Here is a 72089-nt window from a genome sequence, read left to right as displayed (position 1 = left end):
CTTTCAATATTGGATCTGAGGTGAGAGCTTGCTTAAGCTTCATGAAGGATTCTTCACACGCCTTGGTCCATTCAAAGTGCGTAATCAAGCTATACATGGGTTTTGCAATTATAGTGTACATGTAGATGAACCGTCGGTAATATCCACAATGCCCCATCAAGGCTTGTACCCCCTTCACTGTTGTTGGTCTAGGAAAATCTGCAATGACATGACTCTTCTCAATATCAGTAGCTATGCCATTTTTAGACACTATATGTCCAAGAATTTTTCCTTGTCTTCCCATGAATGTGCACTTTTCAGGATTTAAGCAAATCCTATAAAGTCTACATTTTTTGAATACCTTTTTCAGGTGTTCAAAATGATCAGCCCGGATTGATGAATGTACGCATAGATAATCCATATATACTTCTAAGAATTTCCTAAGATATTGTTTGAAAGCATGGATCATCAACCTTTGAAATGTGGCTGGAGCATTAGTTAACCCAAATGGCATAACCCGATAGGAAAATATACCCCATTCTATTGCAAAAGCATTTTTATGTTGATCTTTTGGGTCAACCAAAAGTTGATTGTATCTTGAAAATCCGTCTAAGAAACTGTAAGCTTATTTTCCTACAACTCGTTCTAAAACCTGCTCAGTTATCGGAAGAGGAAAGTTGTCTCTGATGGTAGCTGCATTCACCTTTTTGAGATTAACACACACTCGTAATTTTCCATTCTTCTTGGGTACTACCACAATTGGAGACACCCAATCGGTGCGTTCAATTTCGTAAATGAATTCGGCTTCCTTTAGTTTTTCAATCTCTTCTTTTATTTTCCTGGCAAATGTTTCGTTATACGTGTATGGTCTCTGTCTACTTGGTTTCCCGTCATCTCTCATGGGTATGGTATATTGATAGATTTTTGGATCAACACCCTTGAGATCCTTGTAAGACCAAGCAAAGATATCTCAGTATTCTTTTAACAAGCTCAGCAAAAGCTTTTCTTCTTCTTCTGTTAGGTCATTCGCAATGTAAGCAGGTCTAGGCTCTTCTCCTGGTTCAGCCACGTCTATCCTTTTAGAGTTTTCAGGCCCTTCATAAGACTCGCCATGTTTCCATAGTTCCCTAACAGGTTGTTCAACTATGATTTTTCGATCTTGGAGAGTATACTTTTTGTAATGGGATGGAACATGCATTACATCCTTATCATCCTCTTTCGTGGTTTCCATTTCGGTTGTGTATATCTCCTTTATTTTTTCAACTCTTGATATTTCTTTTTCCGCTTGACTCTGGTCATGAGTGGTTTCTTTTCCTGTTATTTTTCTTGAGTACCCTTCCTTGTTTTTCTCGATGTCTGAGACATTTTTGAATTTTTGTTTGAAGGATATCTACCCGTTATTTTGTCCTTGACACAATCATTAGCATCTATCTACATCAGGAATTGTGTTTTACTAGAGACTAATGGAATAGGTCGTGTTTTCACAATTCTGGTGTCTCTCTTTCGTCTATACCATTTTTGTCTTCTCGATTTCTGGTTTGGAAAGTCAAAAAACTTTTCCTCCCCTCCTTTTAAGAGCAACTTAGCTCTCATATGCTCTTTTTCTGAGTCCATGTAACTCATCAGTTGGATCGTAATAGAGGTCGAAAAAGACCTGTTGAGCTTTCATTAAGTCCTTGGGTTCCTCATCTTTTGTTTCAATGTTGAGGATTGAAATCATTTGGATGGGAATTATGTCGTAGCCATCCTCATTGCAAAATTGAGTAAGCATAGACGTATTCACACATGCATCCATTGTCGCTAAACTTTGAGTCCACTCGAATGGCTCAAATAAATGCTCTAGAAAGGGTTCAGGTACGTAGGCTTTGTCTGTGCAGTCCCTTTCTAGGATACATTCTTCTCGTCTTAAGTTTCCATTTTCTGAAGCTCCACACATCCAAATAGGAGTGTCTTTGTTTAACCAGGATGGGAGTTTAGTTTCAGCCGAAGAGACTGAATCAAACTCTTGGATGGGTGTTTTCAAGATATCTCTAGAAGTGTGATCTTTTAGATTGACTCTTGTTATAGATCCCACTTGCTTCAAGTACAGATAGTTGTTCCCCCAATCCTGGATAAGTTGTACCTATTGCATGAAAGGTCTTCCCAATATGCTTTCATAGTTGAGTTTTTTCCCAAAGTCTACTATGGCAACAGTGTGTTGATATTCAATTCCATAGGAATCGACTACCACTTTTTCAAGCAGCCCTAATGGTCTCTTAATGTGTCCGTCAGCCAATTGCAATTTCATTTGAGTTTGTCTAATGGCTAGTTGTCCCGAGGATTCCCATACTGCTTTTGTGGCTATGGCTATGCCAGCTCCACTATCCAGTATTCCCCTGGTTTCAATGTCATTATATTTCACTGGGAGGGTGGTGTTTTCTTCTTCCCCTTCATATATTCTCTGACATTTTCCATGGGAACTGATCGAATCTCGTTGTTTTCCATCTCATTTTTCAATTTTCCCAAATTCTTCGAGATTAACCCCATTATCCCCACCTTCTCTAGGGTTTTCTGTAAATCATTCCACAAGTATGGTCTGAGTTTTAACAGTTCTCCAAAGGTAAGAGTGCATTGGATGGGTGTAGACATGATTGAATGGATGTTGTCTACTTCTAGGGTCTGCTCAGCTCTTTTTACTTGAGTGGTCTTGCACACGATGGATTCATCTTCGTTATCGCCCAAGTAAGAAGGTAATGTTTTTAATATCAATGGTTTCGACATTCTTGAAGCTTCCGATCCGCAATCCCCGTACAAGGATTGTATATCCATGTTCATATCAAAAGGTAGGTTATCCAACTAGATTTCCTCTATAGGAGCTGACTTTAGAGTTAGGCTCCCATCATTGATCTCTCTCACTTTTTCCCATAAGTGTCCTGGCCAATATTCCTCTACGAATGGAATTCCGTTTAAGACATCTTCATTGTCGGGCATTATAAGCTCTTGCTCATTTGTTTCAAGGTGGGGTTCTGCCACCACATCGGATTTTTCTTTTGTTTCTTCTACCGCAAGCTCTTCAGGTTTTGCAATACTTTCAAGCTTGGGTTTTTGTTTTTCCAGCATTTCTTGCGTGATTCTTACCAAATTTTGATAAGCTTCTAGCTTAGCTGCTTCCATGTCTGGAGATGGATAGTTTTTCCACTTGTTTTCCATCTTTTGGCCTGCTTTAAGTCCTGCTTCATAGGCTTCCAAGGCGGCATTAATAGGCTCAAAAATTTTATCGACCAGAATGGATCCTCCAGATTTCACGATTGTTTCCTTGAATTCACTGTCAGTTTCTTTCAACTTGTCCTGGGCTAGCTTCTTTTCTTTCTCTTCGATTTCAATCCCTTGTTTTTGTTTTCTCATCTCATATCTTTTGATTCTACTCCTTTTGATTCTCTAAGAAGAAACTTTTAAGTTCTTTGAATCATCAGAGGAGTTGTGTTTCTTTTTCTTTGCATGGGCTCTAGTGATTACCTTGATTGGAACAATTGGTTCACTCTCTGATGAGCTACTAGGCATCACTTGGACTACGTTTACTACAGTTTTACCCTTGTTCAAAGGATTTTTAGGACAATCTTCCGGAAAGTGTCCTCCCTTTTTGCAACATTGTATGCAATAGGCTTCAATTGGTTTGAGGCTTTTGTCAAGATCTGGACATTCATTTTTCCAATGGTCATCAGCACCACAGTTATGACAGTTTCCTGTTCTAGGCTTCATCACGGGTCTTCCCATGGGAGGTCTGACACCTTGATTAGCTACATAATACATTAGTGCTAGCTCTGGTGGAGCATAAGTCATTGTTTCTTCCATTGGTGGTGGATGTGGATTATACCAATCTCCCTCTACCATTATTGTAGATGGACTAGGCTCTGCATAGGGTGCAAGAGGCACTAATGCTTGTTCATCTATGACTCCTTCAGAGTTCATATACTTTACAAGCACTGCATTATGTCCTAGATACTGAGGTTGTTGTCCCAATATAGGTTGAGGTCTTTCCATACCCATTGGTGGTCTTTGAGCTTGGGCCATATTAGGCTGATATTTGTACATGGGTTGTCCTTGTGGCCTCATGGGCACGTACTGAACATTCCCATCATACTATGGTCAAAAATAGCACTCATTGGTCTCATGGTTGGTCCATTTATCCTCAATTTCACACCATTTCTACGGTCTAATTGATTGTCCCTATTGAGGTATCCCTTGTCCTGGTCCTCTCATAGGTGCTTTTTGCATGTTGTTCATCATGTCGTTCATCCTTTTTAGCATATCTTCTATGGTTGAGAGTGGTGCCGCAGCAACCGCTCCCACTTGTGCTGGTCTTGTGGATGCTGTCTTCCACTTTGGTTATCCTTAGGGACATCTTCTTCATTGAAAATATTGCAATTTTTCCCTAGGTCAATAGCATCAAACACACACGCTTCTACGGTTGTATGCTTTTCACTATAGAGTATAGCATGAAGTTCTTTGTTTAGCAATCCCTCTAGAAACAAAGATACAAGTCGTTCGTTTGCAAGTATCTCCATCTCTGGGCATCTGGCAATGTATTGTTTCATTCGAGTTGCACAATCCCTAATAGACTCACCATGTTTCTGTTTAAAGCTATAGATTTGAGCTACCGTATTATGTTTGATTCCTGTTTTGAAACAAGCAGCTACAAATCCTTGAGCTAATCTGTTCAAGTCCATGATTGACCTTGGTGGAATGTTTTGGAACCATGTCAATGCTTTTTTCTTCTAATGTCATTCCAAACCCTTCAAATTGAGTATGGAAATCAAATACACGCTCTGCTCTTAGCACTTGCTTAAAGCTTGCTAAGTGGTCATATGGATCCCCTGGTTCACTGTATTTTCTGACCCATTTCTAAAAATCAACTGGTCTGACGCGTCTGTTTGGTTCAACTCCCGGTCTTGTGGGAGTTGGTCATGTTCCAAGTCCTTCAAAACATTCTGTTGGAAATAGTGACTCATGTAGCCCTGGAATGGCCTTAGTGTCACCCAGTTTTCTACATGATGAGGTGGTTTTTGGTTTTCTTCACATTATCTCAGATGATCTCTCAAGGTGTTCATCTCTTGGAATTGTTTCTGGTCCTTGCCCCAATATTCAATCCCGTATAGAATACCCTTGGTATTTGGTTTGTTCTACCTCCTCAAGAGTCACATAACAAAGTAGTTGTTATAACAATCCCTAAACAGATAGTTTGGTAGGTCCGTTGATTTCTTATCTTTGATCTTGAAGATATAGATGATCTTCATGGCCGTTAATTGTCTTGGTTTGGCATGATAAGTCCACAGAAGATCTTTTATATTTCTATCTTCCCAACAATAGACTCCAATCCGAGGATTATCCGTACCAAGCCGTTTCAAAAGCTTCAAGTCTACTTGATCGCATCTCTCGAATTGTAAAGTTGATAGTCCTTCTTTTGCTGACATATCTGGGATTATGGTGTTGACTTCTAACCCCCATTTTTCTATCACATCAGGGTTTTCGACTTGTAAATATTGAGTTCCGTTTCGATCCATGTACATTTTCCCTTGTTTGTTTGTCCTAACCTCTTCTTCGAACTCAATACCATGGTCATCAATGTGAATAGCATACTACTGGTTAGGGTCCAAGTAAACCTGGGCTCCATGATGGTTAGTCTTTTAAAAAGATAGTATATACTTATAGCGCACTGTTGTTCCAGTTTTCGAGTGAGTCCAGTAAGAAGACATTTCGGATGTTGAATCTGAAAAGGTGTCTGAGACTTCTTCATAATTGTGTGCAAGGACTTGCCTTGATTCATGCTTTCTTCGGTAGATACTCTACTGGAGGTTTCTTCGAGTATGCTCTGAGTTCCTAGTACACGACTAGATCTAAGGTTCATATAGACCTTTGAAGCCCTGGATAGAGTACTCACCTTTGGATTGACTTGGCGTCAATTTCTACCTGATTCAATTGCAACTTTTTGTCAAGCCACTGATTCCTCGTTTGCAATCTGATTCCTATACAAATTTGATCAAGTTAGCTATTCTTCTATAAAGACAGTAGAGTTTTTGCTATTCTCATGATTGATCTCCGTGTATCACTTCAAATTGAGCTATGAGAGTCAAAATTTGACTTCCAAGTTCGATTTTAGCAAAAATCAAAGGTCTAATGTGCAACCTGTAAATTGAGTGTACATGTATCGATTTTGATCTGATTGAAACCAAAATTACACTGTGGCTTTATATTATATTGGTCTATCATTGTATAAGTTCAAAAGTCAAAAATGATGTCTCTGGATAGCATAAGTAAATAATCGCGATTATTTACTTTTGTCGGTTTTTTGCACTTTTTTGATTGGTTTGGAAAGGATACAACTTGATAAAGTCCTTGAACAAGTTTCAACAAGTTTAGACAAAATCTGATCAAGTTTATCAATTGTTTGGTGTCCACAGACTCTAATTGGGAGAATCTGGCTTAAGTCTCACTTTGGGGATCCAAATTTCACCAAAATGGATTTGTGAGGTCTACTTGATGTGTTTAACCTTGTGGTCTACTCAACTTTGCAAAATCATCATTTTTTGAAGCATATGTAAATAATCGCGATTATTTACTTCAACTATATTTTTGCAAATAATCGCGATTTTTGAAGTAAATAATCGCGATTATTTACTCCAGCTATATTTTTGCAATTTTTTGCCCCAACTTTGATACACATCTGTTGAGCACCTTAAGTTAAGGTCACTAGCCAAGTTTCATCAAGTTTGGACAATTTTTGGTCAAATGGTCGTCAATTATCTGTCCGCAGACTAACTTTGCAATTTTAGCCACAATTTTCAATCCAATGATTCAAATCTTACCAAATTTGATTTGTGGGCTTATTACAACATGGTGAAACTAGTGGTATGCAGACTTGGTATCAAAAAAGTTGAAAAATAGGGCAGATGTAAATAACCGTGATTATTTACTTCTAATAATTTTTTGCAATTTTTGGTCAATGAGCATATACACATGTTTATCACATCAATATAAGCCTATGAATCAAATTTCAACAAGTGTGGATAAATTTTCCCCCAATTTATACTCAAGATTCAAAAAGTCAGTACAAACTTTAGTTTTTACCCAGTTTTTTGCCAATTTAGTGATCCAAATCTCTTGGGCCTTTACAAAAGTTGTTTGTACACATGCAATGAGTCAATGGTATGAACCTTGGCCAATTTAGAGAAGAAAATTAATAATCGCGATTATTAACTTTAGGCTTGAAATGAGCACTTTTTACAATTTTCTCAAAGACAATCTTTATATGAGCTATTTTAAGCCTGTGAATCAAGTCAAAACTTAATTTGGCTTAAAATATCAGAAAAAGTATATAATCTGAGTTTTGACCAACTCTTGAAATTTTTACCTCGAAGTGTCTTTGAGCTTACCAACTAGTTCAGACAACTCTTAGGTTTACTCTCCAGTCGGATTAAGTGGATTTGAGTATTTTCGAGCTATTTCTAGCCGTAGACCTGAAATTCTGCAACTTCCAATAACAACTCACACTTGATTCTTTTAGAGAGAGCAATGTTTTGAAATCCACCTCGGATCCTACTTTACCCTACTCTTAGATTCTCATGCAATGGGGTTGTGGAAAGTGTCTACAAACACTTGTTTTCTTGTGTTTTTTATGTTTTTCAGAGCCTTGATCTTAAGACTTGTCTCATCTACCAGTCATTCTCCAAATCTTAATCTAAATCTACAATCCTACAGTCCTAAAGATACTCAGCAAGTATGATTACTTCCAAGCTACCTCTACACAACAAAAGACGACAATCTTATGCTATGCGGTTTCTAAAAAGAAACCTCATAGCTTAAGACGCTCGTGTTTTCCCTAGTTTAGATCTATTCGATCCCCGACAACGATGCCAAATGTGGGACGCATGTCTAACCTCACCATCCTATCTTATTGCAGTATTATCAAGAACCACGATTAATTTGTCAAACTATGGGACGAAGCTGACTCGACTAGTGCATAGAGGCTACAAAAGGTTGTCAATATCTCGGAAAACAACTAACAGCTTGCATCTAACTCAAGCTACACTCAAGTGACTGAAATCACCAAAAGCCAAAAGCCAATCACTCATCGGCATACAAATCACATACGTTACAGCATCAAATGACATCCAAACGTAACAAAACTTCTAGGACAAGTTTATAAGACTTAAGCACACATGCTTATGGTCTCAAATCCCACTTGAGGTCAAGTTCCAAAATCGCGATTATTAACAACAATGGATATTTGACCTAGACGCATAATGCATCTAAATGCTTAGCAATGATGCCCCAATACCCTGCCTATGATTAGTTTTTTATTTAAAAGTGTAAATTCCTAGTTATGATGCAACTAGGCCGCGTGTCGGCGACACCAAAAACTACGAAATATTGTGAATGGATTACGTCAATGCGTAGAGTTCTTACCTGTGGTTGCAATGCAACAAACGCAATTGCAATGTGACAACCGGAGAGGGATTAGGAAGCATGAGAAGGGGAGAAGTGAGCATCGTTAGCTCACGTTGTGTATTTCTTATAAAAAACTTACAAAAATTGGCTTTTATACCTTAGCCAAGGTTTTTGGGTGGTCAAAACTAATAATCTGGAGTTCTACCAAAGCTGGGAAATGACTGGTTGATACATTTGGAAGCTTGTAGCCCCGGCTCATTAATTACAGAGTTACAATATTTCTGATTTATCAAAACAATAAATGTTTTGCAAAGATAACTCCAAAAAATGATGTCCGTGTTAGCTTGTTGCTAACATTCGCTAATAGTTAGTCATACCCCTTGGAGCTTAGACAGATTCATGCGTAGGAGGGCTTGAGAGTCTGTGGGAAGGGAAATGTGAGAGAGTCTCTATGTGCATGCATTGTTGTGCAACGCCTCAACATGGTGGTGAGCAAGGCTACAAGCCTTGGGAGGGTTGGCCTTAGGTTTTGCAAACATCACAAACACACAAGGTCTATCTCAAGAGCCTGAGGGCCATGAAGGTGGATAAGATCAGTGTGTGGGTTGAGGCCAAGTAGGGGGCAAGATTTACCTCACAAGGTGGCGGGAAAGTGGAGGGAAGGTATATGCCTTAGATTTTGCAAATAGCACCTTACTCAAGCCCAAGCTATTGTCGATGACACTTTGTCAGCCCATTGGGAGGCATAGAAGGAAAAAAGTCCCCAATGTCTCCACAAGCAACTCGAATCGGCATGAGGCTACGTCCTCTCCAGCGGCCATGCAAAGCAATCCGTGGTTGCATGAAAAATATTTTTATGAGTCTACACCTATGTCTGACCTTGCAAAAAGCTCGAGGGCCCTTTCAAGAAGTAATTCGTACATGATGGGGACAAGATGAATACTTGGAAACATGCCAACAACTCTTTTTCCCAATAGGAATGTGAGGCTATGGTGGATATGGTTGAACCCAGTCTCACACAAGTGAGGATTGCATATGCTTGTGATTATATGCAGTCACATGCTTTATAGGTTCTATAAATTTTTTGCAGGCAGTTATCTTATGGGATGCATTTTGAGTGTGTTTTTCCACTACTTGTGCATATGGTTATGCGCTTTATGCTCAGTTGAGCTATTTGTCCCCAACTGTATGCTTGCAGATATAGCAGATTGTGGTGTTATTATTATGCATATGTGAGCATTGGTTTTGATGTAGTTGATCATCATGGTTTTTATGATTATGTAGTGGTTGAGTTATCTCCTACCTTGTTGCCAGCTTGGCATGGTTTATGGTCGAGATTGTGCTTGAGTTTTTTGCTTAGTTTATAGGGGAGGCTCTAGTAGATTTCTCCCAGGATTTCTTGCCATAGTTTGTTTCTTCTCATTTTGCTAGCAAACATGTGTGACAGTTCAGAGTCACCAGTAATGACTTGTGAGAGACGACGTCTTGTATTTTCCGATACATGCTATGTTGGCATTGTGGTCACACAAGGCACACTAAGTGTCGTTGTTTTAGACGTATGAGACAACATGAGAGATGTATGTGAGATGCACATCAGGTTTTGACACATGCTAGAGCGGTGGCTTCATATGCCAATGACGGTGATGTCACATTTTCTTTTAGCGTTCCTTCTACTTACATGTCTTTGAGAGGTGACACTTTTCCATGTTGGTTGCTAGTAGATGAGGATGCAGTTTTTCATGTCACACCACATTTTATAGAGAGAGAGATAGAGCGGCAGTTCTTTAGTGAAACACAACAGGTGTCATTAGACTCTATGTAGACAAAGGCAGAGCTAGTCTACTCTCCACATACACAGACAGAGATGACGGACACAGAGTTAATTTGATATGTTCATGCTATAGGCTGATGAGTGGGTGCCAAGACACGCAGTTCTGCCCATGGGTGAGAGGGACGTCGTCATCCCATTGTCGGCATTGACACATCCATAGGCAATGGATACACTTGATGATGCAGTGCGTGTAAATAGCGCACTGGAGGCTAGGATAGTGAGTCTTGTATAGATTTCATCACTATTTAGGCGTCTCATTTACAACCTACTAGTGTTGGGGCCCGACCTAGTAGTTGCAGTGAGTGCATTTGCACTAGGGATTTTCAATCATAGGATGACTAACACTAGCATGATACATAGTGGATTTTTGCAGATCATACAGAGTTGTCTACGGATTTACACGCAGGCTCTAACGTGGGTATGCATGCTTGCCTATCCCTAGAGCCAATACGATTTCTTGTAGATCGACTAAGCAAGCGAATGGGCATAGGTTGAGGGAGTCTCTCAGTCATTTTGTTGTACATACTAGTAGTTTAGCTAGTAGCACTCACTTATCGGTGCATCGCCTTTGAGTGGAAGGTTGTTGGGGTTAAAGGCAACGTGCCTTTGCCCGGAGCCAAACATCCAATGTCCAGCCACCCACTGTATATTCCTTATTCTTATTATACCTAAAAGAATAAGGATCTCCTCTCATTCTTGAGACTTGCTCCACCCACAGAGCACCTTGCTCTCTCTCCTTCTCCCCTTCTCGTAGAAACACACATCACTGCACGCACGCATTCCGCAGCACTGCCCTCTTAAAAGACTCGATGCCTTGGTAGTGCGCAGGTCGGGATTCCATGACAAGACCTCTTGAGCAAGGCAATATTGAGATCATTAACCCTTGCATCCATGCAGAGGCCTAGTGTGCCAAGTTTATGTTAACATCTACGAAGCAAGACTAGGCATGGGCAATCATGATGAAATCCATGATAGACAATACCAAACTATGTTTGAATGGCAGACAGTGGAAGGAATTCTTTTCGCCCTTGCAATGGTAGGAATCAAGATGGGTGTCAATCACTTATAACATATGGTGCCCTCTTGTCCCTCGTGAGATGAAGGTGTTTCTATGGAAGGTGCTTTGGAGGGATTTACCTACGAGTGTGAAGATTCATGCCAGAGGTACTAGCCCTGATAGATGCTTGCATTGCAAAATAGTCAGAGAGGATCCTCCCCACATATTCAAGGAGTGCCCAGTGGTTAGCGACCTAGTAGGAAAGGTTTGCAAATGGTTACAAAAGACCTAGAAGATTAGTTTCTTCAAGAACAACCTCCTACTGGGTGGGATTTTTTTCAAGAACCATGTGTTGCTTATTGGCACACAATTCTATTACTTCAAACAGGGGTGAAATGCAGGGAACTTTCGAGTGTTTGAGAATGCCCTGGAGACTGCTAGATTCTTTGAGATCATAAAAAAAGCAAGGAACTGTTTGTCGCCATAGGGAAACGCATGAACTCTAATGAGTGGAATAAGATTATTGATATTGCAATGGCTGGTCATTGCTAAAGTAGAGGTGTCTTACTATGTGTTGCGGGGTGACTGCCTTATCACCAATGTATCTATGGTTACTAAGGAGACGTCATGGCTCGGCTCTAGCATGAATTGAATTTGTAGTTTTTTGGTTACTAATATTATTCACTCACACGTGAGTTCTGCACACACACAAAAAATCACTTGAAAGTTCTTCCTTGACAAAATATATAAACATATGAACGGCTCTAGAATCCAACACCCTTGATGCCCAGTGATTTAAAGACTTTTTTTTTTTGGCAAAACTCACAATGGTGAGTAAATTATACTGACAACCACAAAAATTTGCAAATTCTTGCCATGCTCATAGCAAGCCATGACATCTCTAATAGGTTAGCAATATATTGGCTAATAGGGGAGCCACCCCTCGATCAACATAGGGCCCTTATCTAAGAGAGTCAATTATTGTGGTTATTCCATTCATCAGAGTTCTTACGTTACTTGAAGGCTAGGATTTCCACCTTGCTTTCTTGTATTATCTTTGTGAACCTGGTTGTTTCCATGCTATTGTCGAATATACGATCGTTCCTAGCCTTCCACACATGTTTGAGGTAGAAAAATCTAACAATTTGTGGTGCAATGAGCAGCTCTTGGCTTTAAAGAGCCTTCCCTTTTGCACCCATTTTCATATCTTACCTGCAAGGCCGCTGATCGCAAGGCATTCCTTGAATAGGTGGGAGAGGTCTTCGTTAGCCATTCTACATTGAGAGCATCTATCCAGGCAAATCCCCTTGGCTAGAGCCTTCACCCCAATCGGCAAGGCTCCCCACACTACCTTCCCAACAAAGACCTTCATATCGAGTGGCCATTGTAGGCACCGTATGTTCTTGGTGACTTCCTCCCAAGGCTCCCCACACTACCTTCCCAACAAAGACCTTCATATCGAGTGGCCAGTGTAGGCACCGTATGTTCTTGGTGACTTCCTCCCATCTTGATTGTGGCCAATTTATGCCCCACTTTTTGTTCAATGGAGAGAACCATTCCATCCAAGCCATAAGTGTGTGGTACACTTCTTTGGTTTGAGGCTTAAAAAGTGATTGTGCCTAGGCCATCTCCATGTTTTCCGCTCAAATCAAACTCATAGCTAGGCAGGCACCATTCGTCCATCTGTTCCAAGGCTCTATTGATCAGTAGACTTTTAGTCCCATCAAGGTTTTACTAGAACACCATTTGGTATGTTCTTTCCCACCAATTACTGCTATAATCCCACAGTTGTTCCACACGTCGGATACCTTTGTTATTGATCTTTCTACCAGCTTCCCTCCAAAATGGGTTCAAAGAAATGCTTCCCACCTTAGACATCCAAGGGGACCAATGAGATGCGGGGTTGGAAAGTACCTTGTAAGTTCTCCCTATCCCAAAGTCTCCACTCCTCTTTTGCATTTCCTAATAAGCTCGCCCTTCGCACCCCCAAGCTTCAGGCCAGTGATTTAAAAACTTTAGGCGCGATTTTTTAAAAAAAAAGTAGCTTTCTAAAGTTGCACTTCTAAATGTGCCTTTCAGCAATGTTTTAATGTCTAAAACAACTTTAGAAAAGCTTTACAGCTTAAGGGCCTTTGCTTTGAGGAGCTTGGGGATTTAAAAAATGCTAGTACAATAGCACTCTTAGGCCCAATTCAGACGAGGCGGCGGCAATTCTGTGCAGAAGGGTGTCAAGGTTGGATGGTGAAATTTGATTCATTGCAGTTGAGGTTGTCTCCCCCCCCCCCGGGAGAAGAGTTGTTGGCCTATCTCAACCTTTATCTCTTTTTGGCTCTTCCTCCTCCTACATCTTTCAGACGAGGCGGCATCAGACTTGCATAGAGCATTTCTTCTGCCGGCCTCCGTGTGAGCCCAGCCTTAGAATCCAAAACAATTATGCTTTACACATGTCTATCTACATGTCAGAGGGAGTTCACACAATGGCTATATTTGCACATGCTTCCACATAGGTAGAGGGTATTGACACACATAGGGTGCAAAAAAGCTCACATGCAACATAGGGGGGTTGCAAAGGAAAATGGTGAGTGTGCAACGAGACACGCAATAGAGGCAGTAGCAAATGAACAAAGGAAAAGGCAAGCCGGGAGTGGGGAAGGACGGAAGCAAGTAGAGACCCGCAGGTGTAAGGAATAAGGGTTGCACATCTAGCGACGCCAGTAGTCTGTGAGACTATGCATGGACAAACAATGTGTGTGCGCTGTCCAGCTTGGCAAAAACTCATCAGGGTTTAATTGTGGAGAAAGCCATGGAATTTTAACGCTGCTCCTAACCGAGAAAATTTGGTGAGATTCCCCCTAATGAAATTAGAAATGAGCCAAGTAGTGAGTACCAGCTGATCAAAAATGGAAAGATGAAGCATTAGCATAAATGGAAGGGATAACCAGTGGAAGGGAAGGGTTAGTGGTAGGAGGTGTGGCAACGAAGTCCACTTGTGTTTAGAAATGGCTTCGCGTAGTCGTTGCATGCGATTGTTGTGGGAGCGCTGCATGGGGCACTGCTTGCTTAAATGAGTGCACCGATCCCAGAGCCTTGCACAAGATATTGAACGCACCTGCAAGCACTCACGGCATGCAAGTTAGGCAGCCTGCTGAGTGCACCTGCAAGCACACACTCAGGCAAGGCAGCCAACTGAGCGTAGCTACGAGTTGTTTGTTGCAGCAGAGGACAACGACACGCAGACAGGACAACATGTTGAGCGCAGTGTTAACCCTCACGACTCACGGACACCCTATCGCCTACGATGGAAGTGTATTATGTATTCGGTAGAGTCAGGTACCGGGCTTGTCGGACCAATAGGGAAAGGTAGAGTGATCGCCGATGAGAGGCGCACTTTAACTTGGACATTCAAGGGATTAGTTGGTTAAGCATGGGCGCCCAAGTGTGAATGGGGTGAGCTCCTATAAAAGCCAACTAAACCTAATTTTTACTCATTCTCTCATTTGTGCAATAGAAGAGTGCTCTTGCTCCATCTCCATCTCCATCTTCTTCTTCTTCTTCACCTCCTTGTGTGTGTGTGTGTGTGAGAGAGAGAGAGAGAGAGAGAGGGAGAGTGTGTGTGCGATCGAGCATTACGAAGGCACAACGGCGGCGAAGCGGTTGAGCGCGGCACGACTGCAGCTTCTTCTTCATCGCGGCGAGGAATCCACCACGAAGGCGAGCGTAGAGCGGTGAGTGACACACCCTTTGTTCTCTTGAGCTTGCTAGTTTAGGCTTTTTGTGTGCTTGGAGCCGTTTGTGGCTCGCACACGGTGTATTGGCAAGTCCCTTGCTTCGACAGTGCGGCAAGGAGCGCACATTTTTGGCGCCGTTGCCGGGGATATGCCCTACACTAAGCTCGGTTAGCACTTTACGCTTTCTTGTGGTGTAATTTATATCATAGGAAAGGCAGGGAAGGAGTGTGTGGAGATTTCTGTTTTTTGCGTTTTCTGCAGTTTCTGTCAAGTTTCAATTTCTGCTATTGTCTGTGCTTTTTCAGTTTTCTGCATTTCTTGCGTTTTTTCAATTTCTGCAATTTCAATTTCTGCGTTTTCAAGTTCTGCATCTTCAATTTCTGCGTTTTCTGCATTTTTTTTTTAATTATTTTTTTTTGAAAAAAAAAATTTCCCAAAAAAAAAAAAAAAACCCGAGTGAGCGGCGGTTAAATTTTTCGAAAATAAAAAACGTGAGTCTTAAAACGGACGGGTTGGTTTGTATAAAAGATAGATCGGGATCAGGATCACAAGCCCGGGCCCAGGCCCAGGCCCAAGCCTCAGTCCTTAGTCTTATGATATATACTAGACTCACTCTTATATATATACCCTACTCCCTCAAGAGGGAATGAGAGCATGTGGGACAAGTCCTCCACTCTCCTCCTTTCTCTTCCCACTTGCACCCTTAGACTTTCTAGTTTGGGCATAGTTCCCTACTGGAAATTGAGAGTTTTAGGGATTCCGAGGGCATAGAGTGACCAAACGGAGGGCTGTAAAGCATGGCGCGTCCCTCCTAGCGATACGCTCGTTTCGAGCTATCACACGGCCCATTCCACGACACGCTCTAAAAAATCTAGCAAAAAAACAAACAAAAAACACGCTAAAAACTAGTCACAAGGCCTCCTAGAGCAGCTTTTTGACACCTTAGGGTATCAAAAGCACATGCACTTACGCTCTGGGCGGGTGCTAGAACACGAGCATATTGAGGGTGCCTCTGTTCATACGGACACCCATTACCCATCCACGATAAGCTCTAGACCCTCAGCGGGGACACAAGGTAGCACCACCCAAGACCCTAAAATAGCCGCTAGTGATTCCTCCTCCGACTCAGAAATCATGGAAGCATACCCTACCCAAAACACTGAGAGAGAAGGCCATGCACCTCCCGAAGCTCCACATTCTAGTACTAGTATGTTTAGCCGTTTCATGGAAACATTAGGTAGAGCTACTCGCTCGGAACCTGATGCAAATGAAGCACACGAAGGGGGTGGGGAAGTGGAATCTCCTTTCACATCGCACGTGGACCCCACACCCCCAAAGAGTGTCCATGTGGATATCCTACCAACTTCTTACCAAGAAGGCCCTGTTGAGCTGCCTCCTTCAGAAGTTCCCTCTAGAGTACCGTTGGTGACAAGTAAAACCACGGGGAGCAACATTGCTTCTACCTCACAAGAAACCATTAACACGTCGACTCTAGAAGGATTGTTCATTAATGATCATTGGACATACGACCTCCACACTGAGGTGTTGACGGATCTACACTCTGGCCACGCCTACCATGTAGGATGGATAGAGATTGTACAATCCACCTCTAGTGCCACGAGCATCGAAGATCAACAGAAAATGATCTGTAATGTTATCCATGGCATTATTCAATCAAAAAGGCAAAACCGAGGGGTAAATATACTCTCAACTGGCCCCATGAGATTTCTGGATACAAGCAAGGCTCAACAGCCTACTCTATCACAAATGGAGACTCCTCTAATGAGCCCCATGGACCCATCTTACGTCATTTCACCTGGGGTCTCTATGCAATCTGAGCCTCCGAGCGAAAACTTTAGCTTCCCTAACTTGGCTCAACCCTCTATCAAGGAAAACACAGTGCTCACTCCAGGGATAAGCCTGACAGAGAATGTACCGATGACATCTACGGTTAGCTCAGTGCCACTACCTAGTGTCGTAGTACCTAATATGGGGCCTCGACCATATGTGCCTCTAGACCCTTATGCACACATGACCCCCACACCTCCAATTGTACCACTTGCTTATGCTCCTCGAGTGCCGCTCCCTAGCCCTTATCCGAGTGGACCTATGCCCGGTTATGTTCCATATCCTGCATCATCCACACATATGCCAAGACCGGTACCCGTTCCTCTCCCACATATGATTCCAAAAGTACCTCCACCGGCCCTACCTCCTCACATAGGTGACTTGGCAGCGTTTGCTCAAACCATAGGTCGATCTATCGCGGAAAATATGCGTCATGCATCTGATAGAGAGCCTAGAAGTAAGGCAGTACAAATTGCCAAACTCACGCAAAAATTCAATGGGGACGAAGATGCTAGGAAACACATTGAAGTGTTTGAACAAGTATGTGATTCCTTAGGGGAACGCAACGAACTACATAAGTGCAATGCCTTAAGCTTGACATTAAGTGGGAAGGCTGGAGATTGGTATAGAACCCTAAGGGTGGACGAGAAAACAATCTACCCTACCCTTCGAAGGTTGTTTCTAAAGGAGTACATACGAGAAGGTGTGCTTTGGGGTGTAGCATCTCAGCTACAGAAGGCCGAACGTAAGGAAGGAGAGTCAGTAAGGGACTTCATTAGTCGTCTAAAGCACTTAAACTCTCATTGCCCTGTAAATGAGCGCTTCAACAATAACCAACTGCTTGATCGATTCATTCGAGGGTTGAGGAATGAAGGAATCTATAATGGACTAGTGATTAGAGGTATCACAACCTGGGAAGATGTCACTGCCAATGCAATCCAATTAGAGGACAACTTGATGATAGCAGGCATGAGGGTGTCTACTGACACGAGATCCACTAGCTCACAAGCCATTGAGTATGAACCCATGACTACAAAGCCCATTGCCAATGAGCCAAAGGTATTTGAGACATTCTTGACAGACCTCACCAAGTCAATCCAAGAGTCTCTTAAGGATAATCGACCCCCTCAAAATAGTCACATGTATCCAAGAAGGGAGCAACAATGGTGTTCCATTTGCTTAGGTCCACATAGCACTAGTGAGTGCCCTACGTTTAGAGTAAAATTTAATGGAACTTGCAACGCATGTGGTAGGTATGGTCACCAAGCTAAGGATTGTTTAATGATCAAACGTATGATGGCAAATAGACCACCTGTAGCCTGGACGGATGCACCTCGAGCTCCTGTATTGATGCCTGCTCCACCTGTTGAGCAACTACCGCAACACATGGTCCCTAGACCTCAAAATGTTGTACAAGCTACACCGCTACCACCTCCTGTGCTAGGACCGCAGCCCCCGCATCCAAGAGTCGCCCCTATGAACCAAGTGGGTTGCGAGCCATCAAATGCTTATGCAGATGGTTGTGAGGAGGAAATAGACACTAGTATTGCCTACGGACTTGATACATTGGAAGAGTGTCCTATATACTACATGGAAGATTGTTGGGGCAAGTCAAGCCGGTTTATCAAGCTGCTGCTCTCGCATCCAGAGGTCAAAATATCAACACCCAGGCTAGGAGGCCACCTCTTCAATGCTACGAGTGTGGTGGACCACATCGAGTAGCGGAGTGCCCTATTAGGCTGCAAAAGAATGCTGCACAGATGCAAATGAATCAAGGGAGCACGTCTGCAATGCCAATACTCACATGTAATCGTTGTGGCATAGATCACTTGATTGCCAAATGCCCCTATAACCCAAATGCGCCTAAAATCACACCCCTGAATTTGGTCAAAATTGCTAGTGTGACATCGCCAATACCACCCGTCGCACCCGCTTATGCGATTACACGGTCCATGCTTCAAGGGCCAGGCCATATCCTCGAAGAGAGAGATACCGCGTCAGTTATCCAAGCAAAGAAAAAGAAGACACGAAGGAAGAAGTCGCAGAATACGGAAAATTCAAAGCCAAGTTCCAAAACAAACATAGGAACAGGAGATGACCCCGTGTATATGAATGACCTCGAGGATGATTCAGATTCAGTCGAGACAATGGAAACTAGAACCAATACCACAAAGAGAAAGACCGACAAAGAAAACCGTAACATGGAACCAAATGAAAACCGAATAAGAGAAAATCATAAAGAGCCTCTGAAAACACCACAAGTGTTTCCAAATCCAATCCAAGACCCCCAAGATAAACCGCAGGGGCAAAAAGGAAAGAATCGTAAAAAGAAGATTGGGACGTACCCAAACCCAGTAGACGAGATTGAGCAGGTGAAACATCTGAGAGGTTTAGTGGAGAAGACTCAAAGGAAACTAGAACCAGAACCCATGCATGTCAAAATTCATGACACAGTGTTTCCCGCGCAAGTTCATCCACCCCACATGAACCATAGACCGTTAGCTATATCTAGTATCATCCAAGAAGGGAGTGAGGACGGGACATCAGAAAGTGAGCATACACCTTTCTTGTTGGAAAGGATGTTTAACGAAGGAATACCTGATCCCATTGAGGAATATGAGATTCCATCCTCACCAGTTCCTAGTCAAGGACCTACACCCTGCAAAACGCCAATGAATGTTGCCAAACTAGTGGACTTCATGTCTTCTGAGGTCCGAACCACGATCATAGCAAAGCTATATGGAGATCCTGAGTTATTCCTTGCACTTCGAGCATTCCTTAACGGAGATCTACGAACGGGATTACCGCAGTTTGCGCAACCAAATAGGCCTGACTTGATTATGATTGATGAGGAAAATCATGTGCAATCACTTGACTTAGATGGACACGAGTCTGTGATCGAGGTACCCATTAACGAATTAGGACAGTATTTTGAAGGCGACGAGTCTAATGCGACCCTACCCATCACTACCAAGGGATTAACTATAAAGGGAATTCTTGATGGTGGTGCGGGAGTTAGCATCGTTACAAAAGATTGTTGGGAATCCATGGGAAAACCCCGCCTCAGTGTTACTAACATTGTGGTAAAGATGGCAAATGGTACCATAGCCAAACCTATGGGGATGCTCAAGGATCTTAAGATCAAAGTTCTAGGACACAAGGTACGACATACGTTCATTGTAATGGATTTCTCTAAACACCTTATGTCATATGAAATGATTTTAGGACGACCATTCATGAGGGAAGCACAAATGGTTCATGATTGGTCTAAAAATCATGTCTATTTGCAATTCCAAGACTCTGTCCTTAGAGTGGATTTGGTGACTGGTAAGGTACACCCCTTAGGGAGTAAAACCATTATTGATCATCGCTCTAACACCACAGTTCACTCGGCTCCACTACAATATTGTTACACTTGTAAGAAGGATACAGACATTGGCCAAGATTCTCCTTACATGGATGTGTTACCGGGTATGACTGAGTCGGACAATGTAGACTGGGTCCACCTAGCATCAACCATAGACACTTGGGGAAATAGGGGGACGACCTGGGTAACACCTGAGGGGGATGAAATGCCTATACCCTTAAATATGCCACAAGCAATGCATATCGCTTCTGACAAGACTCATCCTAATGTAACGAAGAAAACATACAAGTGGGTCCCTAAAGCTTCCTTAGCGACCATAGCTAGTGCAAAAAAACAGAAGCCTCGTAAGAAACGTACCACTCGCTCCAAGAAAAGTAAGAAAATGTTACGATGGATCCCTAAACGACTATTGGAAGCCCAAGGCTACTATCAAGGAAATGATCAAATCTGGGTACCAAAACGTAGATTGTGCTCTTACCTATCACCTGACCCAAGTGAGCCCAATCCCATAGCTCCAAAACGAATCAATGATCGTGGAAAGAAAAAAATCACAGAATGCTACACACCCGCTCCCGAGCTAGTTTGGGTACCAAAGAAAGAACGATTTGTTCCACCTAGCTCAGGAAGGGGGGAGTCCCATGAAGATTCTAGCTCATCATGTAATACATCCATAGAGGTAAAAGCTTCTACACAGCCTCCATCTATAGTAGTGGACCTCCATGAAGCTACAAAAGAATCCACACCTCCCAGTGTTCAAGAATCACCTGATGAACCACTTCAAGTTCGATCCTGGGAGAGTACCTTACCACCCTTGCAACTCGACAAGGCATCTAGGGTAATAGAAAACTACTGGCAAAAATCCTCACCTATTACCAACTGGAACAATTGGTTTCAAAGGGTGACAAGCTCATTTCAAACGGTATGATCTACCCAAGGAAGGGGGGAGTGTTTGTGGACATCCATCATTCATTTGTTTCCCTCTCAAACTTTTTCCCTGACCTCTCAATTCCAATCTTAGGGAATGTAGATATAAAGCTTTATACTCACAAAAAACAAAAAAATAAAGAGCAAGAGCAATTAGCAAACGAGTATGCACCTTAAAAGTCAAAACATTGACTCAGACCTACACATGTCACATCTGGTACAGTGAAACAGAAACCTATGCCATAAAACACCTTTGATCCTAATCACTTGAGTGATGGAGGGTAGGTAAGATTAGTACGATAGGAGTGTTTCTGTTTTAGAGTTGAGAGATTAGCGAAGTTATCTTTTCCCACTAATGTGCCTCCTGGAGGTATTCCTTTTGTTTCATAGTGTGTACAGGAACGTGTTGCTGTGGTTAGGATTTGGATCTTCATGGAACCTTCAAATCAAGCACGACCATCAACACAAACAGGTGTTTTATGTCCATTAGCATTGCCGTTATCTTTTTGCATCCATGTTTGTCTGCTTTGATTGTGATTGGTAGCATAATATTCAATGCATTTGCTTACTATCAAACATTTAATTCAATGTAATGTTTTGTCATAATCACTTGTCTAGGTGTAAAAATCAAGCAGTCCGACTAAGCTAGTTTGACCAAGCTAGATATTACATCAAAGGATCATGGATCTAGAGAGGCTGCAATTGGATCGTGAAGAAGCCATCAACCACTATTCTCAAGAAGCAGAGAAGCGCAGAGAAAAGTTCAACAAAAATCTAGCATCTAAAGACATCAAAAAGGGATCTCTGGTGCTTCGATATGACAATCGCTTCGACACTCGTAAGGATGGAAAGTTTCTTTTTCGATGGGAAGGCCCGTTCTTGGTCACCAAAAAGTTTAAAAATGGCTCTTACAGACTTCAAGACATTGATGGTAAAGTACACAAGACCAGGACAAATGGATGGCGTCTAAAGCCTTATCACATCAGGATAAGGTCAGCCCAAGATCAAAGAAAGTAGGCTAGAGGCATAAATACCCCTAGCCTGGTTTGGGCGGGCTATGATCTGATCCTATCACAAATTTTTGTTTACTATATTTTGTTGGTTTTCCTTGCTTCTAGAGGTTTACAATAAAAGAAAGAGTGAGAACAACCTCTTGGAAAAATTCAAAAAATGATTTGATGGGAATTTTTCCTTGACTAGTTCACCGGAGGTGAAAGGGAGAACCTAGTGGTAAAGGGAAGGGAAAATATATAAATGTGAAAAGAAAAGATATGATGTGGTTGTGGAGCCATGCACCCATGATTCAAGGGTCATGCGTGGCTCATGTCATCATGGATTTGGAGCCATATGATGATTCAAACAGATGGGACCCAGGTGGAAGACTTGGTAAAGGAACGAAACAGACATATGATTTTGCTGGATTTTTAAAAAATACTTCCACTCCGATCCAACAAAAGTTATCTCATCAAAGTTGTAGCTGATGAGCTGGAGATTCAGACCATATTTTTTTTATAATTTTTGCATCTATGGTCTAGGAGATATGGCCAAAATGGCGGACGCCAGTTTTTTCAACTGTGGTGGAGACCACCCCCGCTACCTTTACACACACACCCTTCCTTTTCCACATTGAGTCCTTCTCTAAAAATAAGCCATTAGTATTTTCACCCTCCCCTCCTTTCTCCTCTCTCTCAAGCTAAAAAAACCATCACAAATTCCTCTTCTAATCACCTCTCAATTCATGCTTAATCTTGTTGTAATTCATAAGTTCTCATTCAATCCCTTTCTATTATTACTAGATATGCATTGATTTTATGTAGATTCTTTACATTTTAAAATAAGGAAGCTCTTGGACTCAAGCTATGGAGGAAGGAGTGAAGACAACACAAGTGATGATGGAGCCAATTAGTTGCAAATTGGTCAACAAATTACTTGGAAGGAGCTTCTTCATTGGTGGAATGTCCCTAATCAAGCTTCATTTGTACAAATTGCACTTGGATCTTAACCTCACTCCTAATCACTCTCTTTCCTATATAAAGAGTCCCCCCCCCCCCCTTTGTAATTTCAAGTCTCCCTCAGCCCCATTGAGTCTTTGTATCACTCATCATGAGCCCATAAAGCTCATTCATTCACTCTATTCTTGCACATACTAGAGTGCAAATTATTTTATGCTAGTAACCTCCCCTCCTCTTACTTATGTTAATTAAGAGAGATATTTTATGTGTGTGTGAGAGTGATTGATGTGATTTTGGCTAATTCTTGAGTTTTTGTTTAGTAATCTACATGCTATTTGTGTTGGGAGTGCTTGAAGTTATCCATTCCTTGTACACACACTAAGGTTAATGCTTCATTCATAGTGATAGCTCTCTCTCTCTCTTTCTCTCTCTCTCTCTCTCTCTCTCTCTCTCTCTCTCTCTCTCTCTCTCTCTCTCTCTGTAGCGGTCCTAGTCCACGCTTCCAAGACTAGGTGGTGCCCTCATCTCATTTCCCTTGTGGCGCAATGGAGTTTGTTTTGGTGTAGAGGCCGCCATTCCAAATTTCCTTCGTCAATGCCTCTAAGAGGCGTTTCCCACGGGTATATTGACGACGGCTTGGAACCCAACAGAAAGGACTATGCAAACTCCCTACTGGCACACATACTTTCTCATCTCCAATTTATTCTTTTATTAGTTAGATTCTTCCACGGAGTCTTTGGTCCCACCCTAGTCACTCCTTTACCTTCCAAAAGTCAATTGGATAGGTCTTGATTATTGAATACAATAACTGTGGGGTACCAACTGCTTTATGGTTTCCCTAGACCACCCCATCTTTGCGAGGTCGATGGCCACGTCATTGCTGACACTTTTTTTTTAATTATAAAAGTGCTTGTTTGCTTACCAGTTTCACGCTCTGCACTCCTACTTCGTCCTCGCCTCTATCTCTTGCTTCAATGCCATCTTTGTTTTGCCTCCCTCCCCCCCCCCCCCCCCACACACACACACGACGGACGTCTTCATTTCTTCGATGCCGGTGCAACATCGTTTTTTATTTTGCTATGTGTTTCTTTTTTTAAACCATTAGCACATATTTAAAAAATATATATAGCTCTCCTAATGGCTTCAAAAAAATATTAATTCACATTTTATATAGTGCAAGGACACACTTTAAAGAGAAACAAGTGAAAGGGTCACGAGGGCTTTTAAAAACGATAAGAAAGTGAGAAAATTGTTAGGTTGAATTAAACTGGTATCAGTGTTTGGGAAAGGATTGCCTCACCTTAGTCTTGAGCCGATTGAAAATCGAAACTAGCTAGCTGCAAACCATGGTAAACAAAAGAAAAACCGATGAAATATGTGAGATAGTCGTCCAAAAATTATGCAAATCTCAAAATTTTTGCTAGTATTTCCGATTTTCTTATTTGTGAGGAGGAAACTCGATCGCTTAATAACTGTTAACACTGACTGGAATTAAGCTATAAAATGCAAGAAATGTAAAGCCATGTGAAGTTGTGAAATGAAAGGTGAAATAAAACATATGTGTGTGTATAGAATTTATTAGAATTATGCAAGGTGAAGCTTCATTTTAGCATTCTAAACGATAGAATGAAAAAAAAAACATATATGTGTGTGTGTAAAATTTACTAAAATTATGCAAGGTATATCTTCACCTTAGCATTCTAAAACAATAGAATGCAAGAAAAGTAGACATGGAAGGATGTGAAATGAAAGGTAAGTTTCTATCATGCACCGAAAACAATGAAAGTCTCCCTAACCCAACACAACACTAAGTGTTTCTTTTAGAAAGCCAAAAAAACGCTAAAGGGAAAATAAGCAAAAGAAAGACAACATATATGTATCAATGTACTCTAGACCATCTTTTTTATATGCACACCACAAGTCTTTTGCCTTTCTATTTTCATAGGTCTTTTGCTAAACTCACCCTTCACGTATGCACTTAAAATGTTTTTGAAAGGCTAGTTTAGTTGGAAGAGGGTTGGACTTGCATCACCAAGCTAGTGAGTTCAACCCCCACTAATTGCCCTTGGTGGTATCCCAAGGCAAAGGATGGTCTCAGGTGCCTAGCTTGATGCATGGTGTTGGTGGAATAAAAAAGTTGACTTGTCAAAACTTTAAGAAAAAAAAGAGGTTTTGAAAGGATTTTAATTTTTTCGAGATTGGGGAGACCTAACTGCATGGTTAGTTGAAATATAAAAGGGAAATTACACATACAATCAATAATAGTCGATCAATAATAGTCACGTCCCATAAAGCATTATTTCCTACATCCATATTTTTTGCCTCCTCCTATCTTCAATCTTGCACATAGTCCTCTCTTTGCTCTTCTATAGCTTGCCATGACAAGTCCTGTTGTTCTTGATTTGTCAAAGAGATACTTGAATCATCATTTTCTTGAGCCCAAAAAATATTGAGATTAGTCAATATTCTCGAAATGAAAATGTCAAATCTTCATGAGAAAAATGTTATGATGAGAAGCGACCACTATTTTGTTGATGCAGATTTTGTGTTGGAGGAAGACAACCATGCTTATCACACTACCTTTGGTATGGTTTAGATCAAAGGACATGTAGCTGATGAATGAGGTGTTCATAGGTGAAGGTGAATGTCACCAAGATAGCACGGGCAATAAAAAGAGAACTTGATTGGAAGATGATCAACTTGGGCATAGTTTACATATCATGGTGGTAGATGTGAGAAATTCATCCATGAGTGTGATTTGGATGCTAAGCACACAAGAAGTTTTGGATAAATTCTCACAATAATTTCCACATTGCGACTTACCTCAACATCATGAGCTTCTGTGAGGGAGGTACCGCATACCTAGCTAGGTACGATTGGGGGCAAGGGACCGCCGGCCCGGTGGGGGGGCCAATGGTCCCCTGCCCCCAATCGTACCTAGCTAGGTATGCGGTGCCTCAGAAGCTCATGATGTTTTATGCATTGTATGAAAAACTTTGAAAAAGACTTTGTTTTCCTACATGAGAAAATTTCTAAATCTTCTCGTGGCAGGAGTGGCAGCACCTTGTTTTTGGGAATATAGATATATCCCCCATCTGCTTTGCATCTCGGAGGATTTGTAGATGAAAATGTGTGGCTAATTTCATCACCGTAAGGAAATATTATACTTTCGAGCATACATACTTTAGAAGATACCTAAAATGGTGGTTGGTCTAGTGGGTCTGAGCTTGGTATGTGGGTTGTTGCATAGGGCATAAAGGTGGTGCCTCATGAGGCATGATCATCAGGGTGCTTGGACAACCAATAGAGTTCCAAGTGGATTTTGTCCGAAGTATAGAGGCGGAAAATTTGTGAAGTGGAGGTCAAAATTAACAAATAAATTGATACACAGTAGAGTTTACTTTGATATAACCATGAGTGCAAGTGCAGAGGTGGTGAGAGGTGTGATTATAATGTGAGGTTTTTCTGGATACGCCTGTGAGGACTTTCAAAGTAGAAGAGAAAATAATAATAATAATGAAGTGGTGCCTTGTAAGCACCTCTATTAGGCGTTCCTCCTCCACACTGTCTCGCATGGGCATGCTCAAATGGGATCGATGGCTGAGGTGATATGGGCCGTCAGCTGCGCATTTGGTAATTTCGGGGCGTTTGGTAAATTTGGGAAGAAAAGTAAATTCGGGTCGATCTGCACCCCATGTCTTGAACCCCCAACCTCTCCACCATGAGCCATGTGCACTAACCACTACGCCCTCATGCGTATGTTGAAATATAGGGGATTCAATTATGTCATATTGTAAATGTGGATCGATTAGTAAATTTGGGGCAAATTTGTAAATTCGAGCAAACTAGTAAATTCGGGCAACCTCAAATCTGACAATCCATAATTGACGCGCGCTGCCTTTTCCTCCTCCACCATTGATCCCATTTGACCATGCCCGTGTGATATAGTGATGAGGGGTGTTCCTAAAAGTGCATGGGTTGGACTCTCAAGCGCATGATTCCATGGATCGTACTGCTTTGATGAACGCTATGTTGTTTCAAGCAATAAGACATGCAAGGGTAAATACACAAATTTGATTCAAATATGGATGTTGGATTGAAATAAAAATAGATTTGTACCCCGAAAGATTCTTTTGACCTATGCTATTAATATGGTGAGAAAGTATGTGTGCATTGTTACTGGGTGAAGTAAATAAAATTCAGTGGTCTCAAGATTCCTCAACATGACATTTCATTAAGGCTATTGCCTGTCTTTGCACCTCAAAACTACGTTACTTTCCTGCCTACGTAATCTGCGAACTGCTGCAGCAAACACCTCGCAACTGCGTGTGCGCTCCTTGCCGCACTGTCGAAGCAAGGGACTTGCCAATACACCGTGTGCGAGCCACAAACGGCTCCAAGCACACAACAAGCCTAAACTAGCAAGCTCAAGAGAACAAAGGGTGTGTCACTCACCGCTCTACGCTCGCCTTCGTGGTGGATTCCTCGCCGCGATGAAGAAGAAGCTGCAGTCGTGCCGCGCTCAACCGCTTCGCCGCCGTCGTGCCTTCGTAATGCTCGATCGTACACACACTCTCCCTCTCTCTCCCTCTCTCTCTCGCACACACACACACAAGGAGGTGAAGAAGAAGAAGAAGAAGAAGATGGAGATGGAGATGGAGCAAGAGCACTCTTCTATTGCACAAATGAGAGAATGAGTAAAAATTAGGTTTAGTTGGCTTTTATAGGAGCTCACCCCATTCACACTTGGGCGCCCATGCTTAACCAACTAATCCCTTGAATGTCCAAGTTAAAGTGCGCCTCTCATCGGCGATCACTCTACCTTTCTCTATTGGTCCGACAAGCCCGGTACCTGACTCTACCGAATACATAATACACTTCCATCGTAGGCGATAGGGTGTCCGTGAGCTGTGAGGGTTAACATGCCCCCCTTCCTGATGTAGATTCCGTCCTCGGAAGCTATTGAGTTGAAGCTGGTTCGTCGAGGTGGAAGAGCACTTGAGATGAATGTCCTTAGCCTTCTTTAGTCACTGCAAAATCAAACAACATTGGCACAGTAATTGCATTCACTTAAAAAGCATATGCAGTTTTAGGTAGACACATTGATTGGTCAAAGAATTTCAAACAATTTGGTAGCAATGAACATTAAATTGCAATGTAATCAAATGCATAAACAGATGTAAAGGTAGAAAATTAAACAAGTATGGGGTCGCTAATTTAACTGTCGAAAGGCACTAGAGATCGAATATTAATACCATGGGTAAGCTTCTTAATTTTCTGTGGTCAATTAAGTTGTTTAATCGCGAGAGCCAAGTATTCATGTTCGAGGGCTGACTAGAGGCTATATCTAGAAAACCTTGTAGTTAAGCTACCATAAAAGGAATTTCTCATGAAATCATCGCCTGACTGATTACTTTTTCATTGACCCCCCAAAGTCTTTATACATTGATTCAATTATGATGTGTGTGCTTATTTTGTATGCCTTGGGTTTTTTGCTTTTCAAGGAAAAGCGCCCACGCTGGGAACCTCTAGGGCTCTAGTACCATAGGCAATACATGTGAGTGAAGTACCAAATCAAGCTAAGATTTCTCTTCCAGCTTAAGATTTTACAGTGTGGCACTTTGATTTTTTGTTTGTTCATTTTCAGCATTTTAATTTTGTAACTTTGGGGGGTCATATAAAACTGTTACCCTCCCCAGGCTCCTTTCCATAAACCAAATGAAAGGGTGTGTACCCTAATGCGGTTTTGAAGGAGGTTCTATAGGCCCATAGAGCTCCATTCAGGTGTTTGTCCCAATCTTGGCGCCTGGCATGTACCTGTTTGGTGAGAATTTTGCAAATGATTCCATTTACCTTTTCCACCAAGCCATTGCATTGAGGGTAGTAAGGAGTAGAGTGTTGATGCTGAATATTTAGCGTCTGCATGAGTTCTCCTACCAAGTCTGCTCTAAACCCTGGTCCTCTATCAGATAGTATTTCAAGAGGGGTGCCAAACCGGCAACAGATGTGGTCAAAGATGAACTGACTCACATCCTTAGTAGTAATTCTATTGGTCGGCATAGCCTTAGCCCATCTAGTCATGTAGTCTACTCCCATAATGATGTACTCTTTACCTAACTGAGTGCGTGGTAGAGGCCCTATGCCATCAATTCCCCACTTCTCAAAGGGCCCATATACCTTTATTGGGTTCTGAGGTTCAGCTATGAGCCGTGGTGGTCCTGGTTTCTGACATTCATCACATGTTTGACACCAGTATTTGACATCACGATGAAGACTTAGCCAAGTAAACCCAGCTTGTAGAACCTTTCTACTAGTGATGTCGTGTGCAAAGTGTCCTCCGCACATATCATCCTGAAAAGCTTTTAAAATCTCTTCACTTTCACTCTTCAAAGGCACTCTCCTAAGCATACCATCCTTACCAAGACAATACAAGTTATCATTTACTATGCGATACCTGGTAGCCTTCCTAGCTAACCATCGCCTTTCCCCTGCATTCAAGTGTTTAGGAGCCTCTCCTTGCTCCAGAATGTGCATAATATCTTCTAAGTCCTCCTTGCCTTGCTGAAGTGGAAGTTTGATGGCCACTGCTCCCACTATTGACTCATTTAACTTCGATGATGCTAGGTGGTCTGCATCCTTGTTCTGGTCTCTTGGCACATGATGTACTTGTGCCTCCCTAAATCTCCTCATAAGAGCTTTGGCTTCTCTCATTTTAGTAGAGAGAGTGGCATTTTTGCAAGCCCATGTACCTTGCATTTGCCTTACCAAAAGCATGGAGTCACCAAAAGCATTTAATCTCTCAATTGAGTTATCCAAGAACCAACAAAGGCCATGAATTAGAGCTTGATATTCTGCTTCATTGTTGGAGTGGACATCTTCTAGAGTGATCCCTTCACCATGGATCCTCTCTCCCAATGGAGATAAGACCACGATGCCTGCAGCTGCCTTATCCTTGGTTCTCTTGTATGCTCCATCAAAGTAGAGGCTATAAGCATTGACCAAAGCCTCTAGAGCTGGAGGTGGTGGTAGTTCCTTTCTCTTCAAATGGAAAACTTTTTCATAGCACTTGTTTGTTAAAATGTCGGCTAAGCATGCTCGAGTTGTTCTTTCAACATGTATTGTATAATCAAACTCTTGAAGTCGCACCACCCACTTTGCTATTTTGTCAGAGATTTCCATATGTTGTAGTGCATAGGGAAACATATCCTCCACACTGATAATTACAAACCTCTTCGGCAGCAAGTATGGCCGAAATTTGGTTACAGCAAACATGAGAGCTAACACTAGCTGCTCCATCAGGGTGTAGGCCTTCTCTGTGTTTTCCATGAGGCGGCTAGCAAAATACACAGGCCTCATAAAGGATGTTTTTGGATCTTTTTGTAGGAGGGCAGCACCAATGGCCTCTTCTCCCACACTAGGGTTTACAAAGAATGTTTCTTCCCAACAAGGTTGGAGGATTACAGGGAGTGACCCTAACATTTTTTTAATCTCTCTAAAATGCCCATCACTTTCTTCACTCCAAACAAGCGTCTCTTGACGAGTCAGCTGTTGTAGAGGAAATATCACTTGGGAGAGTAAGTGTATGAATCTACTCAAATATCTTAGCTTTTGCAAGAAAGAGATTAATTGTTTGATAGAAGTTGGGGAAGGTAGATTTAGCAATGTTTCTATCTTTTCAGGATCTACCTCGATTCCATCAATGGACGCTACATGCCCCAATAGTGTAACCTTGCTTTCCCCAATGTGACATTTGTCCTTCTTTAGTTGTCCACCCAGCTTAGCTAAACGGGTAAATCCTTCATCAATCGTGCCGAGATGCATACTTTTGGAGCTGTAAATACAAAAGTCATCTATGAAAACCCTTATGGACTTACCAAAGTAAGGTTGGAAGACCATGTTCATGAATCGTTGAAAGGTGGCTGGAGCGTTGGTGAGACCAAAAGGCATGACTCGAAATGCAAAACAGCCCCATGGTGTGATGAAAGTAGTCTTTTTCTGGTCTTCCTCTGCAATGCGTATTTGAAAGTAGCCGGAGTAGCCATCACACACTGTGTATCGCTCATGGCTTGCTACTTCATTTAGAATCTCATCTTGAAATGGGAGAGGGAAGTGGTCCCTCTTTGTTGCAGCATTTAGTGGCTTGTCATCCACGCACACTCGCCATTTACCATTCTTCTTTGGCCTGACCACTACTGGGGAGACCCATTCTGAATCTTCTACTGGGTATATGAATCCTGCTTCTAAGAGTCTCTTCACCTCGGACAAAAGTGCATTTTGTTGCACAACTCCTAATCTTCTTAGTTTTTGTACTACTGGCTTGCTCCCTTCTTTTAGATGGATATGATGCTTCACTGCAGTGACACCTGTAATGTGAGTGTAATCAGAAATAAACAATGATGCATGCTTCTTGAGAACATTTACACAACCCTCCTTTTCTTCTTCCTTTATATCCTTGGATAACATCTTCTCTAGGCTGGCATCCCACACATTCTCTATTTGGATCCTTGGGTTGTCTTCTGATGAGGTAGTTTCCTTTATGGTGACGCCCATGACTTCGAGAGTGCTATCACTCTCTTCACTTGAACTCTCTTCCTCGTCCATGGATGAGGAGCATCCACTTAAGCTCCACTCATCAGCTGACGTCTCTAGTTCAAGGTTCTCTTGTCGCCCATTCTTCAAGTTATAAACCACCTTCCGACTATGGCCACCCATGCGAGGCCTCAAATCCAAGTCTCCTGTTGCGCAATCTTGCCTATCTCCTATACCCATGAGCCAAGGTCGTCCTAAAATAAGGGGGTATCCTTCTCCCTTTACTGGCATCACATAAGCATCAACCTCTGTAGTGATTCCAAAAACAGAAACTCTCAAAGCTTTCACTACACCCACACAAGTGACAGAGACATTATTGGCCATTTTTGCCCTAAAGTTTGATGATTCCATTACCTCTAAACCCAATTGATGCATTAGCTTTTCTGTCATGACACAAACCTCTGCTCCACTATCAATGTAAGTTTTTGGAATCCGTTGTCCCTTGATTTGAGCCTCCACCAAAGGCACTATATCCTTGAGACCATATGCTTTGATTACACTTACTAGCTTACTTCGCTTTGCCCTCGTGCTCACCATTTTTTACCATTGTCGTCGCAGCTTTGGGGAGATATGAAGTAGTTGTGGCCAAGTAATCTTTGTTCCTTGAGAACTCACATCAGCTGTCAAGTCATAAGGTTGTGTCCGAGATCCCATAGGGAAATCAGAGATGTCAATTTGAGACCTAGTACGGGTCTTTCTCTTCTTGGCTTCATCTTTAGTTGCCCGAGATGTACTTGCTTCATTGCTTGCATCCTTGCTTGTTTCTTTACTTACTTCATCTTGGACACGCACACGCTTGATAGGCATTGTAGCCACTTCATCTATCTTCATCTTCCCTTTAGCTATTTCTTCCTGGTTGCTTCTGCCCTTGACGACCTCCTCCATCCTTATGATGCTCACATTTGGTTGAGTAGCAGGGGCTTGAGCTTGAGCACGAGGTGGCTGCAAAATTTGAGGTTGCGGTTGCTCTTGTGCTTGAGCTCTAGCACGAGGAGGACTTACTTGTTGTCGAGGACCTCTGACAGGGTAGTCATATCTTCTGGGATGAGGGCAATTATACATGCCGTGGCCATTTTCCCCACAATTGTAACACAACATTTCCCTTGCTTGACGTCACATTGGTGGCCGATTCCCACCATTCCCCTCAATAGGCCTTCTTGCACCTTGCACAAGATTTACTCTCAAACCCTCTAGCTGGTTTGTGAGATTGTTTATTTGTTGGAGCATATCTTCTTGTTGACCTCTATTGAGGTCTGGTGCATTAGGCACATTTGGAGGTACGTGAGAAGCTTCCATAGTTGTGATATTGCCTCCCAAAGCTAGCTGGCCAGCTTGGGCTTGATAGAGAATCTTTCAATTCTTTTCCCTAGCAATTCTTAAGGCATCTTCAAAAGTATTTGGAAATTTTCTCTTTACCTTCTCCCTTAGCAAGGGGTACAAACATGAGATAAATCGATCCTTTTGGAGGCAATTGGGAGCTCACTCACCAGGGTTTAGTGAGTCTGACCATTGCCCCCAAAGTTTCAGAAAACCTTCCTCATAGGTTGCATAACCATGAGGGTCAACTTGATGAAGGGCCAAAAGCCGTTGCCATAGTTCTTCTGCCGAATTGGCTCGTTGAAATCTTCGTAGGAAAGCCGCCTTCAATCCCTCCCAATCAGCTCTTTGGGTTGGATCTAGAGCCTGAAACCATACCCTAGCTTCTTCTTTGAGCACCAAAGGAAAAGCTCTCAATTTCAATGCTTCGTCATCCCTCCCAGAGACAAGGAAAGCCATCTCCAAGTTATCCAAAAAATCCCCAGCATTTTCCCCACTATGCCCAAAAAAATTAGGGAAAGCCATCATAAAATGGATTGCCTTCCTCTCAATACAACACAAAGATGAAAATGTCTAGGCCCAAATCATATCTTATTAAGGGTAGAATAAATGGATTGATAGATGCATTAATCTCAGCTAGACGACGAGGGCCTAGTAAGTTCCTTATGATGTTTTGGAACCTAAGCTTTGTGCTAGCTATTATATGCATAGTTTGTCTAGCAAGAGGTTGGAAAGGTCCATATAAATCCCTATGATTCATGCAGTATGCTTAAAGCAAGATGAAGATGTGAACATCAAAAGATACATTATACTCCAAAATAGGAAATATTATAGGGTCAGGGGACAACAATATCTCTCTCAACCTCTCAGCTCCAAAATAGAAGACCAATCTTTGTTGGAAAAAAATCTTTCTACCAATGCGCACATTCACCCTAATATTCTGAACTGATTGAAAGTTGTAGAAAATGGGATTATTCATTGGTGCATTAAATACAAACTTCCATGAAGCACCTCATTGAAGTTCAGCTCTCTTGGATCCCACCATTTGAGAGATGCGAAGAATTTGCTCACCAGTGATTAGCCTAGCTTTGGTGTGACCATCTTCAGCTTTGTAGAGTTCATAGGGTTCAATGGCTACCCTCTCAACCACCTTGAGCCTTCTTACTAGTAGTAGTTGGAGTGCATCACCATATGTAGCCTCTTGCCAATACCGCACACCATTGATGTGTAGCTCCCCCTCCAAAAACTTTTTAATACCCGAGTTTGAGAGTGCTTTCAACACTTGAAGTCGAGGCTTCAAAGGGAGTGTCTTCACACTAGCCACAAAGCACTCAACACAATGCTTTGACCTAGAGACTTGATGACTACAAGATTTTCCTTGAAGCAAAGAAGGGTGTATGTAGTTAACTCTCTTTACCCGCATACGTGCCGTTTGTCGATAAAGACGCTTCTTTTCTCGAGCTTCTTGGGAAGACCATAGTGGAAGTCTTGGAGAATTTGATGGACCTTCCTTCATAGGATTGGCAGAGCGCTGCTTGAGAACTCCTCCATGGGGCCACCAATTTATGACGAAGGAAATTTGGAATGGCGGCCTCTACACCAAAACAAACTCCATTGCGCCACAAGGGAAATGAGATGAGGGCACCACCTAGTCTTGGAAGCGTGGACTAGGACCGCTACACAAAGAGAGAGAGAGAGAGAGAGAGAGAGCTATCACTATGAATGAAGCATTAACCTTAGTGTGTGTACAAGGAATGGATAACTTCAAGCACTCCCAACACAAATAGCATGTAGAGTACTAAACAACAACTCAAGAATTAGCCAAAATCACATCAAGCACTCTCACACACACATAAAAGATCTCTCTTAATTAACATAAGTAAGAGGAGGGGAGGTTACTAGCATAAAATAATTTGCACTCTAGTATGTGCAAGAATAGAGTGAATGAATGAGCTTTATGGGCCCATGATGAGTGATACAAAGACTCAATGGGGCTGAGGGAGACTTGAAATTACAAAGGGGGGGGGGGGGCGCTCTTTATATAGGAAAGAGAGTGATTAGGAGTGAGGTTAAGATCCAAGTGTAATTTGTACAAATGAAGCTTGATTAGGGACATTCCACCAATGAAGAAGCTCCTTCCAAGTAATTTGTTGACCAATTTGCAACTACTTGGCTCCATCATCACTTGTGTTGTCTTCACTCCTTCCTCCATAGCTTGAGTCCAAGAGCTTCCTTATTTTAAAATGTAAATAATCTACATAAAATCAATGCATATCTAGTAATAATAGAAAGGGGTTGAATGAGAACTTATGAATTACAACAAGATTAATCATGAATTGAGAGGTGATTTGAAGAGGAATTTGTGATGGTTTTTTGAGCTTGAGAGAGAGGAGAAAGGAGGGGAGGGTGAAAAGACTAATGGCTTATTTTTAGAGAAGGACTCAATGAGGAAAAGGAAGGGTGTGTGTGTAAAGGTAGCGGGGGTGGTCTCCACCATAGTTGAAAAAACTGGCGTCCGCCATTTTGGCCATATCTCCTAGACCGTAGATGCAAAAATTATAAAAACAAATATGGTATGAATCTCCAGCTCATCAGCTACAACTTTGGTGAAGACAACTTTTGTTGGATCAGAGTGGAAGTATTTTTTAAAAATCCAGCAAAATCATGTGTTTGTTTCCTACCTTTACCAAGTCTTCCACCTGGGTCCCATCTGATTGAATCATCATATGGCTCCAAATCCATGATGATATGAGCCACGCATGACCCTTGAATCATGGGTGCATGGCTCCACAACCACATCATATCTTTTCTTTTCACATTTACATATTTTCCCTTCCCTTTACCACTAGGTTCTCCCTTTCACCTCCGGTGAACTAGTCAAGGAAAAATTCCCATCAAATCATTTTTTGAATTTTTCCAAGAGGTTGTTCTCACTCTTTCTTTTATTGTAAACCTCTAGAATCAAGGAAAACCAACAAAATATAGTAAACAAAAATTTGTGATAGGCTCGGATCAGCACGTAGATACACTTATAGTTTGCATGGTAACCGTTTTTCCTATATATGTAAAAGGCTATACATCAATAAAAATATAGATTTATTTTTCTGTGCCGTGTTGATTCTCTCTCTCTCTCTCTCTCTCTCTCTCTCTCTCTCTCTCTCTCTCTCTCTCTCTCTCTCTCTCTCTCTCTCTCTCTTCGACTCTTTCTTTGCTCATCCCAGCACTGGTATTAGAGCCACAGGCTGTGGTACTTCTCAAGACGCTCACGTCCTTCGTAGAGATTCAGATCCTTAGGGGTGGCGTGTAACTATCTACAAGCGGTGAAGACGAAGGCGTCTGAAGAGGCGGTTGTTCCTAGGCGGGCAGAGGCCATAGGCACAGAGGCAGCATCTCAAGACGCACGCAGTGGACCTGGCAGCATCTCAAGACGCTGCCTTGGCAGTGTGCTTCTCAAAACATAGCCTCTGTAAGCATTTCAAAATTCATGGCATAGCATTTCTGTAGAGTGCGTTGGCGGGAGCTTTTCAAAACGCTGTTGTAAAGGCTGAGCTTGACAACTAGACTTCCCTGCAAGCATCTCAAAAGGCTGCAGTTGCCAAGGTGTGACGGTAGCAGCTTGCATGCACATAACACTACAAGTCAATCTTTAAATAGAAGGTAAATACAGGTAATATCCCTCTTAAGCAGGCTTCTTGAAAGCTGCAAGATGGCATCCAAAATCGATAAATTTAATCGATGCGGCTTCCACACCTGGCAAATCAAAGTGAAGGGATATCTGATGCGAAAGAATCTGTGGAGCATCATCAAGCCTCTATCAACCAATGAAGCAGGCACATCCGCTGCAATTTCCAGAGCACTATCTATCGAGCAACAACGCAAGGACGAGCAAGCATTAGGTATTATTTTGACATCTCTTGAAGATGATTTTATTCATTCTCTAGATGAAATGCAATCTTCCAACATTGCTTGGATGGAACTAGAGAAAATGTTTGGTCATAAAGCCAAATACTCCAAAATGAGTTTTAAAATGGAGTTGTATTCTCTTTCTATGTGTGATGATGAGAATATTGCATCTTTAGCTAACAGACTGAAAAGCATCCACACTCAGTTGATTTATTTAAAGCTCTTTTCCCAGATGAAGATCTTATACCGTTTTTCTGAATACCCTACCTGCAGAATTTTGTCAAATTATAACTATTTTAAAGGAGAAGGATCTGCTACCATCTTTGGATGGTATTGTTAATTCATTGCAGGAAGAAGAAAAACGAGTACCACATATTAGTTCTTTCGTACCGACTGCATATGTAGCTCGTGGTTGCACTTCGACTGCAACTTCAACCAGGCCTACTACCAGCACTAGATCGTGTGCAATATGTGGCCGCAACAATCATCAAACCAAGGATTGTTTCAGCAAAAATCCTTGCATCCACTGTGGAAAGACCAATCATACTTCAGGTAAATGTTTTAAGAAGAATAAGCGACAGATTAACATGGTTTAAAGTGATGAAGATGTGTTCGTGGATAATGATGTCCTGTAGTTTTCATTCTATTTTATGTTTCCTTTTATGTCAGCCATTTGTCAATAAAATGTACGGGTTATAAACATTGCCATACATCAGTGGTAAGACCGCCCTTTTATGTTTGGTTCTAAGTTCTGGTTTATCTCACATTGATAGTTGTTTGAGAGAAGTGCACACACACACACCTATGTTATTGTCAAGGGGGGGACTTCTACTCATAGTTTTAGGTGATTGAACTCTGCCATGGTCTGTCTCGAGTCCATTGTTAGTGGTTTGGGTTTGAGGGGGGGGTTGTTAGGTTTCAAGACCTCGTCAGTATACCCATGGGAAACGCCTCTTAAAGGCATGCAGATACACTTGTAATTTGCATGGTAACCTTTTTGCCTATATATGTAAAAGTCTATACATAAATAAAAATATAGTGTTATTTTCCTGTGCCGTGTCAATTCTCTTTGCTCTCTTTGGGCACACATTGACACGGTTGTATGCATCCATTCTTGAGCAGCAGTTGAGTAATTGGGCAAAGGGTGAGGGTGTACGAGCAAAGGGCCAGGCCGGTTTTAGGAGGGGTTTCTCCACTCTTGATCATATTCTGACACTCAGAGCCATCATTGAGGAGGGCACGTCACATGGGAGACGGATTTATTGTAGCTTTGTGGATTTCCGCAAAGCATTTGACATGGTACCGAGAGCTCGATTGATGCGCAGACTGCAAGAGATGGGGGTGCCCATAGTGTTGATTTGGGGGATTATGGCTCTATACAGATCAGTGATGGGACATGTACGCACCCTGAAGGGGATATCTGATTTAGTTCACTCCACCATTGGGGTGAAACAGGGTTGCCCATTGTCTCCTACTCTATTTGGTATGTATGTTGATGAGGTGTCTAATTACATTGACAGAGAGGGTGATAGAGGTGCCCAGCTAGCAGGAACGTGGATCCCATTGTTGTTATATGCTGATGATATCGTGTTAATCTCTGACTCACCAGAGGGTATGCAGCGACAGTTGGATGCATTACACAGTTTTGCAAAGGATAGTGGATTGTCTGTAAACCTTGGTAAAACCAAGGTTATGGTGTTTAACACCACACCACAGTGAATGAGGAAATCAGCACCGACTTTCACGTATGCTCAAGAGATTGTAGAGTATACAGGTGCATACACTTACCTTGGGATTGTCTTCACTGGGCCGAGGTTGGGCCGAGGTTTTCTTTGGAGAGAGCAGTAGAGACTAGACTAACTAGAGCTTATGCAGCCTTGGGAGGCTTGGAGAGGATGTGTTCGCAGGTTCAGTTCCAGGAACCTCGGACCAAGTTATGTCTCTTTCATACTTTAGTAGCCTCAACTATGATGTATGCAGTGCATATATGGGGACCTTCTGTAGGCCAAGATGGTTGGAGACGTATGGAGAGGCCCTTGGTATCTATGATCTCTCGACTGATCAGAGCCAAGGCCTCCGTACCCCACGCTATCGTTTGAGCAGAGCTAGCTACCCCCCCGGGGCTGCCCCTCCTATGGAGATTGAGGCGCTTACCAGATTAGTCTTCCTTGTGCACAGCTTGTGGGATACTACTAGAGATAGATATGCTAGACTGGCCCTTGAGTCTTCTAGACAGTTAGCTCTTTAGGGGGACGCTTCATGCTGGTATGCATAGATGACATCATGGTTTCAGATGCATGGCTCCACCATGGACAGGCTGCCCCCTTTCCAGTACTCTCTTCAGACACCCTCAATGTCTCTTACACGGGTGGAGATTACTAGACTCATTCGTTAGGACCTGATCTAACTGGATACTAGGAGGACATGGATAGAGCCGCCACAGGAGTTGGGCACGAAGATGGCTTTCTATAGAGAGCATCTTCTCCACCTCACAGGAGATGGGGATACACATATGTCTCATGGTTTGCGGTGGGCCATTGGTCAGATACACACATCCTCACATCAGCTCGAGATTGAGACTAGTAGATTCAGAGGAATACCAGTAGACAACAAGATATGCCGCTTATGCAAGCTAGAGCCAGATACAGAGGTACATTACATATGTCATTGCGCAGTGTACTATGAGATTCGGGGTCGTTTCCACTGCTTATTCAGAAAGGGTTTCGGTCCTTTCTCTAGGGTCATGAATTATGAGGATCAGAGATGTCTTGGGCTATATCTACTCGAGTTACACAGATAGAGAGACACTTTACTGGGGAGAGCTAGACAGATACAGTCCCAGAGACGGATTACAGAATTCTTTTCACTAGATATGGGACAACCAGAGGAGGAACCATCACTGCAGAGCTCGGCCCACACTCATTTGACCACTACCGGCACTCTCATCGACCGAGCACTGGAGCTACGGAAATCTAGACGGCCACGATTGAGAAGAGGGACTACATAACATCGCGGAGACTACAACAGAGGATTCGAGCCATACTCTCTCAACATCCAGAGTGCAGATGAGGATGGATTCTAGTAGTAGTACTATTTTTGTTCTAGTCTTTTTGTACCCAGACATGGTCTCAGATTCACAATTTTGTAACATTTTGGTCTCATAGGTCATTTTGGCCTTTTGAAGACGTTAATATAACATTTCATTTCATTTCTCTCTCTCGTCGACTCTTTTTCTCTGCACCCTCCTCGCGATCATCCCCCATAGGCTCAAGCCTAGCACTTTCCAAGTTTCTATAATACTTGAGACTCTGCCATTTCTAAGCAAAGTGAAAAATTTAACATGTTCAACTACATTGTCATTTCTAAGTACAAAATCTTAATATTTTTACTTAACCATACGTGTAGAATTAGATGTCGCATCGGTGTTCGGTACAATCTAGACTTTGTACACCAAGGAAACATGGTGCTATGTAAGAATTATCGCAGAAAACTCAAATAGTGTACTGGAACGACATTGAAGGTAAATAAATGCAATGAACTATGGCATTGGTATAATTATGTAGCACTCAATTTAATTGAATAGAAGTGTGTTAGTCAAAATATTTCTGTTGAGTTCTATCATTTACAATTTCCTATAAAAAGACACAATAAAAATTACATGTACATCTGCATTGTATAGAGATTTGAGCACAAAAAAAAGAATCAAAATCTCTTTGAATAGACAGAAATTGACCCAACCACTACTGACGCTTGATGATCCCTTCTTACTGCAACTAATGAGTCAAGTAACGAGTCTCAAATCTTAAAAATCGGCACTTTGATGCCCATTCTTGCAGTTTGAACCAGTGTTAAACCTTCTTGCCCTTACATTTTGCCTTATCTTTGCGAAATTGGCCGTATGAATGACGTCAATACCTGATTTAATACCATCACATGTTTCTCAAGTTTGAAGTAGAGCATGATAGATGATTAAAAGCAAGCTTTCCAAACTCCAAACTTCCCAAATGTCTACAAACACCCAACACAGTATTCCATGCCACATTATCCGTACAGACAGGCAACCGTTCAATCAAAGCTTTGGCTCTTTCCAATTCCCCAGCACAACCAAGGAGACTAACCATACAAGTAAGGTGTTCCACAGCTGGAGCAATGCCAAAATCTTTACTCATAGTCTCGAAGTAAGTCTGGCTCTTATTTAACAAGCATCCTTGCCGACAAACGCTCAGCATAACAACAAAGGTGACCATAGTAGGTTTAACTCCTTTTTCTAGCATTCTTTCATACACCCAAATGACATTCGCGGTTTCGCCAACTTGGGCATGTGCTGCCATCAGGGCAGTCCAAGAGACACCATCTGGAATTGGAATCCTACAGAACACTTGTTGTGCTTTTGCGAGCAGGCCAAATTTCGCATACATATCCACCAACGATGTGCCGACAACAGGGTTTCTTTCCAGCAACCCCTGTCGTTCCAACTCAACATGTATTTCTGCACCCTTTTCTGTAGCCGATATATTTCCACAAGCTTTCAAGCTGCTAATAAAGGTAATCTCATTGGGTGGAAGACCCTCAGCTTTCATTTTCTCAAAACACTCAATTGCATCTTCATCTTGCCCATGTTCAGTGTACCCTACCATAAGTGAAGTCCATGTGATAACATCTCGTTGTTGGAGCTCATCGAATGCTTGCTGTGCATTTGAAAGCAAGCCACATTTAGCATACATATTGACCAAGGAGTTTCCCAGCAGTTGATTCGTCCCCAGATGTCCTTGGCTTCGAATAATCTCATGTATTTCTGTACCCTTTTCAATAGCTCCTATGCTTCCACAAGCTTTCAAACTGAAAATGTATGTGACCTCATCAGGTGAAACACCATCATCTTGCATCTGTTCAAAACATTCGAGTGTCCTCTCACCATGCCCATGTTCTGCATACCCTGCAATCAATGTATTCCAGGATATAATGTCTCGGGATGGAAGCTTGTCAAACACTTGCTGTGCTTTACGAAGAAGACCCAATTTAGAGTACATGTCAAGTAAGGCAGTGCTAACCTGAATATCACTTCCTACTAACCCCAAGTCATCAATCTTGGCATGTATTTCTTGGCCCTTTTCTGCATTTCTAACTACCCCACAAGCTTTCAAAGCGCCAATGAACGTGACCGCATTTGGCGGAATACCCTCACGTTGCATTTGCTCAAAACACTTGATAGCTTGCCTGCCGTGCCCGTGGTCAGCATACCCTGTAATAAGAGCTGTCCAAGAGATCACGTCTCGACACGGAAGCCTGTTGAAAACTTGCTGTGCCTTTGCAAACAAGCCACATTTGGAGTACAAATCAACCAGGGTCGTCCCAATAAGAGGGTGACTCTCCAACAGCCCTTGTCTTTCTACTTCTCTGTGTATTTCTATCCCCTTTTTAACCGCTTTCAAGCTGCTACATGCTCTGAGAGCAGAGAGAAATGTTACCGCATTCGGAAAGACACCATCAAGGTGCATCTTTTCCAAGCAATCCATACACTCGTTTCCTCGGCCATGTTCAGCATAACCTGTGATCAAAGCATTCCATGAGACTACAGTTCTTTTGGGAAGTCTGTCAAACACCTGCTGAGCTTTCAAAAGAGAACCACACTTTGCATACATATCGATCACAGTATTGGCAACAAAAATGTTCTTGTGCAACAACCCCAGTTTGGCTATCTCTTCATGTATCAATTCACCCTGTTCAAGATTCTTCAGCTTTGCACAAGCTTTCAGAGCAGCCACAAAAGTATGTCCATCCCTATGCGCATGAGCGCATTTTCGCATCTTCTGGTACAATTGAAGAGCATCTTGTGGCTTTCCACACCTGATGTAACCATTGATGAGCGAGTTCCAAGACCACTCGTTTGGATTTGCAAACCTGTCGAAGATCTCTCTAGCATCATTCAACTTTCCAACATCGACCAGCGTCGGAATGAGATAATTTCCCAACAACCTATGAATATCCAGCCCATTTTTGCGCATGTGACAATGGAGACGCAATGCAAGCATGCGGTCTCTCTGTTGGCCACATTTCTGCAGGAGATGTGCCATGTCGGCAACAGAAAGAGAGTCCAAAACCGGCTCTTCTGAAAGACGAAGGGGGTCCTCTAAGCATGTGGAATTGCTGGTTTCGCTGCCGCCTGCGTTTATTGTGTGCATACGTTGCCGCCAAACGCTGCATAGGGATTGTGGGGAACGAAAAGAGGCCTCTTGCTGAAGCCTGCTGCTGATTGTTAGGGAGAAGTGCCTCTTCATCCATAGCATACATATTTCCTTAATTCTTGAACGGCATGTGGGTACTCTTGAATGTCCAGATTGTGGGCTGCCTCTCTGCTTCGGCAAGCTGGTGATCCTTCACATTACAAGCCGAACGTCTCCATGGAGATCCATACAGGTGGGGCATCTCAGCATTAAATCCTTTTCATCAGGTGATATATGCACTAGTGTGTGACATGGGCATTGCTTCCGCCAAGAAAAGCATGGCCATTGGGTCACACACACACCCCCTCCCATTTTTTGTACCTGCGTATGAGTGTGTGTACACACTCAAGTGCAGATGGTGAACTCTAGTCCTTGTAATCACTCCACTGTGATCTCTCTCTCTCTCTCTCTCTCTCTCTCTCTCTCTCTCTACAAATCTTGAGATCAAGATTTAATGTGTAGATCTTTGATATCTACTTCTCTCCTTCTCCCTCCGTATCTCCCTCTTGCACCCCCTCGTCACTAATTGACACTTCCTTTTGGGAGGTGATATCAATGGCTTACGATCACCGATTGATTGTGACTGTTGGATTGTCTACGGAATACAAAAGATTCTCATTTTTTCAGTTTTAGGGCTTGAAGTCGCCACCTCTCCCCCTTGGAATTGACTCTAACCGCGAAGCTATTGTGCGTCCGATGAAAGGAATGTATGTGGTAAATTTATAGATCACGACGTCGCGAACGAGTTTACATCTAGTTCACACCTACTTCACACCGAGTTCACTTTAGGTTCACACCAATTTTGGTGTGGTGTGCATACCCTCCCAAGCTCACACTTAGTTCACGTCGAGTTCACACCAAATTCGGTATGGTGCACATACCTTTCGAGTTCACTCTTAGTTCACACCTAGTTCAAACAGCAATCGGACGGCCCGGATTGCACCTGCCTCGCGACGCCTAATGTGGGGGGGGCCATTGATCCCACCTCCCTAGGGAGGTGTCGATTAGTGACGAAGCAAGTAGATCTTTGAGATCTCTCTCAGTCAATAAAAAGAGGAAGCTATAATAACAGTTGATCCTTGTTGGACAATGATATGATATCTTCTTCAGGAAAGATATGCTCAGTTGCATGGCCTTGATCTCTTTATTTTCAAGATAATGGTACTCTTTCAGAAAATTGATGCCTCTATACGGAAGAAATCTTAAAGAGTTATATATCAAGAAGCAATGTCGTATGTAACACAAATACAAGAGCCTCTGCTTGGAGAAAGTTGTTGAAAACATTATCTATATACCCAAGTTCTAGTGGTAATATGATTCTTCACACACCATGTAAGCTCATGAGTCCAAAACCGCAATTTCAAATAACATTTCTCATTTCCCTCAAATGAACCACCCTTTGCTTTATTTTGAGCCTAAAAAATATGACCTCAATAGCCAACAGCGTAACCATCTCAATTGGGTCTCAATCCAACACAACAGTTTTTTAAGGCTCGATTAAGGCAAATAATAGTTAGTTACATTCATAATTTGTGCATTAAGTTAATGTGCTAATCTAATAACTAATGTGGACAACACAAGTACAAGATAACACAAAAATAAGTAGATTGATAAGATGATTGATTTGTACAATGAGGTGTGTGCTTATATAGCACTATGAGAGTGTAGCATAAAGCCACATGTTAAGCCACATGTTCTAATACATGGAATAAGAGGTGACACTCTTAGATAAAAGGTAGTGGCATGTAGGTGGCGCATAGGTAGTCATGCAAAGTGTAGGGTTATTTCCCACTAGAGTGTGTGAGAGTAGCACCATTAGGGGTAGTTCACATAGGCATAGGATGGAAGTAGGTTTGACGCTAACAATAGCCTCCTTAAACGGATTCAACAATTCATAGTTCATACAAGGCTTCCTTAGGTAGATGCATTGGAATCCATAAACATGGCTCTCAAATTGGATACATCATATTTTGCCCAAAATTGGATACATCATGCAAGTGTAGAAGGTAATTTTAGTATGTAGAGATGCAATATCATACATCCTTAGCGTAACGAGATCCTTGTTCGTTGTGTCGTGCTTGTGTGTGTCTTCTTGGGCGCATATTTTGCCCAAAATTGGATACATCATGCAAGTGTAGAAGGTAATTTTAGTATGTAGGGATGCAATATCATACATCCTTAGCGTAACGAGATCCTTGTTCGTTGTGTCGTGCTTGTGTGTGTCTTCTTGGGCGGTCTTACCATATATATGACGTATAGGTAGTGTCTAGAACCAGTGTGCATGGTGTTTTGTGTACAAAGATTTCATACATAGCTTTTGGTGCCATTGGCTGTGATTTTGGTTTGGAGCTTTGTAAGAGGATTGAGCTAGTGAAAATAAAATCTTAAGAGTATGACTCCCCCTCCTTAAGCTTTGTTCCTCTGTTGCTTATGGTGAAGCACCTCTTCACAAAGACGGGATAGAGTTTGCGGCTCTTGTGCCGAGTCAAGGATGGTTTTTTTCTCCAGCTTTCTGCAGGCAGTGGGAAAGCTTCTTGGCAAGCCTTGAGCTAAGCAAAGGGGCCTTGAAGAAGGTTTTTCCCCTTGTAGCTTTATTGTGGTGAGGCTAAGGAGTTGAGCCGAGTAGTGCTGCAGAAGGTGAGCAGTGTGGTGGAAAGCTGACGAGGGTGGACACGCAGGAGAGGCACACGTCACGACTAGAGGGTGTGAGTCTGTGACAATCGTGCTTATAATGGTGGATAGCCGATGAGGGTGGACACAAAGGAGAGGCACACATCACGACTAGAGGGTGTGAGTCTGTGACAATCATGCTTATAATGAGCTCATGTAGGTGAATTGGTAGGTCTTCAACATAGAGGGTGATCGGAGTAGGTGTGGATGTAGATGGCAAGGCAGATGGGAGGCCATGTTTGCAAAGGTGGGTCACAAGGCTGGAAGAAATATACAGCGCAAGCACATCTAGCAATTGAATGGCCGCGCCAAAAGTGACTAAGCTTGCAATCTTGGACATCAAAGCGGGTAGTTGGCGAGGCAGTGTTAGTTTGAGCCAATGGTGGAGCGTGGTGAGTGTAGGATGCCAAACCTTTTCTGGAGTCTTCTAGATGTCGAAAGCAGATGAAATTATGAGCCCTTAGTGGAGCTTGACAGCAAGTGCGAGTTTGGTCAGGTTGTCCGTTGTTGCAGGGAGGTGTAGCCGAGTTAATAAAGCCCACGTGAGGGCCCCTTTCCTTTGACTTTCCTTTCTCCTCCTTTGGATCTTCTAATCTGTACTTGTTGCAAAAAACCAAAGAGAGCTGAAAAAAAATATATTTTCAAGAGCTTAATTGAAGATCCGAATGACATGCGATCTAGGCATAGGAGAGTTCGATGAAACGGCATCGGCATTGTGAAGCACACTACACATACGTGAGTTGCAAAATGTAATGTCAGCTACAATGAGAGTTATGGTACGGCAAAGTAGGCTAAAAATTAAACACTACACATACGTGAGTTGCAAAATGTAATGTCAGCTACAATGAGAGTTATGGTACGGCAAAGTAGGCTAAAAATTAAACACAATGAGGTAAAAAGCTAATTGAAATTTGCTTACATGCAAAAGAAGACAATACATGATACTTACAATGGTAATGCTGATAATTATAATGAGCCTCAAATTGCTCTGATACCACTTGTAAGGCTTGATTAAGGTGGATAACAGTTAGTCTCATTCATAATTTGTGCATTAAGTTAATGTGCTAATATAATAACTAATGTGGAAAACATAAGTACAAGATAGCACAAAAATAAGTAGATTGTTTTATACAATGAGGTGTGTGCTTATATAGCACTATGAGAGTGATACCACTTGTAAGGCTTGATTAAGGTGGATAACAGTTAGTCTCATTCATAATTTGTGCATTAAGTTAATGTGCTAATATAATAACTAATGTGGAAAACATAAGTACAAGATAGCACAAAAATAAGTAGATTGTTTTATACAATGAGGTGTGTGCTTATATAGCACTATGAGAGTGTAGCATAAAGCCACATGTTGAGCCACATGTCCTAATACATGGCATAGGAGGTGGTACTCTTAGATAAGAGGTAGTGGCATGTAGGTGGCACATAGGTAGTCAGGCAAAGTGTAGGGTTGCTTCCCACTAGAGTGTGTGAGAGTAGCACCATTAGGGGTAGTTCACATAGACATAGGATGGAAGTAGGTTTAACCCTAAAAAAATTTATCTTATTTTGATGTTCACAACCTCAAGTCCTTGATGCTGGAGATAAGCCCAACTTGGGCGTAAAGCATGTGAACAATGTGTAATGCCTATAAGGCCTCAAAAAAACTAATGAAAAATTCTCTCTTCTTTTTGAGCTCCACTCATGCTTTATTTTCTCTCTCTCCTTCTACACTTCATCTTTGTTGTTCCATAGCTATGAGTGTACGAGAGAGTGTACGCTTCTACGTGAGCTCAACAGTTGGTATCAGAGCTACGGTGGTGCACCTGAAAGGAGCAAGAAATTTGAAGAATAAGAAGTTGTAGTTAACCGAGCAAGAGAGAGGTTCCATCGAAGTCCCTCTCTGCCATTCTTTTGTAGCGATCAGCTTCCATTTCCAATGTCGATTTTTCTTCTTGTAACCATAAAATCTTGGCTTTTGCTTCATTTGCTGCAATCTCAGCAACTCATTCCTCCTTTAACTCCTCATACAAATAAGTTCTCAAATTTTTGCGCTCTGCTTGCAGTGCCTTTGGCGAGCTCACCACATTGAAGTCTCACATTTCCTTGCTATTTTGGGGGTTTCCTCCATGGTAGCAGCTCTCACGAACCTCATATCCTGGCTATGGAGATACTCCCTGCATTGAGCTGGAAGAAACTCTCCCGTTACGGGGCGCTCGGTTGTAGAGACGGTAGTCGTAGAGGCTTGTACTTTTAGCATGCCAAGTAGCACTTCAACCTCATCTTGGTCAGCCACTCAAGATGAAAGCTCAATAACCTCGCGGTCTACACTATGCCAAAGTACCCTGCTATCTCGCCGCTTTCGATCTACCATGTCAACACTATGAGATTTTTTATTAAAAAAATTTAAAGTAGTAGGGATATTAATTGGGATTTTGAAGTTGTTTCCACAATGAGTCAATTGCATAAGCCAAATGCGTATTGATGGTCGTTTCATTATTCATATGCCAAACACGATTACATGTACATCAAAACCAAAATGACTCATGATTACTGCCATGATTTGATTATGTAAAATGATACTCGATCAAACCCCGCATTCGTCTTATGTGTCAGTACAGTGACATTCATCAACAATGTAAAGGGACTAGACATTGCCTCGACAAAAGAAAATGAAAGTTGGAGGTAAGACCTTCCCTCGACTCATTTACTATTTTTTGTGATGGATGCATCCAAGAGAATTGTGTGTGTTGCATCCTCTGAAAGTCGCCATGATGTATTCTATGGGACCGTGATGTGTTAAATCCAGAGAGAACCGCCACGATGTATTTATGAGATCCCATCACTTAACAATTTAGAACATATGAGTGACATGTTAAATGACCCCAATTTTGGCTTAAGGGGACATTTGTTGGGGATGAACCCAACTTGGGCGGAAAGTGTGTGAAAAATGTGTAAAGCCTATAAAGGCCTCAAAAAATCTAATGTAAAATCCTTCTTCTTTTCAGCTCCACTCGTGCGTTATCTTCTCTCTCTCCTTCTACACTTCATCTCTGCTCTTCCATAGATATGAGTGTACGAGAGAGTGTACGCTTCTACGTGAGCTCAATGCTTGAGCCGTAATCAAGACTTTGTCCACGTTTATTAGGATACTTCATCTTTGGCTTTCCATAATCTTTCCCTGGCAAGGCTGGCATATCTACAACTAACTCTAGCACCAACACTCTTTTATTTTATGTCATATTTCAAAAGTCAAGGTAGTGAGTGCTAGTTAAATAAAGCATTTCTTATTGGAGAATGCCTAACCCTCTTTTTTCCTTGAAATGGTATGTAGTTGCTTTTGGAAATCTATCACGTTGCCAAGGTCTCTCTCTCTCTCTCTCTCTCTCTCTCTCTCTCTCTCTCTCTCTCTCTCTCTCTCTCTCTCTTGCTGTTGTCCCACATGAGGGTGTAACAATTTTTTGACAAGTGCACCTCTCCTCTTCCTGCATAGCTTGTGCTCGAGGTGGTAAGAGAGTGACCATGGATATACTCAGGATTCAACTTTTTAGTGCCTCTCATGCCATTTCATTTTGGGCCTATTGGAGAAAGAAACGAACTTGAGTGTATTTTAAACCGGCTAAAATTGTAAAAGATGGGTTACGTTCAAAGCTTGCCTTGAACAAAATCAATAATTTTTGCAGGTTTAGTGTATATATCAATAATTTGTTTTAACCTAAAAATTGGAAGAGTTTTATTTGTGCCCTTATTTATTAAATTACTTCGATTAGAAAAACATAGTATAAGTAGATGAATGCATTTATTATCGTAGAATTGACTCCCTTTTTCTTGAAACATTATGTAATTTCTTTTGGAGGGCTCTGGTTATTGGGAAAACTCTCTCTCTCTCTCTCTCTCTCTCTCTCTCTCTCTCTCTCTCTCTCTCTCTCTCTCTCTCTCTCTCTCTCTCTCTCTCGTCGGTGCCCCACATGAGGATGTAACAAATGTTTGATAGGCGCACCCCTCTTCTTGTCTCATAATGTCCTTGGGATGGTGAAAGAGTGGCAGTGGATGTCCTCAGCTTCCAAGTCTTCTACATCCATCATGCCCTTCCATTTTGGGGCTATTAGAGACCTCTGTTTGCACAAAACCGGGGTTTAGTGTATTTGTAACTGGATAAATACACAAAATCCAAGCTAGATTCCAAACTTGCCTTGAAGAAAAGCGGCAAAATTTTGCAAGATGTAGTGTAAATCATTAGGAAAATTTTGAACTCATTTTTGGGCCTTTTAAGAGTGCCATATCATCAAAGTTATACAAAAGAAAGCAACCCGGTAGACCCCTCTAAATATTGCTTAGAACCCCATGATATGACCTATCATTCAAAAGTTCTTGAAAAATGGATTCTAAAGAGCTAAGGTCCGAAAAGTTTGGATGACTTCTATGAAAGTTATGCCATTTTTTTTCAATCAGCCAGGTTTTGTTACCGTTACGGTAATCTAAAATCACCTTTTTCTAGATCTGCATGAAGGCAATGTCCGATACATGCATGCTATATATCAATAGATAGCATTTGAAGAGTAGATTCTAAATATCCAACCTCCGACAAGTTTGGATCTTATTTGCAAAAAAATTACCGATCCCCACTTTTTGAAAGCTATGCCACATCAACAATTCTTACAAGGCCCATTTTTTAGTCCAAACTTTTCCTAGTGACTGGCAATTCTTCATATTTTGACCTGAAAATCAAAAGAGTTTTTATTGTGCCCTTATATATTTCAAGTGTTTACAAAAAAACCAGGTTTTAGTGTATTTTTAACCACCTAGAATTGGAAAATCTAGGCTAGATTCCAAGCTTTCCTTGAAAAAAAAATGGAAACATTTTGCAAGTTTTAATGGTAAATACTCAAATTTTGGCCTGAAAACCAGAAGTGTTTAAATTGTGCCCTTCTTTACTTTGAGCACTTTTTTTTTGGCAAGCCTAGTAAATTAGTTCGATTAGGAAAAATGTTTTTGGCAAGCCCTATTTGAGACCTCACTTGTCGCATGCTTATGTTGTCCAACATGGGGCAAAAGTAGTGCCAACCCGACTCCAAAATCATCCGACTTTGCCTCTTTGGGTGAAGTTGTAGCATGCAGCATGCACGTCCTTGGGGCTCGTAGAATAGCAACGTGTGTAGGTGCCCACATCACAAGGTTTTTGCTCATCATTTCTCGACATGGAATCATGGAGAGCTTGGCATTTGCTATTCTACAGTCTTCTTCTCCTTTTGATTTTTGTGGTTCATGGTCCGTGTTCATATGTGCATAATGTTCCTCAATGTGATAAGATGGCCTCGTGGTGGCACCCATACATGTACATGGTTATGGGTTAGGCTTCCTTGTAAATAGCCTTGTGAATTGGTATGGTCGGTTATGTTTCCTCCTCATGGCAATTTCTTCTCATGAGGCTTATGTATTGGTGGTGTTTTAATCTATTAACCCTTCCGAGAGTACTGTTATAAATTTTTTTTAAAAGATAAAATATCAAAATAGAGTCACCCTTCAAATTTAAGGGCTCCCTCTAGATTGTGTAAAAAGTAAAGGAGCGTTTCTTTAAGGCATTTAAAAGGAAAAATAGAGCCACTATTCAAATCGCCTTCAAGAGGAAAAACAGATCCACCGTTCATCGCGGACAGTGTTGATGCTTCTAGGGCTCATCTCTCTCTCTCTCTCTCTCTCACACACACACACACACACATCGACAACACACACGAGGATGTAATAGATTCTCAGTTGATGCACCACTCCTCTCTTTGCATAGCATGTCCTTGGGGTGGTGAGAGAGTGATTTTGGATGTACTAAGCATCTTATTTTTCTACATCTGTCATGCCCTTCAGTTTTGGGGCTATTCAAAATCAGTGTTCGCAAAAAATCACGGTTTATTATATTTTTAAACAGCTTAAACTATAAAGACCCAATAGATTCCAAGCTTACCTTGAAGAAAACCAACAAAATTCTGCAAGTTCTAGTATAAATACCATCAATTATTCAAATTTTGACCTAAAAATTGAAAGAGATTTTAGTGTGCTCCTTAATTACTTTAAAATTATTTTGATCAGGAAAAAAGATTTGGCACCCTCTTCAACATCTCTCTCTCTCTCTCTCTCTCTCTCTCTCTCTCTCTCTCTCTCTCTCTCTCTCTCTCTCTCTCACACACACACACACACACACACACACACACACACACACGAGGAATTTCAAACTCCGAGCAAAACTTTTCGAGCAATCATAAAAATCAAGCAGAACCAAACATAATTGATATAAATGAAAATCATAAAAGGCGTTTCCATAGCAATAGTTTAGCTATATAGAATATTTTCACAACACCTCTACCCCCCTCCCCTCTCTCTATGCCCAACCCGTAACTTATTTAAAAATTGAAATCCGACTCAACTCCAAGGTATCCCTACATCATCATTTTATGTTGGCCACCATGACTATCAGTTCATTACTCCCGATCTTCCCCACTACCTCTACCCTATGGAGATGTCACATATTTCTCTCAATATTCCCACCGCTTCCTTAAGTTATGAAGCCTCCTTCCCCTTTTTCCCTTCTATGAGGATTTGCACCACCATCAATCGTGAGATGCCATGCTCTCTACCTTCGCTTTTCATTGGTGGTGATCTCTTCTGCAATGTGTCCCAAACATCCCTAGTTGCATCCACCCTCTCACCTACACAGTATCCACCACCTCCAGAGCTTTTATTTATAGGTGCACATGTTGCCTTGCAAGGGCAACAATTACTTGCATAGCTACTACATAAAACAATTATGGAATTGAAGATTACCAAGACTCACCACCTTGTGATACTCTTTGTAGAGAGACACAGTTGTGAAGATTCTAGAGGCAATCAATAGCGTATGAGGCGACCATAATGTTTAGAGCAGCACCCTAGTCCTTTTTAGAAGAAGGTGGTAGGTCACACAACTATTACAAGAGGAAAGCAAAGGGTGTTGGGCAGACATCATGCATGCCAAGTTATTCAAAGCTAGAACCCACACCCTCAATTAAGCTTTACGTAGGATGTATATGAATATCTGCAATTTTGATTCCTTTGGCAGGACGGGCAAGGCGCTTAATTCTTTTGAAGCCTTATGGTATTGCTTTGAATCCATTGAATTCTGCATTGGGAAACCTTTATAAAAGATTTTTCCTTGCTCATATCCCAAAGCCTTGACACTAACAATGCCATCCAATTATGTTGGGGTGATGCTACAAGCCGACAAGGAAATCCAAGGTTGCTAAATTGCCTTGCAATGCCCATCAAGACCTATGGTTTTTGCCATTCAGATCGTCAAACAGAGCTATGCATGGTTGCCTCCAAGAGCTTTGTTTGTGGCCAATTCCATCGCTTATGTAGCTACCAATGTAAGTGCAGACTAATCAACCGCTCTTGCTATCTTTTAATGTAATGGCGGAGACATATTTTCATGTGTTGGCTACTTTGCACAGTGCCTTTGGAAACCATGCGAGTAGAGACCCTTGTGAATAGTTAAATTCCTCATCAAAACATCTCTAGAAAAAAGTTCATGCTTCATGTTAGCGTAAGTGGCCTTTGTTACAAACAAGTTGAGCACCCACTGACACGTTGACTGGCTCTTTATTTTTAAAAACAAAAAAAAAAACACATCTTGAATAAGTAGCCTCTTTAGTTTTAAAACTAAAAAAAAACCTCCAAAATAAGTGGCTCTTTATTTCAAAAAAAAACCTCTTGAAACAATTTGCACGATGCAGCCTGTTTCAAAAGGTTTTTTTCCTCATGCTACCACTCTTTCTCTCTCTTGTAGGTTTCACACATGGCCGTCGGGCCATTGCGCTCAAAAACTCAGCTCTACTTCCTGCCTCTCTCTGTCTCCAGAGTTGTGGCTTTATTTTCAAAAACTCACCAAAAAAAATCTCTGAAACACTCCGCACCGACGCAGACTATTTTAGAAGGTTTATTTTTTTCATGACACCTCTCTCTCTCTCTCTCTCTCTCTCTCTCTCTCTCTCTCTCTCTCTCTGGAGCGGTGGGAAAATACACGTTAACCCAAAATCTCCACAATATAAGGACAAAAGGGTATGAGAAGGAAGTGATGAAGGGGAAAACAATTTTAATGGTAATCTTGAGGGTTCAAGAGAAAAGGGTGGGAATTTATGCTTGGAAATTACAGAGTGCTTCCATGGGGTTGGGGGATTTATGCTTAGAGCTTTATAGATTGAACGGGATCCCAACGTTAGAGTATGCAATTGATTTAATAGGGATAAGAGAAAGAAAAAACTAGAAGTATATAGTGGTTGTCAACATCAGTTATGTGTCATTCATCTATTTCTTATTGCTTTCAATTTTAAAAAGGTTCCAATTTGTGTCCATCTTCCATAATTTCTCTTTAATCACCACTATAAGTCATTATTGATCCTTAAAATATCCCTATTTTCACTCTTTTCCCTTGGCTTGAGCCTCTTCCACTTGTCCATCTATAGCCAAAAGACCCAAGTTTGATCATTTCCATCATAGTAGCCTTGGGCTTCTAATAGTTTTTCAGGAATCCAACACAACGTTTCTTTACATTTCTTGGGGCGAGTGGGACGTCTCTTACCAGGCTCCTGTCTTTTAGCACTAGCTATGATTGCTAAAGAAGCTTTAGGGAACCACTTGTATGTTTTGCTTGTTATATTAGGATGGGTCTTGTGTGTCTCAAGCTTTATTCAACTACATCAGTTGAATCTCTAAATCACGATGTGAGGTAATGTGCTTTTTAGCACCACTGTCAAAATATCACACATGCGAATCTGCAACAATTGACATGCATTCATCATGGACAACAAGATTATAGGTACACTCTGCACTAAAATCCCAGTCTACATCAACATCAGTCATTAGGAGAAAGTTGGACTCACTTTTGGGCCTTTCAGTTCTAGAGAGAGAGTGGCGCTCGACCAATGAGGAAGAGGCTAACGTTACGTTGAAAATCGACATTTTGGAGTCAAGATCTTTTAGAAAAAATGGAGGAAATATTATTTTTGTTCATCAAATTACACAATTTCACGCTTTCAAAGCATAAATGTCGTAAGTCGTACTAACTCTGTACCGAGGAATTTTAGAACTTTCATTGAAGACTCTATCTAGTATCTTTGTTCCCGCCCAAATATGACTTTGAGTAGCTCTACTTTCCTCTCAAAACTTCTTCCCTTTTTCATATTTGCGCTAACCTTTCTGTGTATTCAACTGCACACCATGACTACTTCTAGAAGGCCTAGCACTACCATTGACTCTGTTAGCATTTTTAACAATTATACTATAGACAATCAAGCATGGATACCATCTCGAATAACTATCGGAATTTGGGTTCTACTGCAAACTACGAGGAGGAAGAGGAGGCAACGCAATGATTTCGTGGAGGCTTTCAAGGGATAAGTTAAAGAGTTTAAAGTGTGTGCACAAAGCAAGCGGGTGAAAGAGGTCCTCATAGAACATGCTTTCCAGTATGCAGACTTAAGGTTGCAAGCATCTCCTCCAAGTTTTCCAAGGCATCGACCCAACTGTAAGTGATTTTGAGCATCTCGCTTAGTGCATGATTATATTCGAAGATTAAGTGGTGGATATCATCTTTGGTATGTTTCAGATATTTATCCATCGCATAGGACAGATTGGCAACTAGTTGAAAGCATAGTTGGGATTTTTGATGCTTTCCATGCATTTATTGGTGAGCAAAATGTACCGAGGAAGACAACACAAGGAACTTGCAGATAATAGAATTTTCTTTTATGATATGTCATATGAGCAGAACTTGCAACTCCTCTTCGTTCTCTTCGTTGATTTTCTCTAAAATAATTGACTCATCTGATACATTGGATGGACCTTGTGATGCAAAGCCTTGACCTTGCCTTTCTTGAGTTGGCTCCCTGGCTGCCTCAGGATGCTCCCTAGCAGCCATAGGGTCCTCCCTAACAGGCACAACCTCCGAATCATTTTCCTTCAATATTGGTTCCTACATAAATGCCTCAGGTCCACCCTGGCATGCTCTTGCCCCTCATCAGCCCTTACTGGCTGTGGATCCTCCATGACTTGCTCATTTTGGTGTCTAGCTGGCTCCTCAATAACTATCTCTGTTTCTTCCATGACTGCCTCGGGGTCCACTCGGGCTTGCTCATGCCCCTCTGCAGCTATCTCAGCCTGGCCATCTGTGTCGTTTCTCTCGATCTGTGATCGGGTACTTCTGCTGTTTGTTTCTTCCCTAGACGGCTCTGTCTATCGTGCACGAGGATGGAGAGGGGGGATGTTGAGAATATTCATGGTTCTACTATCCCGGATAGGCACTGGCTGAAGCAGCCCATTGTAGCGGAAACGCAGCCTCCGAAGAGTACCAAGATCCCGCAGCATGATAGTAACGCGGTGTGCATGGGCAGCCACGATATATCCATCGTTGAAGAATTCAACGAGGTAGTCTTCTGCAATTTCTTGAAGGAAAAGTAGTGCACTGCTGGCCCATCGCATGCCGACTCTCCATTGCTCGCAAATCTCCTACACTACTCGCTGGAAAGGGAGACGTGGAATATCAGGTTGAACGTGTAGTTCTATCTTGTGCAGCTCTTGCAGTACACCTCTATGCGCATCATATCGGCGTCTTCTTGCTTGAGCATTCAAAGATTCACATGTTGCCCTCCTAGCCGTGGCCTTTACACGAGGCATCTCTACAAATATAATAACACAAAAAGACAATTCATTTGTCAGCACAAGGGTTTTAAGATTTTAGAAAAGGTCAGTACCAAGCAAACAAGTGCATCAGAAAGAGTTTCCCTTCCCTTATTCGCTCGGTAGTGACCTCAAAAAATAGTAATAGCAGACATTATATTTTCTGAGGTCAGTACCAAGCGAGCAGGTGCATCGAAAAGAGTTTGCCTTCCCTTATTCGCTCGGTACTAACCTCAGAAAATAGTAATAGCAGACATCACTTATATTTTCTGAGGTTAGTACCAAGCGAGCAGGTGCATCGGAAAGAGTTTGCCTTCCCTTATTTGCTCGGTAGTGACCTCAGAAAATAGTAATAGCAGACATCACTTATATTTTTTGACGTCAGTTACCAGGCGAACAGGTGCATCGGAAAGATTTTGCCTTCCCTTATTTTCTCGGTAGTGACCTCAGAAAATGGTAATAGGAGACATCACTTATATTTTTTGAGGTCAGCACCAAGCGAGCAGGTGCATCGGAAAGAGTTTGCCTTCCCTTATTCGCTCGGTAGTGACCTCAAAAAATAGTAATAGCAGACATCACTTATATTTTCTGAGGTCAGTACCAAGCAAACAGGTGCATCAGAAAGAGTTTTCCTTCCCTTATTCGCTTGCTAGTGACCTGAGGAAAGTGTAATAGCAGACATCACTTATATTTTCTGAGGTCAGTACCAAGCGAACAGGTGCATCGGAAAGAGTTTGCCTTCTCTTATTCGCTTGGTAGTGACCTCAGAAAAGTGTAATAGCAGACATCACTTATATTTTCTGAGGTCAGTACCAAGCGAACAGGTGCATCAGAAAGAGTTTTCCTTCCCTATTCGCTCGGTAGTGACCTCAAAAAATAGTAATAGCAGACATCACTTATATTTTTTGAGGTCAGTACCAAGCGAACAGGTGCATCGGAAAGAGTTTTCCTTCCTTATTCGCTCGGTGCTGACCTCAGAAAATAGTAATACCAGACATCACTTATAGTTTCTGAGGTCAATACCAAGTTAACAGGTGCATCGGAAAGAGTTTGACTTCCCGTATTCGCTCGGTACTGGCCTCAGAAAATAGTAATAGCAGACATCACTTATATTTTCTGAGGTCAGTACCAAGCGAACAGGTGCATCGAAAAGAGTTTTCCTTCCCTTATTGCTTGGTAGTGACCTCTAAAAAGTGTAATGGCAAGCAAACATGTTTGCATCCCCTGCAACAAAATACCAATGTGAAGGAGACGATTATGTCCATGTGGTCCTAACTGTCATGTCGTTCCCTCCCATCACCTCCCCTAATCTAGTTGGGGTGGTACCATTGCTTCTCCCTCCCACGTCTACCTCTCATGAAATTGCATGGCAGTACCACCCCTCACAGACCACTCCTCAACCAGAACCACCCAGGCTCTGCTTTTCAGGCATGTCCATCTAGTCTATTTAACCAGCAGTTTTTTCAGAACCTCCCTCAAGGTTTCGCAGAGCAACTATAGGAATCTTAGGATAGTGGTGATGACTTTCCAAAGTATACTCCCACAGTGCCAGCAGGACCGCATCCGGGTCATCCTCATGAGGTCCCCCCTTGGCCCTCCCCCGATGTTACCCTTAGCGTTCTCGACCGACACAGCTCGAGAGTGGATGTTGTCAACATGGGACTCAATCCTCGAGGTAAGCCGTTGGTAATTATTTCCTTTCTGGTCCCAATTTCCAAGCTCCTAGTTTGAAGATCTTATTTGCTAAATGCTCTATCCAGGATGCTAGCCTGAAGCTGGAACAAATGCTGATCATCAGACACAGAGTCTCAATCCTCAAAGACTCTCTGGAAGCAAGAAGGCCTGAAGACCTGCAGCAATTGCTCATCGAGAATGGCTCTCTAGATGCTATCTATAATTGGCTACAGGAGATGAAGGATGAAGTGCTTGAGCTAGCCAGTAAATATGAGGAAGCCATTAACTTTGCCAACAGGCTTCAGGAAGAGATAGTCTGGCTGTGAAGGAAAAGGACTACATGGTTATTGCGAACCCTAAACCCCTGGAAATTAGTAGGCCACTTTTTGTAAAGTTTGAAACTTGGCCTTTGCGCCTGTCCTTAGTGTTTTCTAACTCAAAACCCCCTACATGGGTGTTAAGTTGTAATTTTGCTTCTCCCTTATAAATTCAAAACGCGTATTTGGTAAAAAAACCCTAAACCCACAACAAACAGGGTTTACCTTACCCTTATTTGCTTAGTACTGACCTCTGTACTAGCAGACATCACTTATATTTTCCAAGGTCAGTACCAAGCGAACAGGGGCATCGAACAAAGTGGCCTTCCCTTATTTGCTTGGTACTGACCAAGGAAAAGTGTAAAAGCAAACATCCTATGGTAAAGACGATGGTCAGTACCAAGCGAATAGGTGCAGCAAATAGGGTTTACCTTCCCTTATTTGCTTGGTACTAACTACACAAAATACAAGTGCGCAAAAGGGTAGTAAGTAGCATACCTCTTCACTGTGTGTAGAGTTCTACGTCACTAAAGTACTACAAAACAGGAGTAAGAGAAGGATGCGCGAGAGTAAGAGGTGATGCGCAAAAAGAGTTGGGATGGTTTTCTTACCACGTAGCATCGATGGGGGTAGAGTTAATTAAAATAATGGGCAGTGGAGGACACGAAAAGAGGCAGAATAGTTGAAATGTTTGGCGGGGGAACTGCCTCTAAACTTAGAATGCTTACCTCGGCGAGGGTGACAAATTCACTTATGCGCATGATTACAACTGAGATTGTGGTTGGTAAATCGTACTGCATGGTAATTTGAGACCATTTATTACTGGTTGTCCTTGTGAGCGCAACCCACGTGCCTTTTTCGAGTGACCGTTTAGAGTCAGACAGACGCCAATCGCCCGTGCAGTCTCCATCTCCATCTCCAAGTGGAACAAACAAATCGCCGTTGCCTTTGCCTTTTCTGTGCTCTTCCCCTTGGCCAGCCCTCGTGATCCTGCGTTTAGAGTTAGACGCCAATCTCCCTTGCAATCGCCATCTCCATTTCCAAGTAGAACAAACAGATCACCGTTGCCTTTGCCTTTGCCTTTTCTGCGCTCTTCCCCTTGACCACCCCTCGTGATCCTGCGTTGAGCGACCTCCACTGGGTTGAGTCCTTTGCTTCCCCGTCGCCATCACCATCGCCACCTTCTGGTTCTTTCTATTGGCGGCCTGCGACATCACCATCCAACTCGGCGCCATTGGATATTGCAAAGACAGGTTCTTTCTCCCTGCCTCTCTCCCCTTCCTGTGTGTTGTTAACTGTGTGCACACCGAAGCCACTGCGTTAGGGTAAGATTAAAAGTCTCACGCCGCATTGTTGGAATAATTACTCCTTATGTGACCGTGCCTGAGTTTGGGCATAGTGAGTGAGTAGGCCTATATATCTATCACTGATAACATTAAATGCTATGTTCTTATCCGCCTGTTCCAAATGCTTGGGTCAGAACCAAGCGAATAGGGCCCTTCGGAGATTCTTGGGCCCCTATTCGCTTGGTTCTTACTCAAGTGACGTCACCTTCATGACATTAGCGCACGGGACAGAACCAAGCGAATAGGGCCCTTCGGAGATTCTTGGGCCCCTATTCGCTTGGTTTTGACTCAAGTGATGTCACCTTTTATGACATTAGTACACAGGACAGAACCAAGCAAATAGGGCCCTTTGGAGATTCTTGGGGGCCCTATTCGCTTGGTTCTAACTCAAGTGACATCACCTCTTATGACATTAGCGCACGGGACAGAACCAAGCGAATAGAGACCTTGAGGGGTACTTGAGGCTCAATATTCGCTTGGTTATGACACCAAATAGTTTTGGCTTGCTTTTTCTTTCAGCCATGGGGATCATAGTCCTGGAGACAGACGTTGTGAGCGAGGATACATGTGAAGAAAAACTATTCACGTTCTTATACAACGCCCGTGCTCATCACCGTGCACCAAAACTATCAAGAATGTTTAATGCAGAGTTTTCTATACAGAGGATTATAGATTACTCATTTGAGTACCTACAAACCCATTTGCAAAAGTATGAGGGAGTCACTTGTGACAATTCCATGACAGTTGATGGCTTGAGATATGTGCACCCAGCCGACCTTGACCATGACAAGAGTGCTTCAAGAAGATTGAATCGCTGTCTAGAAAAGTGTCCTTCCAATGCACTGCTTGTACAAGAGAGGTGTATGAAGCACTTCAAAAAGTGTCGCTTAGTGGAATTCTACCACGGGTTTGTCTGTTACTTATACTTGTAGACGAATGGTGAGTCAGAGACTTCCCAGTCAAAAACTTTCGGTAGTTGTCCATTGGCGCCAGAGGAAGAAGTAGAGGATGTGGAGGTGCAATTCGACCCAGAAGAAGAGCGGGTAGAGGTATTAAAGGAAACATTTGATGCGGGCTTAACTCTTGCTTCTCTTGTGGATGCAGCAATAGGGTGCAAGCAAGAAAGTCCAAGTAAGAAAGTGACTTTGCATCTGAATTGCACTTCCAGCTTTGCTATGGTGGGAGACATCCACTATGTTTTGCTCACAGATATCATGCATGAGCTCAATATACGGGAGGACTACTGTCTAGCTGCAATTGCAAATTTTTGTGAGGCAGACATGGGGTTTGTGGATGATGATGAAGTGGACCAACATCTTATTGCTGACACAATTGTCCGTGACTCATAGTTCACTTCAGGGTGGCAACTGATCAAAGATACGTTCAATGAAGCGAAGTCCGGAGAGGCCAATTTTCCAACAGATGAGCAGTTTGAATCGACAACAAAACAACTCGGCTTGGAAAACATGGGTAGGCCCATCGCACCCAGAGATCAGGTAATGAAAAGTCTATTCACTTGTGGGGGAGGTCGATGCTAGAAATGGACGACAATCAGATGGTAACTTTTATCATGCATTCAGATGGTATTGGAGATGGCCCAGTGATACAATATCATGATCATTTTTTTTGTTGATAGGTGCTAGTGCATGATGATAGTTTCCTTAAACGAGCGAGGGGCTCACAGCAAGGGCTTGTCACTGGAGTCCAAGGCAAGGATGCGGCGTTGTCTCACTACATCGGGCGTTTCAACCACAAAAAGATTTGTAGAAACAATTCAAGTACTTGGCAATTGTACTCATCTCACTTACAGCCCATAAATTCATTACAATTTTTATGTAGATCATAATATACCACAAGGAATACTCCGAGGACAATGCAAAGTTCCCACTGTTTGCAATGAAAATTATTACAAGATTGTGTGGTGGGCACCCCCTCCCACTAAACGCAGAAAGACTAATTCTGATTGAGAAACAGTTTGCTCTACGCGTATTTGGCATTGGGTATGGGTGCCAAGCACTCAGAGCCCCCTATTTCATGTCCTACACAGCTCAGGCTCTGGCTGCAGGGGTTGAGGACCCGGAACTTAGATCCATACAACAAGCGGCTATTTCTGAGAGAAAGAAGACGCTTGATGCCCGTGGGGATGCTACCATCAACAGAGGAACGAGTTCGTCTATACAGAGCTTGCACATCGAAGAGGTACAAAGTGAGGAAGAAGGAGGTGCATTGAAGAGGATAAAAACGACGGGCTCAGATCCATCTTCTCCCGCTCCTGACTCCTGACCGTCGCCACCTCGCATGGAGCTTCGCCGCATTTGAAGCTCCCCAAGACATCTGTTTCTTCTCTTTAAGGATGTGTTGTAAAGACCGTGTAATTTCTGAACTCTTAAGAAGTTCCTTCTGCCTTGCTCTATGAATTAGTTGTCTATAAATCCATTGGTGTAACTCTAATAGGCTATTGGCTTTATCTTTTCCTCCCCCATGTCTAGTGTCCTTAAAATAACTTATTCTTGCCATGTAGTGGGTTTTTTCCATGCCTTGTGTAGACCATATTGATAGTGAGCCGTATGTCTTGGCAAAATATGGACCATGGTTGAATAGTATGTGCTGCATTGAAATAAAACAAAATGGTCAGTAGAGTACAATTTAAAATTTTGTTTTGTATACGTAGAATGCCAACCCACCATGTAATGTGTGATATGTTGCCCACCCCACCCTATAAGGTAAGCCTTTTTCCAATCCAACAAGGCTGCTTGAAATGATGTGAACTTACTTTGGTCCCAAGAATGCTGCTCAACGTAGTGGAAAATTTTATCTAGTGATTTCTACACGTTCGCCTTGTGATTCTAGATTGCCCCACCACCAGCATTGTCTTTAACCACTTTATGTAACTATTTCCATTTGTTGAACAGGTTTCTCCTTTCTTCTCTATCTGAATCTTTGAGGCTAAACCCAAGAAACCTTCTTGCCTTCCCGCCGCCTATCGATGCTTTCCTCGGTACCTTGTACCGACTTTGAGACATGTTAGGGTCGTCTTCAATTTTGACATTGCCTCCATGCAAACCAATGTCTGAGAGCACTCCCTCTAATGCTTTGATCTCTCTTTTCAACTCACTCTCTGCCTTTAATGTCCATGCAAAACATATGTACAAATGAACCACCTGTTCAATTATTCGACAGAGTGCATGAAGTGTACAGACGTGAACTCTACTTAAAGGAATATCAAGCACTGGTTTAAAAGTCTTATCTTGAAGATGTCTATTGGGAGATCTATTCCGTTGCACACTCTCAAGAGATTGTGCATCAGTCATGCAATATAAGCATGGATTTGCTACAGCTGCTCCGTGTGTTATGTTGTACATACACTTAAGAGTCTTTATGTCACCTGCCATGTGCCATTCCACTGTGTAGTCACCAAATCCTTCCACTGAAAGAACGGCTCCGTTTCTTTGTTCACTGATGATAGAAGGAATTTGGGTTTGACTAAAAACCCAATCGAGGATTTCAAAATTTTCCTTATCAAACTGTAGTGAAAAACAAAAACACAAAATCAACATCTAAATAATCAATATTTTTGTTATCATAGAGTGAGCGAAGTATACCTGAAATGATCCTAGAGTTAGAATGTTGTTTTCGGATTGCACACTGAAGTATCGTGGATCCTCTTTCGTTATTGATGGATCCAGAGCTCTATTCATGAGGGTAGTGGTGACTCTCTCCAGCTTCTTGTTCTTCAGGACCTCGCACTCGTCGAGCTTCAAAACAAACTTGAGAACCCCACCGCACTCCTCTCGACTGGTGTCAAAGAAGTGAACTACATACCTTTGCAATGTTTCAAGATCAATGAAGAGGTTGTTGTGCTTGTTAAACTGTACCTCTTTGCCGCCCTTGCCTAAGAACGTTGCTTCAACATGGAATGGTGACCCAAGTTTCTTAAACACCTCATCGTTTATGTGCCGGCGGCGAGCAGCCTGTACATGTGATGGCTTTGGCAATAATGATCCTCTCTACAGTTTATTTTGAGAATTTTTAGCTAATGCTTTGAAGAGTGCCCTGTATCCCATCTGCAAGATGCCACTCTCATCAAGTATTGCTTGCACTTCCATTGGTTCCAACCGATTCTCGTTCATGAAGGAGGTAAGGAGCCTCCCTTTCAACTTATGAAATTTTTTCTGAGTTATCATCTCTTCAACTAATTCTTTTGGAACTAAACGGCTATAATGCACTTCGGCATTGAAGCCTGCACCGTTTGAGTTTGGATGCAGTAAAGACCTACCAAAAAATCACCATGCATTATGATCATGTATAGGAAAGTGTATCCATTTCTTAGTGAAGCACATTGTAGAAACAAACTTCGAGCTACCTTAAAGCTCGTATTCGTTTTTTCAGGCCACCACTACCAACCTTCATGTTCTCAATGTTGCACAGATCTTGTTTTCTTTTCCGACTACCAAGCACAGTGTCTTTCTCTCGCAAACTTGTGATCTTCTTTTCAAGGCCTTGGATTGTCTCTTTGTTTGATGAAATCTTTTGAGAGCATGCTTCATTAAGTTTCTTCAGCTGCATGTTCTCCATCGCCAGGAATTTTCTTTGCCTTTCCGCATTCAACCCTCTCATTTCCAAATGTTCAGTGTATCCCAATAGCCCATCCTTGCCATCGCATGTGAAATGTAAGAGGTTAGTGATATTAGCAAAGGGAGGTGGCCCATTTGTCGTAGGATCCTTTGGATAAATAGACCCATCGGTCCACAAATCCAAATGATGTTCCTTGTTTTTCCTTCTAAGTTCTTTCTCCCGTTGAGATAAGAAAGACTCCCTCCTACGTTTTTGCAACAACGGTGCATATCTTGCAATACATCAACATGAAGATGATGTGTGTTCTTTCTTTGGGTAAGTGTTAAAGATGACGGGGCTGAGGATTTCAAGTTCAAATTAGTGTTTTCATCAGGAAAAGAAGCGTTCTCCATTCCTAGAGTTGATAGAGAAAAAGACGAAGACTCAAAACTCATGAAATATCTCAGGTTTTGGGAGGGAAGACCATATTCTCAAGTTTGAGTTGATAGAGCTCGTGTGGCTTATGTTTCTGGAGGGAACGCTTGTAAGTTGGCATTTCAAATCATTAGTCATACGGTTAGTTGGATTCCTGACAAGAGAATGAAGGATAAGAATGATAAAGACGGCGGCTACCTACCAAAGAATGTCATTTTGGCTTTTTGTTGCGCAGAAAAGTATCACATAAAATGCACAATTTAACATTTTCATTTTCTCTCTCTAAGCCGACGTGGCACTTCTTACAGGGCCCAGAAGTGAGTCCAACTTTCTCCTAATGATCACAGTCTCCTTTCACAGAAGACTCAACAATAGATGCATTTGTAGTGGATCCAACATTTGTAGTGGAACCACCCTCCTCCTTCTTAGCCTCTTTGGCCTTCAACTTAGGACACTGCTTGATCAAGTGATCATTAGCTTTACAGTAATGGCAACACATCTTCTTTTTGCTCTTATCACCAAAATTTCCAAAAGAATTGCTGCCAGCAGAAGCATTAGGAACATGTGATTTTTCACTTGCAAAAGAACCATAAGAAGTGGTTGCATTGCTGTTACCATCCTTTCTTTGAGCAGCAATAAAATATTGTTCAACTGCACGTTGTCTAGTCCTGTTTTGTTTGGAAAGTGACTCTTGCAACAACAATGTGCACAATGCATCAAACTTGAAAACTTTAGGATTTCCTTGGGTCACAAGTCTCCAAGTACTAGCAAAAGTCTGGTAAGAGTTTGGCAAGGCATCAAGAACAGTGTGCATAAGGGAACTGTTTGAAATGACTTCACTTGCATAAATAAGTTGCTCATTGATATCCTTGACACCTACAAGGAAAGAGTCCATATCATCTTCCTCATGCATAATCTTTGACTCCAGCTCTTTACGCAGCAATGCAATTTTTGCCTCATTGAGGCTTGCATAAAGACCTGCCAAAACATCCCAAGCCTGTTTTGTAAATTTTGTTGAACGAATGTGAGGAGTAATGGTGTGCTTCACAGACAATGCAATCAATGCATGAGCCTGCACATCCTTTACATCCCAACAAGGTTGCTTTGTTGTAGGCAAAACAACTCTAACAACAGCAATCCTTGCAGCAGCAAGACCTGCAACATCCTCAACATTGCCTGTATCCTCAGAACCAAGACGTACATCAATGCCCTGCACAATGTTCCAAACGCCCTTTGACAAAAGAACATGTTGCATCATATGAGCCCACATAGGGTAATTGTCCCCATCCAATCTGTCTAGCAGCAAACATCTTGAACACATATGTGTTTTTGTCAGCCATGGTAAATGCTTCATCCGACATGAAAATTGCGTGAAAAGAGGAGAAGGAAATCGAGAACAACATGTGCTATATAGCACAAATTGTAGAAGACCGTAAGGACCTGTTATGCAAGAAACGACACTTACAAAATTTCTGTGCAAAATGACGAAATAGCATGTGCAGTTATGCCCGTAGTGGAAACGGAGGTCGATGAGCCCGAATAAAAAATCTGAGCAGACTAAGCTCTTCGAACTTGCCCTAATTTTTTTTTGATCTACGAACGCTCGCCAAATCTCACAGAAATTGGAGAAAGTGAGCAGGCGTGTGCTGGAGCTACTGGCGACTAAGCTTGGGAGGATGTAGCCTGCTCTGATACCATAAGGGTTGCAAAAAAACACACACACCTTGGAGAAGATGAAGGAAGCTCAAGGGACACAATAGAGAGTGTACTTACTGTGCAATGGAAAGATAGGTAGCCCTAGAATGAATGGGTGTATATACAATGCATGGCGGCAAAAACGAGGGAAAAAATGCCCCGACCGTCCTAAGTGTTGAGGCGGTCCGGGGCGGGCAACAAGAGAGGCGACCTCTAAACACCCCTCAAGGCTCCCATGCTGCTCAATCGGGGCTGGGGCAACCACAAGCACAACACAACAACAAACCCACAGCCAAACCCAAACAAAATAGGGGCACCACCTAGTTATGGTATGCGAACTAGGACGCAAGAGAGATTTTGGCACAACCAAGAAGATGCACCACACAACACGCACAAGCAACCTCACACCGAGACACACATGAAATGGACCAGAGAGAGCTAGAGCAAAGGGAAGAGAGAGAGGAAAGGATCTTGCGTAATACCTTATTTGTGACTTGCAAATGGAGATGGTTCGTTATGATGCTATCATAGAACTTGTACAAAACTCACTCAATGCTTAGTGATTGCTAAACATTGCCAAAACACACACACACACTGTCTTAGGGTGTGGGAGACCTCTCACCACAATACCCTCTTACAATGGACACAAAACTGGCAATGAAAAACACACTAAAACACTTTCTAAAATCAAGATCAATCGATAAAACTCAAAATACACAAGTCACCTTGAATTCACCAAACCGTATTGCACAAATGGAAGGACGAAGATTTAAACGTCGAATCACGCCTTTGATGCACCAAACCTCAATTTATTGATGATGAAGGAGCATGTACAATAGTGGTTTTGAGATTTGTGGAACTCACGCTCTCTCACTTGCAATGTGTAGCTTGAAGGCTTCTCTCACACCAAGAGTGAAGCTCACAAGTGGTTGCTGCACCTAAGTCTCTCCTCACGCATAGAGTGTTGGGGTGCTATGTGAGATGTTGGAGGTTGTTTTACAAGAAGGAGAGGGGCCTATTTATAGGTTGGAGACCCCTCATTAGGATTATTGGAAATCCTAATTTACAAGCTAACAAATCAGGATTATGATTTTTTTGAATATCAAAACATTGTGGGCCTTCTTTGTCTGCTTGAGTCATGGGTGTGGGCTCAAAAGAGAGCATTATTGATGGTAGATAAGGTGAAAGTAAGTTTTAAGGAAGGGGAGAGAGAGAGAGAGAGAGAGAGAGTTACTATACATGTCTTGAGGTGAGGTGTCTTTTATGGTTAGGTCAATGCTATTTTGTGTTAGTATGTTAGTCGTTAGTAATCACTAGAAAGTTAATGTTACATTTACAATGGGTAGAGTGAGTTGATTTGATGAAGGAAGAGGGGTGAATTAAAAGAGAATCATTGAGATGGTGAAGCTTTGAAGAAGCTTGAACTCACCCTTGTGTAGATTGTGGAAAAAATGACCGCTTGTCTTCTTCTTCTTCTTCGCTTCTTTACGTCGCCGCCACGGTTGACCACCACGATGAAAAGAGGATTTGTTGATGAAAAATTCTCAATTTGCAGAAGTTATCATGGTTAAGATGCTGAATTTTAGATATTTTAGGAGAGGTAAATGAAATTGTAACATAGAAGCAATAGAGAGAGACATGGAGAGGGTGTATGTATGTAGAGGTTCATAAAAGAACTATAGGGATGAGAGAGAAGGGTAATGGTGAAGAGGGCGGGAGAAGCCATGGAAGGTGCAGGTTTGAGTGAGGGATTAAGAGAAATGTGTGTGTGTGTGTGTGTGTGTGTAGAAGTGTGGAAAGAGGTGAGAGAAGACTATGGGCTACTTGTGAAAAAAGTGGGCAGACTGGGGTCCACTCAAAAAATCATAGCTCACCGCTGGTAGCTCCAAAAATCATGAAAAAATTTGAGGTGATTATTCAGAGCGTGGGCTACATTTTCTCTTTTGACCACTGCTCCAAATTCGGAGTGGAGATAGGTGCCAAAATTCTCACCAAAAAGCCTGTTTTTATGCTTGCAAAAGTCTTTTAGTGGACCCCTCCTTTGTTGAATTTGTACAATGCATCCAAGAGTGAGCCCCTCCTTTGTCATATCATAATACAAAGCATCCAAGTTGCCCTTGACACATGCATGGAGGAGGATTATTGGTGAATAAAGAAATATATACATGGTGGGACTAGTGTATGGACTATTCATGGACTTTAGCTCAATGAGCACATGGTGTTAGAATAATGAGTAAAAATAATAATAAAAATATGGAGGAGTTATGGATATGGAAAGATATTGGAATCATATGATATGATCCCTCCTTGAATTATTTTGGGTGAAAGAGGAAAAGGTATGCAAGTAAATAATATAATAAAAGTAACCAATGAGTAGAAATCAATTTTTTGTTTTCACGAGGGTGAGGGTGAAAATGTGAGAGTGATTTGTATAAAGGAAAAATATGAGGTTAGAGTATGTACATATTGGCAAAAAATATAATTATGGTGTAAGAGGATGAAAGAAGGTGTACATAGGTTTAATAAAACACACACCTAAGTAGAAATATTTAAATAAAATACCAAAATAATTATAAAAAATCCCTATATTTAGGCCATATATACAATGAAATATTTACACACAAAGAGGCCATAATATACTTTTATTTTTTATTTTTTTTATTTTTTTTGGCTCACCTAGCCCAGTGACTAGCTAGCTGAGGGTTTTTTAAGAAAATATAGGAAAAGCCCCCTAACTCACACACGCCTATTTGCAGTGAAATGGTAGGGATAGCCATAGTGTTTGGGTGATTTTGGTAGGGTGGAGTAACTTAGTATAGCAATTATGGAGAGCCGAAAAACGGCTATCAGTGTGTTCACACACATCACTACCACATGTATATGGTAACATATATTAGGCACGGTTGGGTGGAGAGTTGCATGGGAGCTGCATGTGCGAGTCCCCAGGTTCTCATATTGGTATCAAAGCTTAAGGGAGAACGATGATGGAGGAGGGGAAAAGTTTGGAGGGTTGTTGCATTGATCTCTCATGGATGCTTGCCTTCTCTCTCTCTCTCTCTCTCTCTCTCTCTCTCTCTCTCTCTCTCTCTCTCTCTCTCTCTCTCTCTCTCTCTCTCGCAATGGAGAGATCATCGGAGATGGAGGAGGAATATTGAGCAAGAACAAGGCTTGATGCATGCTTCTAGGGCACCATGTGGGTGCTCATGCAAAGAATGATTGAAGCCATGCAAAGAAGGATGCTTGCGGGGCAGAATATGGGTGTGGGAAGCATAGCTTCCATACACACAAGCAAGGAATTTGAAAGAGAAAGATCACGGGAGCAGCTGCTTGTGTAAAGGACGGGACTTTGCATATCTACACAAAATTGATTAAGGCCTCGCTTGACGTATTTTCACTGGTCGGGATTGTAATTTGCTTTTGTAGCATGCGTAGTCTTTCCCTCTGTCTTTCTTACATCACTTGCCGCTATCGCTAGTGGCAACAATACGGACCCCTTAAGTTCATACAAAAAGATCCATTACCCTAACATTGGCTAGATAGCTAGGTAGTTGTTCCCACTCACGCACATCGCACCAAGTCTCCAATGCTTGGCAAGGCCTTCAAGCTCTATACTTGTACCAGCTTCGATCCATACCCCACCAACTAGTAAAAAGACAAAAATACAAGCAGAAATTTCCAGGAGCGTAGTGAATTTTGAGACTCAGCTTGAAAATATTCAAAGCATGGCTTTGTAATCATGATTTTTTAGCAATGCAAACAGGTCTTTGGCAAAAAGCGATAGATTGTGATCATGAAATCAATCCGCAACATTCAACAAATTTTAAGAATTGAATTTGGTAAAGTTGATTGTGTTCTCTTTATTGTTTGGATCTCATCAACCTTGGAGCAAGGCTTTTCATGCTCTATCTTCTCTTTGGGAGAACCACAGGGAAGCAAGGTCTCATATGAGTGTATTGACAATGTAGTGGCCATAAGAATCGGACATAGTACATCAAACATGTTTTTGACTAAGGAGCAATGCTCAGTATGTGGCTACCCATGAGCAAGGCTTGTGCCGACAGCCTGGAGTGTCATAGTCTTCAAAAACATTGACGTTGGTGCTTCCAAGAAGTTGAGAAGGAAGGGAAAGTGAAGAAAGTATATTGACAAGCAAGGTTTTCTAGGAGTGTAGTTCCATATTTGTGTGTGTGTGTGTGTGTGTGTCTGTGTGTGGTTGTTGGGGGGGGGGGGGGGGGGGGGGGGGGGCGGGGGGGGCAAAGTTAATCCAAAGCATGCAAAGTGTGCAAGATTGCATGACAAAATAAAAGAAAGCACATTGTCATCCATGGCTACGAGCTAACAGGATGCTATGACTCTTGATGCTAAGGGACGTGATTCTCGAAAATTAGTAAGTAAGTTAAATTTTTGTTTCAAACTTTGCACTTATTCAATCATGCAAACAAAAAAATCCAATCCCAACTTGACAATTAAAGATTGCTTCGGTCACAAGCAGAGTTTGGTAGTTTGATGAAGTTTGATAGCTACATTTCCTAGGCTATCTACTTTCATAATTTGACAAGGTCGATTATCTGCGAACAATCAACAAGGTCAAGTTTATTTTTCCATGACACTTGTTTGTCAACGAGAGCATCTATTAGCTATGGGCACAGGATCCATCCTATTTGATCTTTTTGATGTATTTATGCAAACAAAGGCTTCAATTTTAGGCATATTGCACAGAGGCTTCCAAAGTTTGGAACATGCTATCAACATACAAACTTGCAAGGGACTTTCCAACATGTCTGAATACTTTTTTGTTAGAGGTAAGTATGAACCAAGCCAAGGGAGCAGGCATGGTTTGTACGATAGCTCTCTATATCTCATTATATATAACTATGAGCTAGATTCAAGCCTAGATGAAAAAATAAGACTGCACTTCCTTCTCAAGCAAGAGATTCCTTCTGAATTTTAGGACAACTGGCCTTAGAGGGCGACAAAGGTTAGACAATTTCAAGTTATGATTTTTTTAAAAAAAACATAAACCTTTCATTTGGAAAATATTTCCGTGCTATGCAAAGCAAAGTTCTTTGACAAACTTAACAAGAAGCAAGGCTTTGATTTCATGCCAAAGTATCATGTTACAATCTTCCCTCTAACTTCACCTCATGCACATTTACATCCAAAGTAAACATTATGCCCACTTTCTTCTCTTGTGCAACCAATCTTCCATTCTTCTTATGCTCTTTGACAAAGAGACCATCCGATTTAAACGTGACCTGCAATCCTTGCTCAACCATCTGCCCAACAAAAACCTGATTCTTTGTAATGATGGGTACATACAGTATACCAGCTAGGTACTTTACTTTACTATCTATCATAGACAATGACACATTTCTTGTATGCATAATGGGATTTGTAGTATCATCCCTAATCTCTACATAACCAGGACATTGCAAAGTCTACATTTCCTTAAACCATTCACCATGACTAGGCATGTGATTTGAAGCACCATAATTCACATACTAGATATTATCATTGGAATTTTTTGCATTTGCAGACATAGTGTTCACCATGTGTTGCACCATAGATAGCCTCTTAGGCTCATCTACATTTCTCATAGTGGTTGTATAATTGTTTTGCTACCTCA

General features: G+C 42.0%; 1 protein-coding gene across 1 annotated transcript; it reads right to left on the bottom strand.

Moving 5' to 3' along the window:
* Positions 1-40449: 40449 nt before the first annotated feature.
* LOC147437238 (pentatricopeptide repeat-containing protein At4g18520, chloroplastic-like) lies at positions 40450-43520 on the bottom strand. The gene has a single exon (XM_086486830.1). It carries the CDS (start codon positions 43144-43146, stop codon positions 40789-40791), a length of 2358 nt encoding a protein of 785 aa, XP_086342956.1. The 5' UTR covers positions 43147-43520; the 3' UTR covers positions 40450-40788.
* Positions 43521-72089: the final 28569 nt, after the last annotated feature.

Source organism: Adiantum capillus-veneris, chromosome 17 (genome assembly GCF_014529385.1).
Source record: "Adiantum capillus-veneris isolate H3 chromosome 17, ASM1452938v2, whole genome shotgun sequence".
NCBI classification, from domain to species: Eukaryota; Viridiplantae; Streptophyta; class Polypodiopsida; order Polypodiales; family Pteridaceae; genus Adiantum; species Adiantum capillus-veneris.
This window is presented reverse-complemented; position numbering and strand designations above follow the sequence as displayed.

What these genes read in the sequence shown, in the direction of transcription:
- LOC147437238 (XM_086486830.1), bottom strand. Translation starts at nt 43,146, where the DNA reads ATGCTATGGATGAAGAGGCACTTCTCCCTAACAATCAGCAGCAGGCTT.